At 32.1% G+C, this 72,089-nt stretch overlaps 2 protein-coding genes across 2 annotated transcripts; both read right to left on the reverse strand.

Moving 5' to 3' along the window:
* Window positions 1–11,724: 11,724 nt before the first annotated feature.
* On the reverse strand, window positions 11,725–12,418 carry LOC131183494 (uncharacterized). The gene is made up of 2 exons (XM_058154239.1): window positions 12,214–12,418; window positions 11,725–12,128 (listed from the first exon to the last, which is right to left on the reverse strand). Exons 1-2 carry the CDS (start codon window positions 12,416–12,418, stop codon window positions 11,725–11,727), a joined length of 609 nt encoding a protein of 202 aa, XP_058010222.1.
* Window positions 12,419–34,277: 21,859 nt separating this feature from the next.
* On the reverse strand, window positions 34,278–38,861 carry LOC131180749 (lupeol synthase-like). The gene is made up of 17 exons (XM_058148336.1): window positions 38,616–38,861; window positions 38,437–38,526; window positions 38,144–38,341; window positions 37,942–38,026; window positions 37,647–37,813; window positions 37,305–37,493; window positions 37,079–37,190; window positions 36,840–36,961; window positions 36,589–36,711; window positions 36,398–36,496; window positions 36,103–36,159; window positions 35,815–35,861; window positions 35,546–35,689; window positions 35,305–35,482; window positions 34,979–35,059; window positions 34,807–34,890; window positions 34,278–34,555 (listed from the first exon to the last, which is right to left on the reverse strand). The coding sequence occupies exons 2-17, from the start codon at window positions 38,461–38,463 to the stop codon at window positions 34,433–34,435; spliced, it is 1,836 nt and encodes a 611-aa protein (XP_058004319.1). The 5' UTR covers window positions 38,464–38,526; window positions 38,616–38,861; the 3' UTR covers window positions 34,278–34,432.
* Between the last annotated feature and the right edge of the window lie 33,228 nt (window positions 38,862–72,089).

Below are 72,089 nucleotides of genomic sequence, written 5' to 3' on the forward strand. Positions count from 1 at the left end.
ATCTGTATTTTTAAGCCGGACAGATGAGCTGCCGGAGCAGCCCCAGAAACAGGTCAAAATTACAGTCTTCACCACCATTTTCAGATGCCTCGGATGTGTTTCAAGCGTTAGAATTAGGGTAGGCAAACCCAAACTTCTAGTTGTTCATTTTTGTCTAATATTGAGTTTAGAATAAAAATCCATAAAATATTCGTAGATGGTTAGAAAATTGTATTTCTTTTTGTAATAATGTTATAGCATTTTGGTGGATCACGGGGCACAATATTATAATTTTTAGAGCTATTTTGGATAATTTTTGCAGAATGTCAGTTTTAAGGATTATAAATGAATTGTTTGATTATGTGAATTTTGCCTGATTTGGAGGACTCAGGAGTGGCCATGTGATGCTACTAAGATGTGAACTTGAGGCCTGTGACCTTAGAAGTGTTATTTAAGCTACTTTGCAGGTTAGGTAGGTCATAGGTACAGAAAAAATTCTGTCAAATTTTCGACAAAAGTTAGGATATCTTTTGTCTCTTTAAAGTCTTATTTTGAGTTAGTACAAATGAAAGTATAATATAATTATTTAAGTGATCATAGTCAGTCCTCTTCTTCCACTCAACCGCCACAGTAGCTTCTAGTTGACCTGTGAGAAGATATGGATTTTATTTATAATTTCAATATAATTATATATTTAAGACATGCTCATCCATTTACCTATAAATATATGTATGTAGTTAATTATTATGTACGCCTTGTATTACATATGTATATGATGAATTTGTTGTGGATGTTACTTTACGGTAATTTGGAACTCTGTGTGTATGTGTGTGTTGGCGTGCGTGTGATGTGATTATAGATATGGATAGGATAGGTAGACGCGACTGGAGTGCTGGGACCCTATTCTTTTTGTGGATAAGTCGGGATGAGTACGGATTTGAGTTGATCTTGTCGACCTCCGCATTTGGATTATCACGCGAAAGTTTGGCTCGAGTTGATCTTGTTGGCAGATATTAAAATTAAGAGAGTTGCATAAGGGATCAGCTCCCATATATACATATATGTATGGATGGATTTGACACACGATTGTATGAGTGCTCCAAATTACCTTTTATGTGAATATGATTTGATTTGTTTGAAATATGTGAATGTGTTGCATTTCATATTCGGAGATGCATTAGACTTAGATAGTTACAGAAATTGTATCTGACATCAATATTTTACTCTATGAGTCGATCACTCACTCCTGTTCACCCTATTTTTTCAAGTTACAGGAGGACATTTTTGTGATTAACCTGCTTTCTTTCTCGTAGGTCTATTAACAGCAAATATGTGTATTTCTTTCTATTGATTTGAAATATAGAACTCCACATATACTATTAATATTCTGCTTTTGTCGAGAATTTTATAATTTAAATCTTTTGATGTTATTGTAATTTATTATGATTATGTGTGAATCTTCAGAGAGTTACCTCTTTGGATGAGGGAGCTGAGCTCCATTTATTTGATTGACTATATTGAGGATAGTGAGGGTGAGCTGAGCTCCCCAAATTGAGATATGTTGAGTTATTTTATGTTCACAGTTAGGTGAATTAAAAACTCTCTGTTGGATAATCCAATTTATATAGATAGATTAAATACAGTAAAAAAAAATCTCTCTTCATCGGTGAAAAAAACAGCCTCTCTAATTGTGATTAAAATGTTACTGATAATTCTTTTATTTCATTTAATTTTTCCTTAGCTTAGAAAATATCAAATCTTAAATTATTATTTATTATGTTTAATCAATCTAGACATGTTTAGATCAATTTCTAGTTGTAGCACTCAATGAAATTTAGTTAGATGAATTTTGGATGATATCAAATTAAAGTTTAAATATTTTATAATACAAATTGAAATTAAGGAAACGATAATGAAACAAACTAGTAGTAGAGTCGGGCCACTGTATATTTACATATTGAATAAAAATTTACAAATTATAATTCATAATAATGATAATATTAATAAGTTTAAATTTGATTTATTATAATAATAATAAGTGATTAAAAAATTTATGGAGTCTGTATATTTATTTATTTTTCAATATATATATATATATATATATATATATATATATATATATATATATATATATATATATATTTTAAGTTACACTTTTTCAAACAAAATTGTATGTAAGTATACGTAAAATAGAGAAAAAAATATAGCAAAAATTTATATAATTAGAAAATAATTATAAGATCAAATTAAAATAACAGTTAAATACCACATCAATCATAAATTGTTTACAACTTAAATCAGTTACATATTGACAACTTATATTATTATCTTGGCTTATTTGTAACAACCTTTAAAACATTATGATCAGAAGAAAAATACTTGTGGCTTATTTGCAAGCAAGTTGTTAAAAAGTGGGATACATTCACATGCTAGAGCATTGGAAATGAAAAAGGTAATATAAGGTTGAATAATAACAATAAATTGGTTAATTATTTTGATATATAAAATAATTTAATGACTTGTATAAATCTATATTAAAATAAACTGATACCTAAGATAATGGATTTGCCTAACCATTTAAGGTGTAATAAGGAATTAACACTTTCTTTCACATTCTTGTTTCTCTCTCTATTTTAGTAAGGAAATTAAAACCTAATAAATACACAACGCTAAAAGACATCAGTAACCTCCTCTAGCTTCTTTTTTCTTTTCCATTTTCTTCTTTTCTCTCTATTCTAATGTCCTATTATTATATTTCTTTCTCCTTCAGGAAATCAGTCCACTGTCATTGGAACAAATATAACAATATTTCCTCTTGTTATATTTATTTGTCACAAAGTCAAACGGGACAAAGTACAAATATTATTATATTTCTTTCTCCTTGAGGAAATTTCACTCTCTATTATTAGATTTGTATGTAACTTGCCTGATTTCTGTTAGATGTTAGAGTTAAATGGCCTTAAATGAAAAGTTTTTGAATTATTTGAACCAAAATTATGTTTAAATTTAGCTTATTTGGAGTTTGAGAAAAAAATTAAGGGGCTTAATTGAACTTAGTTCTACTAAAATTCACATACATTGAGTAAAAATGGTCACTAAGAATTGAGAGAAGACCTACTTTTGGGTTTGATAGTTGTAGCTTTGATAATCTTGTGGGAAGGAGAAGAAAATGGAAAAAAAAAAAAAAAAACTTAGTTGTCTGCTAGAATTTTGGTGGAAAGAAATTTGGGTCTACTACAGATGCACTAATGGGGATTGTAAATTACATATGTACCCTCAAAATTTTTTAAAATTTTAGAGGCCAGTACACTTGTGGTCGTACGATAACCCCTTCTCTAATCACAATATTATTATTATCAATGACTTTTAATTTTGTAATATCTAAGTTATTTTTGACATTATAAGAATTTAAATCAAAATTAATTATACTAAAAAATTTTACCTAACATTATTGAATACAAATGGTTACATTTGAGGTATGTGAAATACGGCAATTTTCTTTTTTTATCCCTATTTAAATAAAAAAATGCACATTTGTCTTTAAAATAATTTATATTCTTATTGTTAATCCTTATTGAATAAGGCATAAGAGTAGTCGTAGGCTGCAAATATGGGATGAAGATAATGATCATGGGATTATATATTAATTAGTGTATATAATTATTATTGATTAAATTAATTGTGGCCTAAGTGTGGCTATGGAAATAGGGGTTGCCTAAACTAACTAGCATGTTCTTTAGCAATTATGATACCACTTGTTAACAAAATCAAAATTGATAGTGTTTTCGTGTAAACTAATTGTACGTAATAGTTGGATTGTGGGCGTACCAAGGACGCATACAATCCTATTTGTAAATGTATTTACGTCGGTTTGATTTTTAATTGGAGCAATTGGTGAGAAATGAATAATTAAATTTTCCCTTGAATTCTTTGATTTTACTGGGATATGTTTTGTCAAGATTTTTACTTGATCAACTTGAAAAGTTTGAGAATTAAAACTGACTGTTAAAAAATTAAAAGATCACTTATACATGAAAGAGCAAATGTTGTGCTTGAAAAGTAAATGCTGACCATTGTTGATTGCTTCGAAAAGTAAATATGTGCAGAAAATATAAAATTTACGCTTGATTGAAAAAATTAATCGCTGAGAAAATATAAATATGTGCAACAAATGTAAATGAGAGTTTTGAGAAATTAAAAGACTAATTTGCTTGAAAATATAAACATTTGTAGAAAATTATTAACTTGCTTGAAATTAAAGAGCTGATTTGCATAAACTAGAATATGAACAGGAAATTATAAATTGTATTGAAAACTGAAAAGATTGATTATAAGGATAGAAATATTTTCAGGGGAAAAGTAAATTGATTGCTTAAATTAAAAATGAAATACTAAAATTGAAAATGAGACTAGACTAAAATATAAAAAAACTACTTGAAAATATAAAGAGATTATTAAACTATAAAAAAAATTGAGTTAAGATATTATGTCTGTCAAAATTGTCGTTGTGTCCCCCTAAATGAAGCCTAACACATCGATTTATAGAAAAATATTTGTTTGATGGTTACCACCTCTACCACCACTTACACTTTCTTCTCACCATTGCCCACTATCCATAACCACTCATAACTGCTTGTAACCACCCATAACTCCCACAACTAGCCATGCATTCACCCCATTTTATCCACTTGACTACTGCTTCACTTTCATGCTTATTTTTAGTAGATATTTTTAGATGCTATAATTATATCACCTATTAAATAATATTTACTTATGAGGATAATTATTTAATTAATTTGACTGTTAATTTTTTATCAAATTGAGTTATGGACTTAGTTAGTTACATTAAATTAATAATTTAATTTAATATTTTAAATTTATTAATTATATAAAATTTAACAATATTAAAATTAAATTGTGATATAAACGCATAAATACTTTGAAGGGAAGGAGGTGATTCACACATTCATATCCATAAACATTCACTTTATTTGCATAGCCTTCCACTTCATCTCCATAGTCATTTCCATGCCCCTCACATATATAATATAATACAATAGGGTTAGGCACACATTCTTAGATACAAAGGTCAATGTCTAATCACACCTTCCCAGATATACAAGTAATTATTTAATCATCCTAATTCAGGTACTTAACTTTCTATTCCTCTGGATACATGAATATAGTTTATTTTATCTTAATTATTAATTATAGTAATTATTTAGAAAAATCTTACATTTGCCAACACTTTAGACTTGATTTAGATATTTTTGGAAGGCAAAGGAACGTGGCGGAGGTATTCTGCCAGAGCCCACATGGGAAAAATATTCCTATATGCCGAGTAGTGTAACATACAATTCCTCATGAACACTCCCATTATTTCCTGCCTTAAATTCATAAGCATGTCAATAGTAAACGTTTGAATATGAAGAAAAAGCATACTGTAATTTACTAACACATGTTGTGGTTCTTCTCTTTCTCTAATATTTACCTTTGCTTATTTAATATAATGTCCAATTGAAATCCTATTTCATTTTAAATCTCCATCTATTAAAATACACTCTAAAAGGAAAAAAAGGTTAAGATGGAAACGCAACAATGTTTGATTGTATACCATACACGTATATATATGTTCAATTCAATGAGATATAGACCTGTTGTGGATAATCACCAAGTTCTGTCTGCGAATTGATTAACAACTTTGCAGCGCGATGTAGAGGTTTAGGGTCTCTTTGGGCCTATCATATTTGTACATGAAAATATAGAATTTACTCTCTGAGTTTGAATTGTGGGATAAAAACAATCCAGGAAGAGATTGGATATTAGATGTTTGAGTTACAAGTATAAACTGACACCTGTCCGCCATGAATCAAACCAATCATAGCCAGGGCAGTCTGTACCAAATTTGATCGGCTACCCTCAAGAGGAGTATATAACTGTAACAAAGTATACGCATGGTTGGTGAAGAAATAATCAAAGGCAGCACCTAATTTTAAGTAAAATCCAAAGGGGCTACCTTCTTTGGGCAGGAAAGGTAACTTTCTCCCCATCCACCTGTGGGGGGTGGGGCGTGAGGCGAAATATCATCCATTAGAATTATATAAAATGCACCAGGTAATGCCCAGGAAAGATGGTGGAGTCACAATGGTCTCACTTAAGTACCACCTCCTTAGACAGCATTTCCTAGACATGCACTTCATACAATCCTAATAGAATCAAACCACTGGTAAGTACCGTCTTCCCATAACACTACCACGGTACTAAGGATTTATGCCACGAAGGCATAGATAGACAGGAGTCGCCACCCGGGTAATAACCGGGACATATTCAGTGTTTCTTCCGAGGGTCATGGATGGCAACTTACTCCTTGCAGAGTTTCCACAACCGTCATTACCATAGCCCAATGTCTAGGTTCGGGATAGTGGGTACGTAAGGGGAAGGTGTTAGGCACCCCTTACGCCTGGTCTAACCTCGTTAATTCGAGTGCCAGTCCTCTACTAATGTTTCTAGAAGTCTTGTTTATTATTCTTTTATTAAACTTTATCCTAAAAAATGCAATTCTAATCCTACACACGCAAGTAATTCACAAAAAGGGTTGTTGTTTACACACAATTTTCATGCACAAGTAATTCCTATCTATGGGGTTGCTAATTATTTAAATGATATTTACCAGATGACTAAAATTAATTTATTATTGAGAATTTAATTTAAAAACAAATTCAATTGCAAATAACCCTACGTTTCTATTTAACCTAATTAATTAATTTTCACCAAGTTACCCTAAGGATAATTGAACTAAGTTAATTATGTACATGTGTAATTTATTCTAATATCACATAAGGCCCAAACAATCACAACCTAATAAAGATTTCTAACATGCAAATTTATTTTACAATTACCAAGTATTAAATTAAATTTATTTACATGCCAATGTTAGTTTAATTTACAAACAAGATTAATTTTAATTTACAAAGTATTTATTTAAATTAATTACATGCAAAAGTCAGTTAAATTAAAAACAAAGTTAATTTTAATTTACCAAATAAAAGTTCTATTATTACTACAGTTTCATGCCAATGGTTATTCAAGAAGTTTTAGAGCTACTTACTCGTTGGTAAATGCGCTTGCCATTGGGGCAAGCTACCCTTAAAAAAAGGTCTTCTCTTCTAGTATGGCAATGATATCCCTGGCTTACTCCCGTTTAGCTCCATATAAGCTCCACGCAAATGCCCTCTTTGGTACTTACCTTAGGGCTACTTACCAATTTTGTTTATAATAAAAAAAATAAAGAAACTAAAGAAAATAAAAGAAATAAAGAAAATATTAATAACAATTTACATTGGATTCTAACTCTAGTCTCCTAAAGGGTTAAGATTCCTAATTAGTTACAACTACCTAATGGTCTAAGTCTTCTAACATGATCCAAACACTTTATAACACTTCTTGAATTAAAAGAATACAGAAAATAGATCAAATATCAATTAAAACCTAAGAAAATACAAGAACATGCATAAATATACAATTTTCAAATTCTGGCAGATTAACAGTAGCAAGAAATTCGATTTTTTAAAAATAGTTAAACATGCCCCAAAATCATAAAAATTACTGAAGATAGCCTACATATCATACAATAACATAAAATTTATAAATCAAACAAAACCCTAGCCGAATGATCTACATAAATCGTAACTCTTTTAAGTAACAGAATCGTACTACTTTTTTGTAAAATTCATAACTCATTAACCACAAAAGATATGAATGCAAAACCAATTGGAAAAGATTCATAAGATTCTAAAGTTAATTTTAGACACTAGATTTGCACAAAAATATTAAGGAACAAGGGAGATATGGGCTCCACAAGTCGGATATCCTGCAAATCAGATTTTACAGGAACCCTAACTTCAAACAGCCATAACTTACAAAATATTAAAGTTTTTTTAGTGATTCTTGAGCCTAAAATTAATGGAATTTCGTATAGAATATAAATATAATTTTTACAAATTTTTTACAGATTCAGAAAATAAAGAAAAATAATAAAAATATGAGAGACAGAAACTAAACATGTGCAGAGTTGTGTATCCCCTCAAATTAAACATGATTACATGATCAATATGAACATATAAAATAAATTGAAGACAAAGTGCATAGAATTAAAATATTGTGTGGCATAGATCTTGAAAAGAAAACAATAAAAACTGACCTTTTAGAAATCTTGTATGAAAATCTTCTTGAAGAAAAGAAAAAAAAAGGAAGAACTCAGAGTCTTGAATATCTCTAAATTTCCTATAGCTCTAAATTTTCTCTTCCTCTTTCCTCCCATCCTCCTCTTCTTCCCTTCTCTAGTAGGGTATTTATAGGGTTTTGGAAGAGAGGTGTGATAGGGTTTGGAGTCTTAGAATGATAAAGTTTAGATGACTTAAACAACTACGATTGCAGAGTTCGAATAAGACTGGGATATGGGTGAGGTGTTTCAACCAATAGGAAGACAGGAAAAAATGGAAAGCACCAATAGGGAGTGAGGAAGAGAGTGGGGCCAAGGAGGAGAGAGATATTTTGTTATTTTAATTTTTAGAAAATAATTAAATGGGTCCCATTTAAAATTTCTAACTAGGCTTTCTTAGGCCCATGGAGCCCAATTAAACTTAATTAGATCCATTTAAAAAACTACCCATATTAAATTTAAACAAAATAAAATTTTATTTAAATTTAATTAAATTAATTTTCTCAAAACTTTATTATTATTTTTATTTTTTCAAGATCATGCCACGAAATTAATAATTCAGCTCAATGCCTCCAATTACATCTTACAGTCATATAATTTTTCATCATCGGGTTTCCCACGGCCTCAATGCACATACTCATCACAAAATAAGGGTCTACAGTTTGCCCCCCACTTTGGCGAAAGTTGAAATCAATGCGAAAGCATTGCTCAAGTTTCATCAAAGTGAAACTCGAATTTTTAATAACTATGAAACATTGGCTATGAGGATCAAGTATATCTTGCTCGGTCGACATACTCTATATTATGAGACTAGCTACGGTCTCATAACAGTAATAACTGTGTCATGTGAAAAATGAGTGTATCTTGCTCTGTCGATACACTCTGCGTCATGAGACTAGCTACGGTCTCATAACAGTGATAACTGTGTCATGTGAAAATTGAGTGCATCTTGCTCTGTCGATACACTCTGTGTCATGAGACTAGCTATGGTCTCATGACAATGGCAACTGTGTGATTTGAAATGTTGTGGATTCGTATTTAGGACCGCAGTCCTAAACTACCTACGTATCCCCCTCATTATCCTGAGGAAGAATCAGACCCACTCGTAGTTCGACACTTGAAACTGTGGTGATGCATGTTGACATGTTGATGCGTGTTCTTCTACGCCTTACACAACTATGCCATATGCCCTAAACAACGTCTAAGGACTTACCAAAAAAATATCTGTCATGAAATGTTGTGGGTTCGTATTTAGGACCGCGGTCCTAAACTACCTACGTATCCCCCTCGCTATCCTAAGGAAGAATCAGACCCCCTCGTAGTTCGACAATTAAAACTGTGGTGATGCATGTTATTCTACGCCTTACACACCCACAGGTGACATGTTGATGCATGTTCTTCTATGCCTTACACAACTATGTCATGCGCCCTAAACAACGTCTAAGGACTTACCAAAAAATATCTAATTCATGATTTGAAAAATTAGGATGACTAGGTCTCATAACTCTTTTTGTGATTTTTGTGCTTCTTGTATGCTACTTCCTATCATGGGCATGCTGATTTTGCTAGAGATTCTAAAAAAACTTAGTCCTCTGAGGGACCTCTTTTTACAAAAACTTTCTTTTAGCCTCTAAGTTTTTTAGAAGAATTGTTCACCAAAAAAGACTTCCTTAAGGTCACAATACAATTTCTCTCTGATTTTTCTTTTTCTTCTCTCCCCCCATGGTTTCTGCCTTGACTCATTTCTCTTCCATGAACTCCATTCTTTGTGCCCTAACTTTTGCCTGAAATGTCCTTTCGGATTTTCATCTCAGCGGGCTTGCTCTAACTTTTGCCTAAGTGGCCCTTCCGGGTTTTCCACCTAGCAAGCTCCCTTTTTTTTTTTTTTTTTTTTTTTTTTTTGAAATTAGACAATTACCAGGACATTCATATCAAGCACCTATCTTGTCATGATAATAAGACATAGATTAAATCAAAACAACGCAGCTTCAATTACTTAATCATTTGATGTATCCCTCAAGACACAAACATTCACGATCATAATTAAATAAAACCCATTCCTAGTCAATGCAATAAAAATTTCTTTATTTATTCAGGTACACCATTACTCCCTCTTACATTTAGTTTTGCTAAATTTCTAACCTTTCAAAGTTAGAAATAAGCTTTATAACCTGTCGAATGGCCTTTTAGGTTTTCCATCCAAATCTTCTCTCATCTCTCCTTTTGCCTAGACCGACTTTTTGCAGTCTTCAATCTAGCATTTTTTTCTTTTCTTTTTTTCTTTGACCCTTACTTTTGCCTAGACTGCCTTTTTTGTAAGTTTCTGACCTAGCGGGCCTATCTCACACAAAGTACCGCTTGAGCTTGTCTAAGTTGATCGGTTCTTGAAATTCATTCCCATCCGTGTCCGATATTCTTACAAAGACCTCCCGACAAGATCTTTTGACTATGTATGGACCATCCCGCTTGGCTTAAACTTTCCTCTTGGATCAAAAGGGATGGGCCGAGCTTGTTTCAAGACCATGTCTCCTCTTTGATCTTTCTTGGCTTCACCTTCTTATTAAAGGCTCTTGCTATCTTCCTTTGATAAGCCTGCATATGATACAAGGCTCGCATCCTCTTCTCATCAATCAAAGCTAGTTCTTCATATCTTTTCTGGGCCCACTCATTTTCTGGAATCTTAGCTTCTAATATCACTCTCAAGGATTTGACCTCTAGCTCAATGGGTAGCACTGCTTCAGTCCCATACACTAAAGAGAATGGAGTTGCCCCTGTGGATGTTCTTGTAGTAGTGCGATAACCCCAAAGAGCATAAGGGAGTTTCTCAGGCCAATCCTTATAGGTTTCAACCATTTTTCTCAGAATGGTTTTCACATTCTTATTTGCTGCTTCTACTGCTCCATTAGTCTGCGGCCTGTATGGGGAGGACTTGTGATGCTTAATCTTGAATTCGGTAATTAATTCTAAGAAATCACCTTTGAACTGGCTGCCGTTATCTGATACTATCTCATGGGGTACCCCAAACCTGCAAATCAAGTTCTTTCGAACAAACTTACTTATCTGCTGGCCCCTACTACTTTATAAGATTCACTTCAACCCACTTGGTGAAATAGTCAATTGCCACAATGATAAATCTATGGCCATTAGAAGCCGTGGGAGAAATCTTCCCAATAATGTCTATGCCCCATATTGAGAATGGCCACGGTGAAGTCATCTTGTAGAGTTCATCGGACGGTAGGTGATTCAAATTCCCATGGATTTGGCACTCATGACATCTTTTCACAAATTTAGCGCAACAAGATCCATGGTAGACCAAGAATAGCCCAATCTTAAAATTTTGCCCGCTAATACCCTTCCGCTCATGTGAGGACCACACACTCGCATGTACTTCCTCCATTATCCGCTCAGATCGCTTTTTGTCACACACAAGAGCAATAGTCCTTCAAGAACCTTTTGTAGAGTTGCCCTCACCAAAGTGAATCGAGTGGCTAATCTACGAATTGTAGCTCTATCCCTACTATTGATCATTGGTATTCTCTTACCTCTAAATATCTTCTTATGTCCTCATACCATTTCATCTCATCTTCTAGATCTAAATGTGCTATTATTAACCCTTCATAGCATGGGATTCTACTCCTCATCAGGATAACTGGCTGGGTCAACTTCTGATTACCCTTCTCCCATAAGGATGCCAACGTGGCTAGAGCATCAGCCATCTGGTTCTGAGCTCTAGGCATGTGCTTCATTGTCACTTCCTCACAGCTAAATAATAGTTTCTTAGCATACCTGTATGGCCTCAACTTTTCTTCTTTCAATTCCCATTCACCTTTAATATGGGAAACTACTAGCATTGAATCTCCAAACACCTCAACTTTTTTAGCCCCAACAGCTATTAATGCCTCTAGGCCACAAATGCAAGCCTCATATTCTGCAATATTATTAGTGGTTGGAAAACATAGCCTTTTTGACATTAACAATTGTTCTCCATTCTTGCTTCCAAAACTACCCTATACTGGCTCCGCTCTTATTCATAGCCCCATCAAAGTACATTTTCCATGGCTGGACCTCTACTAGCTTGAGACTCTCATCCGGGAAGGCTGTTTCGACTTCTTCCTCTTCATTAACTGGATTTTCAGAAAGAAATTCGGCCACTACACGTCCTTTGATGGTTTTTCGAGTCTCATACACAATATCAAATTCGCATGAGGGACCAACCATTTGGCCAATTTTCCAACTAGCGTTGGTACTTCAAATAGGTACTTTAAAGGATCCATCCGGATACTACAATAACTCGATGGGTCCAAAGTAGTGCCTTAACTTCTTAGTTGCCCATACTACACCTGCATGTGTTTTTTCTATTAGTGAATAATTCTCCTCATAAGCAAGGAGTTTCTTACTGATGTAATAGATGGCTCTCTCCAGATTCTCTACTTCTTGTGCCAACATTGCCCCCAGGGCCATGTTTTCCACTGATAGGTAGAGGATTAGAGGGATGTTAGGGATGGGTGGTGACAAAATTGGTGGATTGCTCAGGTACTGCTTTATCTTTTCAAATGCCTCTTGACATTGCTCATTCCACACCACTGGCTGATTCTTTCTTAGTAGCTTAAAAATTGGTTCACAGGTAGTTGTGAGCCTAGCTATGAACCTACTGATGTACTGTAATTTTCCTAAGAAACCTCTAATCTCTTTTTGTTCTCGTTTCCTGCATCTCCTGGATTGCCTTCACCTTATCTGGGTCAACCTCAATCCCTTTTCTACTGATCATATGCCCTAACAGCTTGCCTGAAGTGACCCCAAACACACACTTGCTAGGGTTCAGTCTCAATTTATACTTGATGACCCTCTGAAAGAACTTCTCTAATGCCTCAAAATGTCCCTCCTTAGTTGGGGATTTTACCACCATGTCATCCACATATATTTCAACTTATTTGTGCATCATGTCATGAAATAACACAGGCGCCATTCCCTAGTAAGTAGCACCAGCATTTTTTAGCCTAAAAGGCATAACCTTATAACAATATGTTCCCTATTCGGTGATAAAAGCTAGCTTTGTTTTATATATTAAACCCATGAGGATCTAATTATATCTCAAAAAACCACCCATGAAGGAGTACATGGCCATGCAAGTAGCACTGTCAACAAGCACATCGATGTGAGGTAATGGGAAATCATCCTTAAGAGTAGCCCTGTTCAGGTACCTATAGTCTACACACATCCAAACTCGCCCATCCTTCTTAGGAACTAGCATGATATTGGCTAACCACTCGGGATACTCAATTCCTTCAATGAAACTATCTTCAATGAGCTTTTTCACCTCTTGAGCTATCTTTTCTTCCCATTCCGGCCTAAGGCGACGCTTCTTTTGTTTTACTGGCCTCATGTTAGGGTCTGTGGGGATCTTGTGTTGCACTATGTCTCGATCAATTCCCGGCATATCTTTATAAGACCAGGCAAATGCTTCTTGGTACTTTATTAATAAGGCTATAAATTTATCTCTTTCTTTTTGGGTTAAATCTTCAGCTAACTTAATATCTTTAGGATCATCGTGTACCCAAATTAATAGAGATTGATTTTAATGCATTAACAGAAACAGATTCTAAATGATTATGAATGCCATGCGTGTAGCCATTAGGATGAACATCAAACAAGTAAGCAAAAGGACTAGTCATATTATTTATTTTTGCCTCAAAATTGTCATCAAGTACATCAGAAATAACAAGATCAAGATTACCATCGTGAGCATTACAAAAGATGACTCAAACTTAGGGGTGTAGGTCCAAGTGCTTGGCTTCCATGTAGACCTTAACTTGATGGCATTGACCTCTTGTTCTAATTCCTCAACATGCGGCAGCTCCTGGTCATCAGTCCATGCAATTGCGCCCTCCCTGATAAACTTGGTGGGCTTGAGTCCTCTTCATCTTGATTGGTGATAGCCCACCCATATCTAGTGATCGCCTTTATTTCTGGAAAAGTCACTAAGCCATTAGCCCTTTTCCCAAACCCATGCCAGAAAAATTTCATCTCTTTCATCATAGTGGCCACCCTAGGGTCCATCCAGTCTCCATAGATCCCAGCAACTTGGAAACCAGACAATAGTGGTACCGAACCATCCACTTGCAACATAGCTACTTCCCCATCTCTTTCGGCATTGACAGTGATTACACCATCTTGGTGTGGGATCTTGATCTTTTGGTGGAGTGTAGAGGGGACTCCACCTAAGGGATGGAACCAGATTCTACCCAACAGTAAGGAGAATGTCATGGGGATGTCTAGCACAGTGAACTCAACTTCAGTCTCTATAGGCCCCACCTTAACCATAGTCTTGAATACCCCTATCACGTTTCTCTTTGAATCATCATAGGCCCTGATAACTAGATCAGAACCAGTTAGTTCAGACATAGAAATTCCTAACTTTGGCAAAATCTTCAGAGGGCATACATTGATGGCTGACCCATCATCTATCATCACACAAGGCACTTTCCACCCTCCAACCTCGGCGGTCACGAACAGAGCCCTACTATGGTTTCTCCCCTCAGCTGGGAGATCATGATCAGAGAAAGTAATATGACCCCCATCTTCTATAAGCACAACTTTGGCAATCTCTTCTGGAGTTATCTCTGTGGAGACCTTGAGTACACTCAGGGCCTTGGTCAGTGCGGTTCTGTGTTTTTCTGATGCCAATAGCAATTCCCAGACCGTTACACTAGCCTGAGTCCTCTTCAATTGCCTAAGGAACTGATCATCCTCTTCATCTGTGTCCTCTTCAGCCAACACCTTGGCTTTCCCTCTCACGTTGTCCTTCTCCATGGGTGGATCAGGATAATATCTACCACTCTTGGTCATGTGGCTCACTCTACTATTTTCCTCTGCGTCAGAGTCAACCCAAACATCTAACAAACCTTCCTCATCACTGGAACTATCCCAAATATCAATTGCCATTACAGATCGAGGTTCATCAAGCTTTTGGATAGGTTGGATAAGATTGAGAATTTGGTCAGGATCAATTGAGGTGGTTGAAATCATGTAAAGTCCTGGTGGAGGTGGAACATTATGGTTGGGCATTGGGTTGGTGCGTGTGTTGGGTCGATTTTCTGGGTCAGCTATTTTCTTAGCATCGATCAGGTCCTGAACTTCATGTTTTAGCCGAAAACATCTATCAGTGTCATGGCCATGAGTTTGATGGAATTGGCAATATAGGTTAGCATTGTAATTGGGTGGCAGTGGGTTTGGTGGTGGTCTAGGTGCCAAGGGTTGGAGGAGACCTCGAGCTTTGAGTCGCTCGAAGACTTTAGATAGAGGTTGGTTGAATTGAGAGAACTTTCTAGGGGTGCGGGACACGGTTTGAACCTCAATGACTTTGTTTTCCCCAGTAATGTTGCCAGCTGACTGGTATCCTCCCCTCTTGGGCTGATAACTCTTCTTTTCATTGTTCAATACATCCTCCACTAATACCCCAGCATCATATAGCTGTTCAAAGGTAGCCAAGGGATAATAACAAAGTTTCTCATAATAACTAGGCTGCAGACTTTTCACTACCAATCGCACTTGATCCTTTTCAGCAGGCCTATTGGTCATCTTCATGGCCTTTTTCCTCCATCTCAATAGATACTCTGAAAAGGTTTCATTTGGTTTTTGCCTAGTGGTCTCTAAGTCTCTCAGGGTAACATCTAAAGCTGTATTATAGGAGTATTGTTGCACAAATCTCCTAACTAGCTCTTCCCAATCTTTTCTCACAGTGGCTTCTAGCCCATGATACCATGAAGATGCAACCCCTTCTAGTGACATAGAAAAGAACTGAGTGACTTGGTTCTTAGTCAAACCAGTTGTTTTCATGACTATAAGATAAGACCTGAGGTGGGTTTTTGGATCACCAGTACCATCGAATTTAGCCAAATCAGGCATCTTGAATTTTTCAGGTAGATTTCCATCCAACTGGATGTCAAAGTCATCTGCATCTAACAGCCCCATTCCAGTAAATTCAGCTTGCTTTTTCACCGGCCCAAGTTTTTCCATCATCTCAGTAACAACTCTAATCTCCTCACTTGTCCCCTTTTCTTTCTTTTTGGCCTTGTCTTGGAGATAATCTTCTTCATCCCACACATCATCAAAGGCTTTCTTTTTATTAGTCTCTTCTTCAGGCCTTTTCACCTGAACATCACTAGGCCCACCCATCTCTAACTTCTTCTCAAAGTTGGCCATGATTTTTCCTTCAAGCTCAGCCATCTTGGCATTCAAAGCTTCTTCAAGCATCTGTCTAGACATGACCTTAGTGTCTTCCATTTTAGCTTGTGCAGGTGTAACTCTTACTAATCTCTTTCCCTCCCTAACCCAAGTGACCTGATTAGAAGTCTTCTTGATGTGTTCTAAAGCTATGTTTACTACAAGAGAAAAAAAAAAAAAAAATACAAGGTTTTAACATCTTATGCTATGTACAAATGCAATGCATGAATGCATGAATATGCACTTTCATTTTTACCTTTGCCTTTACAAAGCCAAAACTAAACCGTACTAATACGACCAAAACTGAACCAAAACCGAACTGTATAAACCGAACTAAAATCGGACCAAAGACTAAATGATAAACCGAAAAGAATGTCTCCAGAACTGAATCTTCGCCCCCTTATACCTTCAACTCTCACGTACAGGGTAAGAAAAAATTCTATCCTAGGCTATGGTACACTGGACACACCAACAGGGGGTGGTCCAGGACGATCCTTCCCTCACAAACAAAGGATTTATATCCTTAAAGTTTAACCATAAGTAAGCATCCTCTTGCTTACCATGGGTTTTAAAATGGACTTGGGCCTATACACACATTGGGTTTATGTATAGGCCTAGGTTCATCTTAACTACCACTAGAACTTATGGTTTGAACAGTAAGGATACGAATCCAGCACAACAAAAATCTACGGGGTACCTAGGGTTGAAATCTATGGCTCATGGGCTTTATTGGGTAGGAAAAGGGTCACCCATGCGAGAGCTTGTCCATTAAGCACAACGGTCGGAGCTGTGGCTCTTTTATATACTCGAAGGTACGGGCATGGGGTGCTAGCTTTCACCAATTCGTCATAGCTCGAGTAGAACCATGGTCTCCTTGGCTAGTACTAACGAGGCTAAAAGGGTAAGGGTGATCCGTGTGAAAGTGTAGTGCAATGCAAAAAGTTTAACAAAGGAATAATATTAGACCAATAGAAACATGTTGGAGTAACTATCCATTTAGTCCCCAGTGGAGTCGCCAAACTGTGGGGGGTGGGGCGTGAGGCGAAATATCATCCATTAGAATTATACAAAATGCACCAGGTAATGCCCAGGAAAGATGGTGGAGTCACAATGGTCTCACTTAAGTACCACCTCCTTAGACAGCATTTCCTAGACATGCACTTCATACAATCCTAATAGAATCAAACCACTGGTAAGTACCGTCTTCCCATAACACTACCACGGTACTAAGGATTTATGCCACGAAGGCAGAGATAGACAGGAGTCGCCACCCGGGTAATAACCGGGACATATTCAGTGTTTCTTCCGAGGGTCATGGATGGCAACTTACTCCTTGCAGAGTTTCCACAACCGTCATTACCATAGCCCCATGTCTAGGTTCGGGATAGTGGGTACGTAAGGGGAAGGTGTTAGGCACCCCTTACGCCTGGTCTAACCTCGTTAATTCGAGTGCCAGTCCTCTACTAATGTTTCTAGAAGTCTTGTTTATTATTCTTTTATTAAACTTTATCCTAAAAAATGCAATTCTAATCTTACACACGCAAGTAATTCACAAAAAGGGTTGTTGTTTACACACAATTTTCATGCACAAGTAATTCCTATCTATGGGGTTGCTAATTATTTAAATGATATTTACCAGATGACTAAAATTAATTTATTATTGAGAATTTAATTTAAAAACAAATTCAATTGCAAATAACCCTACGTTTCTATTTAACCTAATTAATTAATTTTCACCAAGTTACCCTAAGGATAATTGAACTAAGTTAATTATGTACATGTGTAATTTATTCTAATATCACATAAGGCCCAAACAATCACAACCTAATAAAGATTTCTAACATGCAAATTTATTTTACAATTACCAAGTATTAAATTAAATTTATTTACATGCCAATGTTAGTTTAATTTACAAACAAGATTAATTTTAATTTACAAAGTATTTATTTAAATTAATTACATGCAAAAGTCAGTTAAATTAAAAACAAAGTTAATTTTAATTTACCAAATAAAAGTTCTATTATTACTACAGTTTCATGCCAATGGTTATTCAAGAAGTTTTAGAGCTACTTACCTGTTGGTAAATGCAGTTGCCATTGGGGCAAGCTACCCTTAAAAAAAGGTCTTCTCTTCTAGTATGGCAATGATATCCCTGGCTTACTCCCGTTTAGCTCCATATAAGCTCCACGCAAATGCCCTCTTTGGTACTTACCTTAGGGCTACTTACCAATTTTGTTTATAATAAAAAAAATAAAGAAACTAAAGAAAATAAAAGAAATAAAGAAAATATTAATAACAATTTACATTGGATTCTAACTCTAGTCTCCTAAAGGGTTAAGATTCCTAATTAGTTACAACTACCTAATGGTCTAAGTCTTCTAACATGATCCAAACACTTTATAACACTTCTTGAATTAAAAGAATACAGAAAATAGATCAAATATCAATTAAAACCTAAGAAAATACAAGAACATGCATAAATATACAATTTTCAAATTCTGGCAGATTAACAGTAGCAAGAAATTCGATTTTTTAAAAATAGTTAAACATGCCCAAAAATCATAAAAAAATTACGGAAGATAGCCTACATATCATACAATAACATAAAATTTATAAATCAAACAAAACCCTAGCCGAATGATCTACATAAATCGTAACTCTTTTAAGTAACAGAATCGTACTACTTTTTTGTAAAATTCATAACTCATTAACCACAAAAGATATGAATGCAAAACCAATTGGAAAAGATTCATAAGATTCTAAAGTTAATTTTAGACACTAGATTTGCACAAAAATATTAAGGAACAAGGGAGATATGGGCTCCACAAGTCGGATATCCTGCAAATCAGATTTTACAGGAACCCTAACTTCAAACAGCCATAACTTACAAAATATTAAAGTTTTTTTAGTGATTCTTGAGCCTAAAATTAATGGAATTTCGTATAGAATATAAATATAATTTTTACAAATTTTTTACAGATTCAGAAAATAAAGAAAAATAATAAAAATATGAGAGACAGAAACTAAACATGTGCAGAGTTGTGTATCCCCTCAAATTAAACATGATTACATGATCAATATGAACATATAAAATAAATTGAAGACAAAGTGCATAGAATTAAAATATTGTGTGGCATAGATCTTGAAAAGAAAACAATAAAAACTGACCTTTTAGAAATCTTGTATGAAAATCTTCTTGAAGAAAAGAAAAAAAAAGGAAGAACTCGAGTCTTGAATATCTCTAAATTTCCTATAGCTCTAAATTTTCTCTTCCTCTTTCCTCCCATCCTCCTCTTCTTCCCTTCTCTAGTAGGGTATTTATAGGGTTTTGGAAGAGAGGTGTGATAGGGTTTGGAGTCTTAGAATGATAAAGTTTAGATGACTTAAACAACTACGATTGCAGAGTTCGAATAAGACTGGGATATGGGTGAGGTGTTTCAACCAATAGGAAGACAGGAAAAAATGGAAAGCACCAATAGGGAGTGAGGAAGAGAGTGGGGCCAAGAAGGAGAGAGATATTTTGTTATTTTAATTTTTAGAAAATAATTAAATGGGTCCCATTTAAAATTTCTAACTAGGCTTTCTTAGGCCCATGGAGCCCAATTAAACTTAATTAGATCCATTTAAAAAACTACCCATATTAAATTTAAACAAAATAAAATTTTATTTAAATTTAATTAAATTAATTTTCTCAAAACTTTATTATTATTTTTATTTTTTCAAGATCATGCCACGAAATTAATAATTCAGCTCAATGCCTCCAATTACATCTTACAGTCATATAATTTTTCATCATCGGGTTTCCCACGGCCTCAATGCACATACTCATCACAAAATAAGGGTCTACACCACCATCATCTCTTTGTGATTTAAGAAGAAAATCAACACCTTAACGAATAGCAGCACAATTTTTGTAAGTCTTGCCAGCAGCAGCTAACCCTCCAAGCCCAAACCATGTGCCATAAAGGAAGCATATTCCCCAATTTCCACACCTTAGGTAATCCTTGTTATATATATAACTGATTTCTGCAGATATTTTGGGTTTATACACAAGAATCACTAGTAAATTAACCATACCTGAACCATCGGGCTTTTGTATGTGTTCAAGGAATTGCACAAAGATTTATGATGAACGCTTCAATCTCTTTCTTCCTGTGCTCAGGATATAACTTCTTGAGTAGAACCAAGGCCTAGATTGATGATGAAGTACACTCCACATACCTGGACAACTATTTTATGTCATCTAGGAACTCACATAATCTAGACATGCTAAAGAAAAACTTTGCATGCTATAGAAATCTCACTCATGCTCAATTACAAGGTCTTCAAGAAAGTCCACAGGATTGAGCCACTAACTAAAAAGGGGAAATGTTGTAACACCTCTATATGCCTAGCCTGGTATATTTCACTGTTCCGGTGACCGGTGTCGGTCCGGACAATCTAAGACACCTAGATAAGTCCTGAATGCAAATAATTAGTGATTGTCAGATAGTTAAGTATAAATAAGAAAAACAGAACACAAAATATTAAATGAGTCGGGAGTCACCGCGATGGGTGACCTTCCCGGGAAGTGACTGCAAGGTCAGTCTTAACTCGAATTTTGAACCAAAAAATGTGACGCCGCGGTCCTTAGAACTATTGCGAACCTAGTGGAAAAGAGAAAACCACAGAAAAGAACTGATAAGTGGGTCAAATAATTAGGTTAGGGATTTGAAAGAAATATTGAATTACTTACAAACCGAATCAGATTGGCGAGGGGTAATTTGGTTAATTCACCCCTAGAGGTGACTCCTGACCTAACTGTCCAATAAAATCGGAGAAATAAAAATTTTAGAATCGAGAATTAAATTAAAGAACTATAAAAAAAATTAAAGAAAAAGAAAAAGGAAAAAGAAATGGATTATTACATCATTAGGTGACATCATGAATGATGTCAAAATTAAAATTATTTTACCCGAATTTTTGACTAAGTCAATTATGGCATAAATGGAGATAAAAACAAAATTAAAAAGACAAAATTTTTTTCTTCTTCTTCTCCAAATTTCTGTAGCTCTCTCTCTCCCATTTGTTTTCTCATAAAAAAAAATTCCATTAAAGCATGAAATCAAGCTCTTGAACCCCTAAATTACTCATAAATTCCCCAAATTTCTTTGATTAAAGCTTGTTATCTTCACTTGAGAAGAAGATTGAGGAAGAAAAAGGAAGAAATTGAAGAAGTAGAGATCAAACAAAGGTTAGTACTTAAACTTGACATCTTTTATTAAATTTTCATGTTCTTAGTTAAGTTAACCTAGAATTGAACTTAAATCAAAAGAAAATTATCATTGTGGGACTGAATGGGATTTTCGGCCAACCTATAAGGGTATTGAAATTTCACGATTTTGATGGAATTGAGGTATTAGTTAAGTTGAATTGAGTGTATAGAGGTTGATTATAAACTTTAATTGCATTAGATTGCATAATTGTGTAATTAGGGTTCTTAACCTCTTGAAATTAGGAGAAAAATTGTAGGAAATGGTTAATTGATGCAAATGATCTTAATTGAGGTGAGAAATGGTCAATTAGGACCATTTGTGGTATGTTTGAATTGGTAGAAACCAAGTGCAATTCGGATTGGTTAGGGTCACTATTCTAGCAGCTTGACCTAGGTCTCTTTCAGAGACTAAAACTAAAAATTTACCAACTCAATTGGTGTGAAGCCAATTGGGAATGAAAATAAACAATAATGGCACATTTTTCATTCAGGAACAATGCCCAGAAAATGATATTAACATAGTAATGCACTACTATTGTACCAAAATGACCAAATAAACAGTGTTTGTTCATTTGGCCATAACTTGGGCTATACAGGTCCAAATGACCTGATTTTTATGGCATTGGAAAGGTATAACATAGCACTACAACTTTAATGAAGAACACCAACTCAAATTCTGCCCATAACCCAGTCATTTTGCCACTTAAAATTTGTGGTCCAAAACTACTGTAACAAAGTAGGTGCCTGTAAAATGCAGGTTAGACCAATCCGGCTAGCCATGTTCAAATAGCCATATCTTGGGCTACAAAACTCCGAATGTAGTGATTCAAAAAGGGGATTAAAGCTATGACAATAAGGAACAACTTCTATGAAAAACACTTAGCCAAATTCCCACAACAACAAGATTAATGGAACAGTGTAAAACATGACATCAAAGCGAAAATTTGAAATTGTGCCTAGGAGACCTAAAAATTAAAGGGGCAATCAAGATCAACAAATTAAGCAACTAAAATGTGGTATGTGGGTGAAATTGAAATTCTCATACCTATTAAGCATAAGAAAGTTAACAATTTAACTTGAATAGTATCATGAATAGTAACATCAAAATGCAAAATTCAAATAATGTTAAATTAAGCATATTAGAGCTAGACATAAGTAATTGTGAATTTATTATACTTTATGAAACTACAACACTGTAAAATTGTGTGTTTCAGTTGAAAAGAATACAGGAAAAGAACCCGAGACATCGAGTCAAGGCCTAGAGGCGTCTCGCACAAGATTTGTGCACAATATAAAATTTTTCTGTAAATTCTCTTGACAATTTGTTTTAATGAATAAATTATGATTTATTTTTATTGCAAATTTGTGAATGAAATGAATATTATACTTTTGACCTAAATTATTAGAAATTTAGTTGTATTTGTTTGAATTGTCAATAAATGGTTAGTAAAATGTTAAGATAGTTTTGAAACCACAGTGTCATGACCATATATCTGAATGCCTCACTAGCATGCCTAGTGGGAGGAATTAGTTTTGAATTTTGAATTCCCTCTCTGGCTGAAGTGTTGAGGTGTGTGCAAGTAGAGGAAGAAATTGAATGGGTACCCATAGTTTGAACTAGCTAGCCTTGAGATTCCTCATAAGCCTCCGCCTATTGAGATGAACATTATACTGATGGCATGATATAACTGCGTGTTTTTATGAAATCTATTTTGGGACTTTAGAAATGAGACTGTTTTGACTAAAATTATAAATTGTGTTTGTATTTGTTTTCATTTTCAGTACCATAATTGAATAAACGTGATTTGATTTATGCATAAGATTTTTTTTAGTATGTTGTGCACCACTAAGTCATAGTACTCAGCGATAACTGTTTATTGCTGTCGCAGATAGAGAGACTAGTAGAGCAGCAGAGTAAGCTACTGAGGATTTCAGAGCTACCTTTGGACCTTTTGTTAGGTATAATTTTATACCCTGATTGTACATGTTTTTTTTGATATAATTGACTGTATGTACATTTGTAAAGCGGTTATGAGCAGTTGTACAGATTTTGTAATAATATTATTTTGAATTTTCTTATGTAATTTATACTGATGAATGTAAATTAATGTTTCTTGAATTGAATGTGAATGAAAACTATTTAGTATTATTTCTGAAATAATTGAGTTGAAAATTGATTTAAATTGTGGAGATTGGGGAAAATTATGTTGACTTGAGTTTTAATGGTGGTTGAGATTGGTTAAGTGTTATATTAGAAGTGTTTTCTACAAGTAAAATTTTTAGTTTTTCTCAATTACAGTCGGCACTTTGTTGAAATTTTTTGAAAATTTGCGGAAAAATAAAAATGGATAAAAATTTTACATAACTTTTAAACTTCAATTAAATATTTTTAATGCCTGCTAGAAATGCTCACCACTTTCAAAAAGAAAGAAAATTTTTTTAAAATCCCTTGTAGTATATTTAATGAGTTATCGGTAGATGGAGTCGATAAGTGATTAGATATACTACGGGATCATGCTATGCCTTACAGAGGAATAAGGTGTGACAAATGTAATTAATTAAAATTATTGAAAACTTTTGGAGGAATGATAATTTAAAAGATTTTCAATTCAATTCTTTAAGATTAGTTCACCATCTTGAATTAGTTACCTCCAACCATAATCTTGCTCTCGCTGGTTCCCAGTGATAAACCACCATTTTTACTCTACAATATTTTATAAAATTTAGCTTATTGTTAATTTCTTTCTAAGAAGCATGCATGAGGAAGAAGCAAACAAAAATACTTTACGAGGTTAATAAGATATAAACAAGCCTCAGATATTGCGACTAATCCATACCAAGAGAAAGTAATACATTGATGAATCGCATAAGTTCTCGTGTTCCATTTTCTCACCAACAACTTGCGAGGGCATCATAGAGAAAAGCAGACAACACTATGAAACATATACGAACTTAATACTTTCGAACTTGTTTGAAATATAATTTAAACTTTAAACAGAATTAACTACCTTCATACTTTCTCGCAATGGAATCGGACACTTGCCATCCATGATCTTTATCTGAGAAAGTCCATGATCCTTCTGAGATATGACCAAACATACTTTTGAAGTCACCAGGAGGATTCTCGACCTTCCAAATTTTAAGTCGAACAGTAGAGAGACCGGGTTATAATTTATGTCTTGATTCTACAAAGGAAGAACAGTTAAGGACATAAACTTGGAAACACGAGAATTCTTTATAAAGTTGTGTCCTTCCTTAAGTGTAGGCCCTATTTCATCGTAAAGGTTGCTAGCAATCAAACCTTGGAGGACAAGACTTGTATCCCATACTTGATGCCAAAACTCGCAGATAAATTCAGCACTTTATCCTATTTGTATGCTATTTGTTACACAATAATCAAGTGCTTTGAAGACAACTATTAGGCACAAAGGGAGTTTAAATACGTAGATATACAAACAAAACTAAGAAAAGAATCGTCCATATTGAACTAACCCTTATTTGTTTTTATCTTCATCTTCTTTCTAAGAACTCTTCATTGAACAAATCCTTTTATGACTTATTAGTATTTAATTTTCTTTCCCTATCACAACCGATACAATAATATTTTTGGCCCTTTGAACATAATTTTTTACAACACTAAAACCTTGGAATCTCGCGTGCTCTTGATAAAACTCAAACATGTTGTCCACACCTAGAAACCACATACCTGGTCGTGGACTCTCGCTCACGTAATTACGTTGAACATACTCGACAAAATTCCTTCCTTGCATACCTTCATCCATGGTAGTTTCACTCATGTCGAAACCTTCAACGTCTTCATCATCGCCTTGATAAAAATATGAAGACCATCCTCCATGGGTTCACTTCCTCGTTCCTGCATTTATGGAGTTTTCATTTATGATAGTATCTTCATCAACCGTGTTATCTTCTTCATTGAAAATATTGTCATCTTCACTATATACGAATACATCAAAGAACTACCCTTCTACGCATTACTTCGCTTGTCACTTCCATCTTCAAAGAGTTATATGAATCAATGATTCAAAACAAGATTATTATTCTTTTAGTAGTTCCATTTAAGATTATTTCATTCTAATAGGTTACTTTTATTGTAATATTAATTAAACTTTTTTATTTAATGCAAACGACAAATTGGCTTTGTTAATTATTCTTTTAGAATTATCACAAGCAATATTTATGAGTTAGTCGGTAAATTATTTAACTTTAATGAGCAACAATGGCACAAGTTTGGATCTCCATTTTACCTATTAATATTCCATCCATTCATATGAAGGGAGAGTTAGACAATATATATCCAATTGAACCATTTGTGACATTTTTTTTTTGCGTCAAAAAGCATTTCGATTACAATATACTGCTTGCTTCCACCCTTTTTTTTCTTATTCCCATTTCCGATGCATTGTAGGTCCAAGGAACAAGACATTTTCAATTCTCGCTGGTTTAATATACGCAATGATCCTCTTCCATGGGATACAAAATGCATCAATCATGCAGCCAATGCAGCTTGAAAGAACTCTTCTATAGAGAAAGAGCTGCAGGATGTATTCACTTTGCCCTATGCACATGCGCAGGTAATAAGTTATTACATATTTTAAGAAATTTTTACCATGGAGAATGTTCCGAATCTTTATACCAACCTCATCTTTTGAAACAGATCCTGGTTGAGATTCCATACATTTTCGCACAAACGGTTGTAAATGCTCTTATCACATATGCAATGATCGGATTCGAATGGACTGCTGCTAAGTTCTTTCAGATTCTGCTCATGTACTTCACATAATCGTGCTTCACCTGCTATGGAATGATGGCCGTCGCCGTGACACCAAACCTCCACATTGGATCCATAATTTCTTCAGCATTTTATGTAATATGGAACGTCTTTTCAGGTTTCGTCATCCCTGGAAGTGTGAGAGTTAACCACCCCTAATTCTCTGAGTGAGATTATGAGATTGGGAAGAATAATTGCTGTTACTTTTTATTAATGAATAATTAACATATTTATAGTGTACAGCAAGAGAGTTTGATTACAAGTATAAGACTAACTACAGAGTTTGATTACAAGTATAAGACTAAGTACAGAGTTTGATTACAAGTATGAGACTAAGTACAAGATCGGTATTTGAATATATCTGATATTATACAGCAGCATTTGAATATATCTAACACCCCCCCTCAAGCTAAGCCAGAGTGGAACGAAGACGTAGCTTGTCAAAATGTTGCTGAAACATATGTCGTGCCAATGGTTTGGTCATGATATCGGCAATCTGATCACCACTTCGAATAAACTTGATTTGTATTGTGCCAAGCTTGACTTGCTCACGAACAAAATGATAATCCAGTTCAATATGTTTAGTTCGAGCATGAAACACTGGATTGGAGCTAAGATAAATTGCTCCTATGTTATCACACCACATATGCGTAGAACCCATAGGTGGACAACCAAGTTCACGCAGCAAATAGGTGACCCATAGAACCTCAGCCGTGGCATTAGCAATTGACTTGTACTCACTTTCAGTGGAGGATCTAGCAATAGTGGGTTGCTTCTTTGATGCCCATGATATTAAATTGCTCCCCAAATAAACTAAGTACCCATTGGTAGAGCGTCGATCATCGTGGCACCGCCCAATCACCGTCATAAAACCAAGTTGCATGGTAGATTGCTTGGTGATGTGCAAACCCACATGAGGCGTGCCGTTTATGTAGCGTAGGAGGCGTTTGGCTGCTTGCCAGTGCACATCAGTTGCACAGTGAAGAAATTGGGCCAGTTTGTTGACACTGAAAGCTATGTCAGGACGAGTCAAAGTCATGTATTGTAAAGCTCCCACAATTTGCCGATACTGCTCCAGGTTAGGCAATGGTGTACCTTGCATTTTGCTAAGTGGAGGAGAAGCAGCCATGGGAGTAACGCATGGTTTGGAATCTTGCATTTTCGTCTCTTTTAACAAATCCGCAGCATATTTACTTTGAGTAAGAAGAAGATCATCACCAATTTTCTTAACTTCAATACCCAGAAAGTAATGTAATGAGCCAAGATCACGGATTGGAAACATGTCTTTGATTTTGGTGAGAAACCATCAGAACTTGTTTTTATCTCAACATGTAACAACGAGGTCATCGACATAAACAAGTATGTAAAATGTGAGTGTACCGAGAGTAGAATGAACAGTGATGTATCGCCTTAGAAGCGACAACCGAGGCCTTCTAAAAATTTCGAGAGACGCCAAACCATGCTCGTGGAGCTTGTTTTAGTCCATAGAGAGAACGGTGCAGTTTACATACATGATTTGGTTTTGTGACATCTACATAGCCATGAGGTTGCTCCATATATAATTCAGTGTCAACATGCCCATGTAGAAAGGCATTGGAAATGTCAAGCTGATGAATTGGCCACTGATGAACTGTGGCAATGGAGAGAACTGTGCGTACAGTGTTGAATTTGAGAACAGGGGAGAATGTTTCTTGATAATCAATGCCCGATTGCTGAGTGTACCCTTTTGCAACCAATCGAGCCTTATATCGCTCAATACTACCATCTGCATGGCGTTTGATCCTAAAGATCCATTTATTTCCAATTATATTTTTGTGTGGGGGTCGAGGGACCAAGCTCCATGTGTTATTCTGTGCCAATGCATCCAGCTCTCTTTGCATAGCTTCACACCATTCTACATGTTTGTTTGCTTGCAAAAGTGTTTTAGGTTCCTCCAATAGATAATTAGTTTTTACCTGGGACAAGTAAAATTGTTTTTTGGGTGGATTGGGTCGTAACTCCATGGAATGTGTGCGTGGTTTAGGTGGCGGGTTAGAGACATTTATTTCGGGAATTAATGGGCTTGAGGTCTCGGGTTCATTTGGGTTTATGGGCTCGGGTTCTTGTGGGCTTTGGGTTTCAGGTTCACTAGTGTTGTTGGCTGATGTGTATTCGGTGAAGTCCACAATGAGTGGTAAACTAGGTGTTTGAGTTGGTATTGGATTTGGTGAATGTTGAGGTGTTCTGGATAGAGTTTGAGGTGATATAGTTGAAGTGGGTGTGTTCTTTGGATGTGAATGGCCAGCTTGAGGAGATTGAGGTGGAGTCAAGGAGATATTCGGATAAGAAGGAGATAAAGTAGGATGGGATGGAGGTGAAGTGTTCATACCTGAATTAGATGCAGAGACCAAGTGAGGTTGAACTGTTGTTGTTACCTGAATCCATGGTGACTCTATGGCAGCCCTTGATGATGTGGATGAAGATGATGTCATGTAAGGAAATTGAGTAGTGATAAACTTAACATGTCGTGCTAAATATATCCTACCAGTGTGTTTATCTAGACATCTATATGCACTATGTGTTGGACTTTGACCAAGATATACACAAGGAGTGGACCTAAAGTGATACTTGTGTGCATTGTAAGGACGTAGTAATGGAAAGATGGAACAGCCAAACGGTTTGAAGTCTAGAAATTTTGGATTTTTGTGATAGAGTAATTGATGAGGAGATTTTTGCTTAAGAACATTTGATGGTAAAATATTAATGGAAATTGTACTTTGTTCCATTGCAAAATTCCAATATTTTAAAGGCATTTTGGCATGAGCTAGAAGGGTTAAAGATGTATCTACTATATGCCGAATTTTTCTTTCTGAGAGACCATTTTGTTCATGTGTGTAGGGACACGCAATTCTATGAATGATGCCTGACTGTTTAAAATATTGGTTCAGTTTTTGATATTCTCCCCCCCAATCCGAATGAAAAGCTTGTATTTTAGTTTTGAATTGCCGTTCCACCAATTTTTCAAAATTAAGAAAAATGTCATACACATCACTCTTGTGTTTGAGAAAATAAATCCATGTAAATCGAGTAAAATCATCGATGAATAACACAAAGAAACGATGTCCCATAGATGAAATTACTGGGGCGGGTCCCCATACATCTGAATGAATAATCTGAAAAGGAGCAGTACTAGTATGCTCAACTGAAGCTAATGACAAACGAGAAAGTTTTCCTAAGATGCAACTAGAACAAGGACTAACATTATTTGAAGAAGTTGACAATAAATTGTTACGAACAAGAGACTTAAGTTTTTGAGAATTTGGATGACCAAGAGACTGATGCCACTCATCAAGGGTTGGTGCAGATGCTGCCATTCTTTGCTTTTGGCATGGATCGGAGCTTGTATAAACTCGCCTCACTTGGTCCGCGCATCAGAATTTTGTGTGTTTGTTGATCCTTTAGAACAAAATGGTTAGGCCAAAATTCAAAATAACAATTATTGTCAGTGGTAAACTTTTGAACGGACAATAAATTCTTAACTATTTGAGGAACACATAAAACATTTCGCAAGTGAAAATTTTTATCATGAGAATGGAGTGTAGTCATACCAGTGTGAGTGATTGGAAGACCTTGACCATTACCTACATGAAGTTGGTCAGTTCCTGGATATTCATTAATCGTGACCGAGTGATTGTATGTCAGGAGTTAAGTGAACATTGGCCCCTGTATCTGGATACCACGTGATAGGTTGATTCATGGTAGACTGTGGATTGTTGTTGGAGTAATTTGCCACAGGTTGCGCAACAAAGGTTTGTTGTTGCATGTTATTGCCTTGATTCCGTGGCTGGTATCTTTGGCGGCAAGTAATAGCAGAATGATTGGACAATCCACAGATTTGACATGGGCCACGTTGACGACGCCCGCGTAATTATTGTTGCTCGCTGCCGTTCTTTGTGGTGTAAAAGTAGAATTATTAAATCGAAACTGATTGACAGGAGTAGGTGAATTACCTTTTAACACCAGATTAGCAACAGGGTCCAGTGATCCTTTTAGAAGAATTTCATGAGCCACTAATTGACCATAGAGCTCATTAAAAGATACAGGTTCAGGGCGCAGATTGAGTGCTGCGATTAAGCCATGGTATTCTGACCCAATATTGCGATAGATAATCGCATTAAATTCTGCTTGGGAAATTGGACGTCCAGCAGCGCTAAGCTCATCTGATAGAGCTTTAGCCTTTTGTAAAAACTGAGAAACAGAAAGATCATGTTTCTTTAATTCCTGCAATTCAATATGCAGTTGCAGCTGTCGGTTTTGTGAAACTGCTCCGAAGGCATTAGCAAGAGCATCCCATACAGCTTTGGAAGAAGTAAGGCCAATAATATATGGATAAATCTCCTCTGTGAGAGAAGAGAGTAACCAGGAAAGAAGCATCTGGTCTTTGCGAAACCAATTTTCAAATTCTGGATTAGGTTGTTGTATGGAAGGGTCGGTTGAAGATGGTACAGTGACTGATGGAGCAGGAAAAGATCCATTAATGAATCCATGGAGGTTTTGATAGTTTAAAAGGGGAATAAATTGTGTCTTCCAGGCTAAATAATTTTTGGGAGTGAGTTTTACGACAAAAGAGTGAGTAGAGGAAATTGGTGGAAGAGGATGAGTGGCCATTGTTGGAGTAAGAGGAGCGGTGGAAGATGATGGAGTGATAGAGGTTTCAAAGGGAGGGGAAGACATATTTTCTTAAGGAGTCTAATGCTCTGATACCATGTGAGATTATGAGATTGGGAAGAATAATTGCTGTTACTTTTTATTAATGAATAATTAACATATTTATAGTGTACAGCAAGAGAGTTTGATTACAAGTATAAGACTAACTACAGAGTTTGATTACAAGTATAAGACTAAGTACAGAGTTTGATTACAAGTATGAGACTAAGTACAAGATCGGTATTTGAATATATCTGATATTATACAGCAGCATTTGAATATATCTAACACTCTGAAATTCTCACCGTTTCTGTTTTGTATATGGAGTTATCCTGTGGACTAAACCATTTCTCTGATCTGTGTATAACAGAGGATGCCTGTGTGGTCGAGATGCTACTATCAGGGATGTCCGGGAAATTGACCGTATAGGGGTAAGTTAGATACAAAAATTACTAAAATTGGGTACTGTATGAAAAAAAGTCAAGAGTTTAGAAACGTTAGTACCCGTAGCGTTTTAATGTCCAAAACGCTATTAATAATAGCGTTCATGCAGACGGCATCCAAATTAAAAAAATAAATAAAAAAAAAAGCTGAACGCTATTATAAGTAGCGTTTAGCTTTTGTTTTAATTTTTTTAATATTTTAAATAAAAATTAAATATTATTTTAATAAATAATAGTATAATAATTAAAATTATATATTATAATTTTTTATTATAAAAAATTATTTTTCAATTTAAAATTAAATTAAAAAAATATAAAAAATTTGTAATGTAATTTAATTTTAATTTTTAATTTAATTTAATTTTTAATTGAAAAATAATTTTAATTTTTTATTTAATTAAAAATATTATTTTAATAAATAAAATCATAATATTTAATATTATATATTATCATATTTTTATTATAAAATATTATTTTTTGATTTAAAATTAAATTAAAATTTAATAAAATAAAAAATAAAAAAAAATAAGTAGCGTCCAATTTTTCTTTTAATTTTTAAATAAAACATATATATTATTTTAATAAATAAAATTATAATATTTAATAATATATATTATAAATATTATTTTTAATTTAAAATTAAATTAAAATTTAAAGAAATAAAAATTAAAATTAAAAAAATAAATAATAAATAATAATTATTATTAATAAAATAATTAAAAATTTTAAAAAGCGTTAAACTTTTTTTAAAATTTTTTAATTATTTATTTTTTTAATTTAAATTTTTAATTTTATTAAATTTTAATTTAATTTTAAATAAAAAATAATATTTATAATTAAAATTTAAAATACATAATATTAAATATTATAATTTTATTTATTAAAATAATATTTTTAATTTATTTAAAATATAAATAAAATAATTAAAAATTAAAAGAAAAATTGGACGCTGCGTCTAATTTTTCTTAAATTTTTTAATTATTTATTATTTATTTTTTATTTTATTAAATTTTAATTTAATTTTAAATTAAAAAATAATATTTATAATAAAAATATTATAATATATATTATTAAATATTATAATTTTATTTATTAAAATAATATTTATATTTTATTTAAAATATAAATAAAATAATTAAAAATTAAAAGAAAAATTGGATGCTACTATTTTTTTAAATTTTTTAATTATTTATTATTTATTTTTTATTTTACTAAATTTTAATTTAATTTTAAATTAAAAAATAATATTTATAATAAAAATATTATAATATATATTATTAAATATTATAATTTTATTTATTAAAATAATATTTATATTTTATTTAAAATATAAATAAAATAATTAAAAATTAAAAGAAAAATTGGATGCTACTATTTTTTTAAACTTTTTAATTATTTATTATTTATTTTTTATTTTACTAAATTTTAATTTAATTTTAAATTAAAAAATAATATTTATAATAAAAATATTATAATATATATTATTAAATATTATAATTTTATTTATTAAAATAATATTTATATTTTATTTAAAATATAAATAAAATAATTAAAAATTAAAAAAAAATTAGACGCTACTTAATCCAATTTTTCTTAAACTTTTTAATTATTTATTTTTTATTTTATTAAATTTTAATTTAATTTTAAATTAAAAAATAATATTTATAATAAAAATATTATGATATATATTATTAAATATTATAATTTTATTTATTAAAATAATATTTATATTTTATTTAAAATATAAAATAAAATAACTAAAATTTTTAAAAAAAATTAGACACTATTATAGCGTCTAATTTTTCTTAAGTTTTTTAATTATTTTTTTTTTATTTTATTAAATTTTAATTTAATTTTAAATTAAAAAATAATATTTATAATGAAAATGTTATAATATATATTATTAAATATTATAATTTTATTTATTAAAATAATATTTATATTTTATTTAAAATATAAACTAAAATAATTAAAAATTAAAAAAAGGTTGACGCCATCGTAAGTAGCGCCCAACCTTAAAATTTTTTTAATTAATTTTTTATTATCTAAAGGGAAGCTGGACGCTATTTTGAATAGCGTCCAGCTTTCCTTTCAAATTTTTCGTTCGGACGCTATTTATAATATCGTCCGAACCTTAAAAACGCTATTAAAATTAGCGTCACATACTCAGCCCGTTCACCCATTTTTTTTGTAATTAATTTTAAACTCACCTGTTTTAGGTAATTTTCGTTTTTGATTACCCCTTTTTTGTAATTAACCCGGGATGTCCAATGTCATGGACCTTGTATCGATTAATTGCATCCCAGTTTGCAGACATGAAGGATACTCTTGAAGGTGGCCAAACAGTGGAACAATTCGTGAGAGATTATTATGGCATCAAACATGACTTTCCGGGAGTGGTTGCAGCTGTGATTCTTGGATTTACATTCCTATTTGCATTTACTTTTGCTGTTTCTATTAGGCCCTTTAATTTCCAGAGGAGATTGGAGGGCCAAAAAAAATATCATGTATCATTTTCTTAGAGAACTTTCATTTTTTTATTTCGAAATAGTAATATATATGCACCCGTTAGGCATCATCAGTTAGTAGTGATGCTAATAAGCATCATTAGTTACTAGTGATGCTAATAAGCATCATTGTCATGTATGAAAATCGTGATCGGTAAAGCAATGTACCGAAAAATAAGGTGCAATTTAGGTTGATTACCCTGATATCAACCATAAATCATAATTCATCTATTATTACAAAGCAGCGAACACATTTGATTCAAATGCCCATTTATTAATCAGCAGGCTTCTTGATTCGGTGTTGGAACCACTCATAATCCCTGATTGATTTCATATATTTTTGGAAGGTAATGGCACCTGCCTCCGATATTCTGCCAAAGCCCACATGGGGAAAATATTCCTAAATAATGCATAGTGTAGCATGCAATTCCTCATGAATGATCCTGAGAGCTCCTGCCGTAAATGTAAATGTAAGCAAATCATCAGTTTTATATTGGTAAGATTCAAATCCAGACATCCATTCCTAAAGTGATCTCACTTTATCACTGGAGTCGAGCACAAGTAGTTAGACAATGGACGTATATAGCAAATTCAAACACTATTCCAGGCACAACAAAATTGTAAGCTTATAGAGTTTAGTTATTGATTAACGGTTCCGGATTTTTTTTTTTTTGTTTTGAAGTTTGCGGAGCAATAGGAGATACCTGCTGTGGAAAATCACCGAGTTCTGTTTGAGAATTGATTAATAACTTTGCAGCACGATGAAGGGGTGTAGGGTCTCTCTTTGCCTTGTTTACAAGAAAAGTTTGAACGACTTTGAATGAAAAAAGCAATCATGTAACTATAGGAGTATGTTAATTTGATTTGTAAACTAACCTGTCCTCCATGAATCAAACCCATTAAAGCCCATGCTGTCTGAACCAAATTGGATTGATCACCCTCAGAAGGAACATAAACCTGTATTCAAATCAATAAGCCAAAGTACACGTGGATGGAACTTATATAATGAAGAAACACCCAGCTAACTATTATGTAAGATATCTTTTTAGTAATACGGTTGAGCGTCTGTCGTCTTATAGTGCATGAGATCAGAAGCTCAAAAAATTCTGATAAATAGACATTCATTGCCTTCCAAGATACTAAAAAAAAGTGTGTGTGTGTATATATATATATATATATATATATATAAACCAAGGCAATACCTTCTTTGGACATGAAAGGTAACTCTCTGCCCATCCACCATCATCTCTTTGTGATTTGAGTAGAAAATCAACACCTCTACGAATAGCAAGACAATTTTCATATGTTCTGCCAGAAGCAGCTAATCCTCCAAGTCCAAACCATGTCCCATAGGTGAAGCATATTCCCCAATTTCCATACCTTTCATAATAGATATTTGTTATTTTTTGGGCTAACAAGATGAAAAAACCAAATTAACCATACCATGAACCATCAGGTTTTTGTATGTCTTCTATGAACCCTGCAGCACTTGCAATGGAATTTTCAATCTCTTCCTCCCTGTGCTCTGGGTATAACATTTTAAACAGAACTAATGCTTGGATTGATGATGAAGTGCACTCCACATACCTGAATCACTATTTTTATTAGTCTTCTAGGGAAATTAAGGTATCTATAGGCTATACCTAGAGGAAGAGGAAAGGTTTTAAGACTATTGTAGCTTTTTACAAATGAAAATGGTATAAGAACCTTACTCATGCTCAATTACAAGGTCCTCCATAAACTCCACAGGATTTAGCCACTAGTTGAAACAATTGGCACAGGTCAATCAATATATCATAATTTTATCAAACAACCATTCAAACAAATTAATACCTCTGGACCCTTTGGAAAAATACTTCAAACGCCATATTAAAAAATCAAACATATAAACTTCAAGTTAGGTAAGGATTCAAATTTTGGTTTCAATATCTCTCATAAAATGCAAGTAGCATTTTGAAGAAAGTTTTATTAATAAGTTTGGTTCACCGTGAATTAGTTACCTCCAACCATGATCTCGCTCCTGCTGGCTCCCAAGCTGAGAAACCACCATTTTTACTCTGCAATAGTTTGTAAAATTATGCAGGATGTTAATTTGTGAAAACTATGCAATAGCAAGGAGCAAATATAAGTGAATATGATAAAGGTGTTAGAATAATCTTTTTTTTTCTTGTTCAAAGGAAAGAGGAAAGGAATGACAGGATTAATTTGAATTTATGATTTCCTACACAAGAAGGCAAACATTGGATCATTATACTATTAATCTAATGGTATTTTTTCAGTGCAACTAACCATTACCTGAAGGGAAAGTATTAGATTGACTGAATCATACATCTTCTCAGTTTCCATTTTCTCACCAACAATTTCAGGAGGCATCAATGAGAAAAGCAGGCAACACTATGGAAAACAATAAAATTTAGTTAACATAGAAATTATCATAATGCTTAATTCTCATCCTGTTTAAACTTTCACAAAAACAATATAATTACCTTGAAACTTTCTGCTGTGCAGTCAGAAACTTGCCATCCATGATCTTTATCAGAGAAGGTCCAAGCTCCTTTGGATGCATGACGAAACATTCTTTTGTAGTTGCCAGAAGGATTCTCAGTTAACTTTTGGAGTTGAATGGTATCAGAAAACAAAGAACAAAACAAAATAGTAAAGAAAAAAAATCACTTGTTATACATCATATTCTTGATGGTAAAAAGAAGAAACCATTTTAGTTCATAAAATTGGAAACCTGAGAATTCTTGAGGAAGTTGTGCCCTTCCTTGAGTGTAGGTCCTATTTCATCAGAGAGATTGCTAGCAATCAAACCTTGGAGGGCAAGACTTGTATCCCATATTTGACTGCCAAAACTCTACAATTGAATTCAGCATAGTAATGTATTCTATTCTAACTTCTGGTATACTTCTTCTATTGGGATACTTTCAAAATAAAACATGCTAATAAATGTAAGCGTGAATTATGTACCAAACTGCATCTTTATTCCATCTTCTCCTACCCAAATGTAATCAGCTATCCTAGCAAGATGTTTCTTAAAAGCATCCCCATTGGGATCTTCAACCCAGCAAGCAAGCATACAAAGTGGCTGGTCCATTTGAATATGCAAGAATTCAAAGAATGAGAACCAATATATAGCAGACAAAAATTATTAGTAAGATATCCATAATATATTTCTTCTATCGAACCATAACTGAATTACCTTTTCGACGCATCCAATGGTAATGAATCGGCTGTTCCCATCTTCATAATGAATGTGATCCATCGTTATTTTGAGAGCCTTTTCTCTCAATTTGTTTAAGGGCCAACAGGTGAAAAGAGGCTCGCTAAAAGTGTAAAGAGCATCCCATATCAATTTTTGTATCATAGGATGGGGATAGTAGTTGTCTTCCTGCAATAACAATTCATTTTCGTATAATCACACACTATTTCTCTGAACAATTAATGGACTCAATAGTTGCCTTGAACAAGAAAAATGTTGTGAAATTACAGTTGCAGATCAATTCTTGAAAAGCAAAAAGTGAACATTAGATCAAACTCTCACCTTTGCACATAAATGGCGCACGCTCTTCCAATTGATTTTGTGGTACGGTTCATTATAGATTTCTTCCCTTATTTGTAAAATGAGAGGTGTGATTGGACCAACAAACCTCTTCCCATACAAGTACGACATAGGCATGTAAGTGATCCGACAGTAACAGAACATTTTTGCTGCAGTTATGAAATAATATATAAGGTGATTATGTAAGAAGATTAGAAGATCAGTTTCTCCCCTTATTCATATTAAACACTTAATCTTGTAAACCCAAAAGAATAATAATTAACATAAAAATGAAAACCTGGATGAAAGGGAAAAATAGTAGGAAAGACCCAAAACTCTGGGGGCATAGGGTTGCTTCCATCCCACTCATACACACCAAGTATCTACAGCAGAGGAAATTTCGACCATTTGGAACTAAATTAACTATAGTGAATCGATGTAATTAGAATTAATCTAGAGGACAAACAAATTCACTCTACCAACTGTAAATATGATCATACCGAAAGCCATGTCTTTCCCCAAGATGGTATAGCAATTGCCCCACCATGATCAAGAATCCATTTTCTCCCTCTTTCACAAGCATTTTCTTTGCCACCGTCGCCTTCTTCGCCAAGTATACGCATACATACATAGCAGAGAACTGTACCAAACATTGTGCTCTCACCTTCAATGTGTATTCCCCATCCACCATCTTCATTCTGGAAGGCAGAAGTTCCACTTTTAAAATTCAGAACAAGAAAAAGGGTAGCTTCAAATTATGGAAAATCTTATTTCTTTTACATGCCAATGTTACCTGATGACAATATATGTAACGCAACATCTCTTTCCGATGCTCTGCAGAAAACACATCATTAAGATGTCCTGTAATGTACAGAGAAAAAACCTGCAAGAAATGATGAGTTAGATAATGGATTTATAGTAATGCTAATAATTAGTAATCATAACGGAAATGGAGATTCAGAGAATAATCACCAAAGGAGGCAAAAAGAACAGTAGCCCTCCATTTTCTGCACACCAATGGCCATCACCGGCCTGCAAGGCTGAGAACAGGTGGACGCTCCTCCTTAAAGCCGCTGTAGCAGTTTCACTTGTGATTTCCTCGCCATCTTCAACCTTAACTTGAGGAATTGTTTGTTTAAACTTTTTCTCCCTTAGAAACTGTATTACAAGAAAAGAGGAAATGGTAAGGTTATCCACTGGATAAGTTGAAGCATTTAGGGCTGGATTAACATATGAATACAACTGTAGCCTATTGTTAGCGATAATTGATGATTAATAGCCCGTGATTGTTGTTTTATATTAAATATTTGATAAAATTATATTTAATTATTATTGTTAATATATGAAATGATTGGTATATATTATATAATTTATTTTATTATTTAAATAAATATTAAATTATAAATTTATTATATTATATTATTTATTTTATTATTAAATTAAATATATAATTATTAAATTAATATATTATATTATTTAAATAAATATATAATTATTAATTTTTTATATTATATTATTTATTTTATTATTAAAATAAAAAAAATAATTATTTTTAAGATAATTAAATAATTTTAAAAATATAAATAAAGTAATAAAATAATTATTATTGTTAATAGAAAAATTTATAATTAATTTTAAGTTTTTGAATATAAATAAATATTTTATATTTTATGCTATTAATAAAAAAATATTTTAATAAAGTTAAAATATATTAATTAAAATATTAAAATTATAAATAAAAAATAAAATATTAATAATATTAATTTTTAAGTTAAGTAAAAAAGGATAATATGGTCAAAATAAAAAATAAAATCAGATCAGTTATCAGTTGATGAGAAACAGCTCTAAAAATAGAGCTGATACAAACTGCAGTTGATGGGTATCATATCAGTTGCCCATCAGCTATCAGCTCTATTTTTTTAAACTTACCAAACACCACAGTTTACATGTTTGGGTGTCTATCAGCTATCAGCTGCACCTAACAAGTAAACCAAATACTCCCTTAGTCTAAACCTAACAACTGAGATCTATTTGATTTAATTATTAGATATAACTGTTATAATTATTTTATAAAAATTAATAGTTAATTATAATTATTTAATAAAATTATGTGTAAATTATTAATATGTAAAATAATTAATAATATATATATAACTTTAAATAATTAATTGATAAAAAATTAATTTTATAACTAATAAATTTTAAAATAATAATATAACCTAAATAAAAAAATCAAATTAACTACTAGTCAGAGAAATAAAAAGCAGAATTAATACAAAGTGTATTTGTAAACAATATTTTTAATAAATTTACTAAACAGGTTCATCTATTTAAATGTTTATTTGTTGCCTTTAAAAATTAAATCAAATATCATCTAAATTATTATAAAAGGGTAAAATATGATGAACTAAATTATTAAAGCCTTCAACTCATTAATAATGAATTTAAATAAACGACTATTCTATTAAATATTAACAAAAATATAATTAAGAAAATAACTTTTTTCTCTTAAAAATAGACATTAAATTATAATTTTTATCATTACTTTAAAATCAACTTGTAAATTATCCTAAAATTTATAACATGTGTAACCATAACAATAATTTGTTTTTTTTCTTTGTTTTATTATTATTATTTCTTTTGAGGCTTGGCTCAATATGGTAGGCATACTATAACTTATTATATTTAATTTATTTTGTTCGTAAATGATTCATGTATATATTTCTGGCACGTAGATTATATATTTATTTTAGAGAAAAAAAATAATCCTTTAATTTTCCTTCTATCACATAATTAGTTTTTTTATTAATATTTAAATAATTTACTGTTTGACCATTAAATATTACAATAGTTTATAATTTCATCTCTCAATTTTATAGTTGTTTGCATTTTTTTTATTTTTATCTCTTTCCACCTCTCTCCCTTATTTGTATTTCTCTCTCCCTCTATTCCATTTGTCTTTTTCCATCTATTCTATTTTTTCTGGCTGCCCTTCTCTTCCCCTTATTGCCTGCTTCCAGATTTGGAGACCTATTTATAGTTTGATGGCCCACCTTAGCACCTGCTTTTAGGTTGGACATAAGAGCATAATTCCATTTTTTTTTTTTTGGTCATTTTCTTGCAGGCTTATGTAGATATGAGTATATCACTTATAAATTTTGAAATCTCTTGGTAATTTTTTTAATATCTAAATTTTAATGTTAGGCTTAAATTTCTAATAAAATTGATTAAGGGTTTGTTTGGATTAACTGTTGAATACAACTGATAGCTATTAGCTGATAGTATTCTTGTTAGTGATAGTGATAGCGATAGTGATGATAAATTTGTTTTATATTAAGTGTTTGGTAAAATTATATTTTGTTGTTAGTGTTAATATGTGAAATGACTAATAATGGTATATATCATATAATTTATTTTATTATTTAAATAAATATAAAATTATAAATTTATTATATTATATTATTTATTTTATTATTAAATTAAATATATAATTATTAAATTAATATATTATATTATTTAAATAAATATATAATTATTAATCTTTTATATTATATCATTTATTTTATTATTGAAATAAGAAAATAATTATTTTTTTAAGATAATTAAATAATTTAAAAAATAAAGATAAAATAATAAAATAATTATTGATATTAATAGAAAAATTATAATTAATTTTAAGTTTTTGGATATAAATAAATATTTTATATTTTATGTTATTAATAAAAAATATTTTAACAAAATTGAAATACGTTAATTAAAATATTAAAATTATAAATAAAAAAATAAAAATATTAAAAATATTAATTTTTAAGTTAAATAAAAAAGGATAATATGATCAAAATAAAAAATAAAATCAGATCAACTATCAGCTGATGAGAAACAGCTCTAAAAATAGAGCTGATACAAACTGCAGCTGATGGGTATCATATCAGTTGCCCATCAGCTATCAGCTCTATTTTTTTAAGCTTGTCAAACACCACAATTTACCTGTTTGGATGTCTATCAGCTATCAGCTGAACCCAACAGGTAAACCAAACACCCTCTCAAAGTTTTTTTTAGATGGTAGATGTGCGCCTGACGACCAGATACCCTCATGTTCCTCGTAGACACGGAATCACTCCCTCACGCCCCACATTGCGCGGAAAGAAATTCTTAAGTAGATAAGAGCCTACCACCACCTAGTTGCAGCAAATATGAGCTCAATTTTTATGAGTAATTTATAATTTTTATTTTTAATATAATTAAAAATTATATTAAATTAATAATAATGAATTGCACTATTTAATTTTAATAATAAAAAATATAAACAATTATTATTTATTAAAATTAATATTTTATTATATTATTTTTAAAAAATATTATATCTTTAAAATTTTATAAAGTGTAATTTTTTTTATTAACCTCATAGATTATAAAATAATTCTTTAAAAATGATTATTGCTTAAATTTATATTATAAAATATACAAATTTCATAAAAATTAAAATTTTAATGAAATATACAATATATGCATATATATTGAAATATCATCAATTTAGTCAAATTTTTCAATAAGGGAAGGCAGTGGCATAAGAGAGCAAACTCTTGGCAGGCTTCTAGGATAGCGAGACTACCTAGGGTAGTGGAATGTGAGGTGCAGGAATGAATCGAATCATACATTGAAATGGGGGAACTAATCATTAGAGGCATCTTTTGGTGGAATGGCTTGGAGAGTTGGAAGAACTCCCTAGTTAAGCGTGCTCGCTTGAGAGAAATGCTATGATGGGTGACCTCCAGAAAAGTTTTATATTCCACCCATGCGATAAAACCGTGAGGCTCAGGATGGGGTGGGTCAAAGCGGATAATTTCTCTAGTGGTTGGAGCAGGGCGTTACAAATAGTATCAGAGCTGGATCCCCTCTAGTAGATGTTGTTAGTAGTATGCCCTAGAGCATATCATTTAGTATGTATCTTGTACATATTTTATTAATAAAAGGCATTTCCACTTTTCCGTTTACATAATATATTTATGTGTAATAGAAAAGGTCCATTAATATTTTGTTAGAAATATTATTCTTAAGTTGTTAAGAATATGAGTGACAATATTTCTAGCACAAAGTATCATAAATAGGTTCACAATCGAGGATACTTCATAATAAGGACATGACTTATCCAGAAAGATTGTATTCATGTTTGTTCCCAAGTTATTTATATGAGATATAAATAAGATGGAATGGTGAGTCTCATGCCATATAACAAACATGATAGGCACTTATAAATGATAAGTAGGCCGAACCAGTGACACTTATGACAAGCACATGGAGTTTACTCTTGTCAATGTTTTGTCATAAATCATATCAGTGCATATAATCTTTAGACATGAGATAGCACAGCTTATCTTGTATATAGGTAGTTTGAGTTTGATCTCGCTTTCATACTTGTACTATGTATGGGTATATGGGCATGTGTTGGCTCCTGCTAGTTATATATGGAGGTAGGTGTTGATCAAGATGGAATCTGTTCCTCTAAGTAAATAGAGTTAAAATCCTATGTTCATTTAATTGTTCTTGATGTTTCAAGTTCCTGGCCAGGACAGATAGATTTATTCAGAAAAGAGTTTCTGATGAGAAAAATCTTTTAATCAAGAACTGGAATTAAAAGAGAACATAATATTCATAGCAAATGGAGTTTGACATAAACCATGACTCCAGCTTGAGTTGGGATTTTGTAACAGAGATTCTAGTGCATGGTAACATATGATTATAGGTTCATTTAAGGTAAATCTTATTACTAATTGGGTGGCCATGGCATGCTATGCTAGGTGTTAACCATGGTCTATGAGGTTCATAAAATGATTTAGAGAAATCATTTATGGTAAGAAAGAGTTCTGATGATATTAAGAGTTGATATCATGTCTCATTGCCAATTAGTGATGAGCCTAGTAAGTCACACACATACACAAGTTATCACCTATTTAAATATGATTTAATTAATTAATTAAAGAGTTTAATTGATTAATTAAATAGATTTGGTTTGCAATTAAATTGCAAAGTCCCTAGCATGACTTGAAACCAAATCTAGATTATTGGATGTGTAGAATAAATTAAATTTATATTTAAAGTGTTTAAATATGAATTTAATTGATGAGAAATTAATTAATAGAGATTAATTAATTAATTTACATTTGATATAAATTAATTAGAAGAAGAAAATAATTATTTTGGGTTAAGAACTCAAAATTAAGACACAGAGGCATTTTGGTCATTTCATAGTGTGACACGTGGCACCATGAGATGGTGACACATGGGATTACACATAAGCTTGCCAAATGTTTTTTAATCATGTAAGATGATTAAAATCAAGATTAAATATAGGTTTGACACTTGGCACAATGTGATTGGGTCACTTAAACCTAGAGCTAATCAAAGGGTGACATGTGGCAAGGGTTTAATGTGTTAACCTAGCTATTTAAGTGTGGTTATGAAAAGAAAACATAACCAGCAGCCTCTCCTCTCAATTGTCACGCCACTTTGAGCCTCTCCAGCTATTTCTCTTCATCTCTCATCAATTCAAAGAGATTAGCCATCAATCTCTTGAATTAAGAACACTAGAAATTGTTTCTAGTGTCCTGTTTGCATCTCTAATCTCTTAAAAGGCAGAACTTGAATTTCTAATTAATAGAAAAGGCTTTAGAAGCTGTTCAAGGGCTGCCATAGGTGTTCTTGGTGTGGACAAGCTAGAGGGACAACATCTGGTGTCACGAAGACGAATCTCAAAGACACGAGACGCTGAAAGACATCAAGAGGTTAGTGTAATCGTTCTTGATTTAATCTAGGGTTCTAAAATTAATCTGATTAATTTTAAAATCTTAAATGGCAAATACAGATCCAAAAACATATTAAAAGAGTTTTAATATGTTGTTTATCATTGAAATCAAATAGATAAAAATAAATCTTGCATGGTGCATGTGGCCCTAGGTGAAAATTTTTGAATTCAATGGTATAAGCTTGTGTTTTTCACGCTTCCGCTCCTTCAATTGGTATCCGAGCCACTATATTTGCCATTTAGATTGTAGATTATATAATTTAATTGTGTGTTTGATCATGAGATCAAGAGATTCATTGCTGGTTGGATCATGAGATGTGGCGTCACACATGGAGAAGCCACCATTGGTGGCGGCAACAATGGTTCCATGGGTGATTCAAGGTTTGGCTTTTAATTCTGCAATTGTTGTATGATCTAAGGCCTATTCTTTGACTAATTAAAGTGTTTAATTAGTTGTTTTAATCACACAATTAAATTATGATTCAAATCAGAATTTTAAAAAATGTTTGAATGTGATTCAAATCTGAATTTTAAAAGTTGTTTGAATGTGATTCAAATCTGAATTTTTAAAGTTGTTTGAATCATATTTAAATCTGATTTTTTAAAATTGATTCAATAAAATTCAGATATGATTTTTTAAAAAAATATTTGAATGTGATTCAAATTTGATTTTTTAAAAAATATTTGAATGTGATTCAAATTTGATTTTTTAAAAAATATTTGAATGTGATTCAAATCTGAATTTTTGAAGTTGTTTGAATGTGATTCAAATATGAATTTTTAAATTTGTTTGAATGAGATTCAAATCTGAATTTTTAAATTTATTTGAATCATATTCAAATCTGGATTTTTAAGTTGAATATGAGATATTCAATTTAATTTAAGAATGTATGTTTTATTTAATTGTTAAATAGTGATATGCATGATGGATGATCATGGACTATAAAAGACCAATGTGATTGGATTTATTTCTTTTATGTTTCTTTGGGATTGTAAATTAATTAATTTATTTTAATTTATTTTGGGCATGTATTATTAAGTTTGTAATAATATTTTGGGTTGTAATTTCATTTATTTAAGTTCTTGTAAATTCGCCTTGGTATGCCAAGGATTACTATGTAATATTGGATTGCAAGAAGTTCAAGGAGGTCAAGAGCATTGGTGGGACCAGTGGGAGGAATTCAATATCAAGTGTTGATTATGTACTCCTTCAGCAACTCTTGTAAAATGAATGAATGAAATGCACCTAGGAATGCCTGATTCAATTCTTGGTGGCTCGATTGAATCCCTTAGAAAGTCCATGATCATACCATATTTACTGCTTATCCATGAATGCATGAGATGTATGGGAATGTATGCAATTATATGATATATGCATGCTAAATGGATAATGTGCAAAGTGAGACCTTAATAGTATTTAGGATGGCTATAAAATCTTCCAAACAAATGATTAAGTTGGAAATGCTATAATTAAAGTAATTATAACATAAGCCCTCCATTGGGGCAATTATTTTAAGAAATTTTAAATAGTTGCATGAGATGCAATTAATTTAAGAGATTTTCTTAAGAATAATTGTTAAGCATGAGATGTTGTAAATATGTAAATGGTTTAGTGGCCAATATTGGATGTACCTGAGGACATTAAAATTATTTGCATAATTACTGGCTCAATGGGATCAACTTAACTAATGCAAGATAAGTCAATAATGGATGTACATGAGATTTTGAGCATTAGGGGCTAGGTAAAGCAATGAACCTCACATGAGATCTGATGGGCCAGGAGTTGCTCACTTCAAGTTTATAGTAATTACAATAATGGATGTACCAGTGGATAATCAATAGAATTATAAGAATTCAAACACACACTAGAAATCCATCCAACTAGGATTTCTGTTTTCTACTTTGGAAGTGTAGGATTCGCTAAGTTAGTGGGAGGACCAATTTGATTAAAAGACCATAATCATTTTGGTTAATTACATGATACATTTACTAATTAATCTGGTTATTTTCTGAGTTAATTTTCGATAAAAATGAGCACAAAACAACCACCACCATCCAATATCCTTGCAAGCATACTTGATCACAACAGTTGACAGGACCTAATCATGCGATTGGCTAAGAAATTTGAAACTTGTCCTGAACCTTGAACATATAGGATATGTTCTAGATTCAAATGTTCCTGGTCCCTTACCTCCAGAGGCCACACAAGAGGAACATGAAACTTTGGACAAGTGGAAGGAGCATGTTATGAGAGCTAAGTGTTACATGCTTGCTTCCATGAGTAATGAGTTACAGAAGCAACATGAGAACATGCAGTGCAGTGAGATCCTCCTTCACCTACAAGAGTTGTATGGTGAGCACAGCAGAATGCTAGGTATGAGATATCTAGAAAGCTATTAGTATGAGGATGTCTAAGGGACAGAATGTTGGGGATCATGTCCACAAGATGATTCGGCTGATTGAGCAGTTGGAACATCTTGACTTCAACATGGATTTCCAACTACAAACGGATTTGATCCTTCAGTCCCTTCCTGAGTCTTTTGGGAATTTTGTGACAAATTTCCATATGACTAAACAGGAATGCACCTTAGCTGAATTACTCAACATGCTGGTTATTGCCCAAAAGAATATGCCAGGCAATAAAGGAAAAGAGGTAGCTTTGGTTGCATCTTCTTCCGCTGGAAAGTCCAACAAGAAGAAGGGCAATAAGAAAAAGAAACTTCAGATTCCTAGTCCTTCCAAGAAAATAGCTAAACAGAAAGAGAAGACCAAAGCTGACAAAGGCAAAGGAAAGTGTTTCCACTGCCAACAGGAAAGTGTTTCCATTGCTAACAGGAAAGTGTTTCTATTGCCAGTAAGAAAGTGTTTCCACTAGCCAGAGTATAGCAATCTAAATGAATGCAATGCCATGGTGAAAACCAACTCAAGTTCAAAATATATTTGGCACTTAAGGTTATGTCATGTTGTAGAAGATAGGATTACAAAATTGGAGAAAATGGGGATTTTATCCTCATTGGGCTCTAAGCCTACTCCAACTTGTGAATCTTGCCTTCAGGGCAAAATGACTAGATCACCCTTTGTTGGACAAGGGCTAAGAGCTGAAAATATTTTGGAGCTAATACATAGTGATGTATGTGGTCCATTTAAAGAAATGGCTAGAGGGGGCTTTCATTATTTTATTACCTTTACTGATGATAAATCAAGATTTGGGTATTTGTATTTGATGAAATACAAACATGAATCCTTTGAAAAGTTCAAAGAATTTAAATCTAAAGTAGAAAATCAAACAGAAAGAGTATTAAAGCTCTTCGATCGGATCGTGGAGGTGAATATTTGAGTCTTGAATTTGATGAATACTTGAGAGAGCATGGCATTGTTTCTTAGTGACTCCTCCAGAACGCCATACGGTGAATGGTGTATCCGAAGGAGAAATCGTACCCTATTGGATATGGTACGTAGTATGATGAGCTATCTTGATATGCCAATCTCCTTTTGAGGATTTGCATTAGAATCGACTTTATATATTCGAATAGGATTCCATCAAAATCAGTTTCTTCCACACCTTATGAGATATGGCATGGAAGAAAACCAAGTCTTAAGCATGTTAAGATTTGGGGTTGTCGACAAATTATATCAAAAGTGAACACCGATAAATTGGAGACCGGATCGAGAAAAAGGTCGATTTGTTGGATATCCAAAAGATAGTTTTGGATATTATTTTTATTTGCCTACTTCACAAAAGGTTGTGATAAGTAGAGATGCCACATTTCTTGAACAACAGTTTGTTCAAGAAGGAGGCAAAGGAAGGCAAATAGAGTTAGAATTAGAGAATTCTGACCAACCAACAGATCAGATGGATATAGATCCATCTAGTCAACCTATACCCATTGATGAAACATCTACAGCTGTTCCTCGTAAAACAACCAGGGTATCTCACCCACCAGTGAGATATGGTTTTCTTCATGAAGAAGAACAAGAGTTGTCTACTCATGAAGAAGTAGATCATGGAGATGATCCACTTACCTATGAAGAAGCTATATCAGATATAGACACTTCAAAATGGATTGATGCTATGAAATCCGAGATTGATTCCATGTATAAGAATCAAGTTTGGGATCTTATTGACCCACCTGAAGGTATTGTACCTATAGGGAACAAATGGGTTTTCAAGAAGAAAATTGGTTCTGATGGAAAGGTAGAGACCTATAAGGCAAGGCTAGTAGCGAAAGGGTTTCGCCAAAGGCAAGGAATAGACTATGAGGAGACTTTCTGCTTTGTTGCCATGCTTAAATCAATTAGGATTTTATTAGCAATAGCTGCATACTATGATTATGAGATTTGGCGGATGGATGTCAAAGCGACTTTTCTCAATGGATACATTGAAGAAAACATTTTCATGGAACAACCTAGGGATTTGAATCCCAAGATGGTTCCAAGGTATGCAAGCTAAAGCGATCCATTTATGGGTAGAAATAAGCTTAGGAGTTGGAACATCCGTTTTGATGAAGCCATTAAATCCTTTGGTTTTATCAAAAATGAGGATGAGCCATGTGTATATAAGAAGGTTAGTAATGTGCTATCACTTTCCTTGTCTTATATATGGATGACATCTCGTTGATAGGTAATGACACGGTATGTTGACTATAAAGGTATGGTTGTCAAATACATTCTCCATGAAAGACTTAGGGGAGGCAACATATATTCTTGGGATTCGCATCTATAGAGATAGAGCGAAAAGAATAATTGGTTTATCCCAAAGTCTATACTTGGAAAAGGTGTTAAAGAGGTTTAACATGCTTGATTCCAAGAAAGGATTGTTACCAGTGAGACATGGTATCCACCTTTCTAAAGAGATGTCTCCAAAGACACCTGAAGAAAGAGAAAAGATGGCCAGGATTCCATATACTTCGGCTATTGGAAGTTTAATGTATGCAATGTTGTGTACTAGGCCGGATATCGCATATGCTGTTAGTTTGACTAGCAGGTATCAATCCAATCCAAGTTTGGAACACTGGATAGCTGTCAAGAATATTCTTAAGTACTTAAGAAGAACTAAGGATTTATTCTTGATTTATGGAGGTGGAGACTTGTAATTGGATGGTTATCGATTACGATTTCCAATCGGATATCGATGATAGAAAGTCTACCTCTGGATATGTGTTCATTTGTAATGGAGGTGCGATCGGTTGGAAGAGTTCCAAGCGAGCACGCATTGCAGATTCCACTACTAAGGTGAGTATATTCTTTGCATCGAGATCTTGCAAAAGAAGGTGTTTGGATGAAGAAGTTCGTGTGAGAACTTACAGAGTTCCTTCCATTGAGTCAGCGGTTCCATTACCTTTGTGACAACAATGGAGCGATCATCTGAGCTAAGGAACTAAGGTCTCACCCAAAATCCAAACACATAGAAAGGCACTACCACATTATCAGAGATATAGTTGGGCAAGGCGATATAGCCATGCAGAAAAATAACATCAGCTAAAAATTCAGCTGATCCATTCACTAAGCTTTTGTCACAAGTTCAGTTAGACCGACATCTTGAGAAGATAGGTCTAAGGTATTGTAATGAATGGCTCTAGTGCTAGTGGGAGATTGTTAGTAGTATGACCTAGAGCATATCATTTAGTATGTATCTTGTACATATTTTATTAATAAAAGGCATTTCCACTTTTCCGTTTACATAATATATTTATGTGTAATAGAAAAGGTCCATTAATATTTTGTTAGAAATATTATTCTTAAGTTGTTAAGAATATGAGTGACAATATTTCTAGCATAAAGTATCATAAATAGGTTCACAATCGAGGATACTTCATAATAAGGACATGACTTATCCAGAAAGATTGTATTCATGTTTGTTCCCAAGTTATTTATATGAGATATAAATAAGATGGAATGGTGAGTCTCATGCCATATAACAAACATGATAGGCACTTATAAATGATAAGTAGGCCGAACCAGTGACACTTATGACAAGCACATGGAGTTTACTCTTGTCAATGTTTTGTCATAAATCATATCGATGCATATAATCTTTAGACTGAGATAGCACAGTTATCTTGTATAGAGGTAGATTGAGATTGATACTGCTTTCATACTTGTACTATGTATGGGTATATGGGCATGTGTTGGCTCCTGCTAGTTATATATGGAGGTAGGTGTTGATCAAGATGGAATCTGTTCCTCTAAGTAAATAGAGTTAAAATCCTATGTTCATTTAATTGTTCTTGATGTTTCAAGTTCTGGCCGGACAGAGATAGATTTATTCAGAAAAAGTTTACGATGAGAAAATCTTTTTAATCAAGAACTGGAATTAAAAGAGAACATAATATTCATAGCAAATGGAGTTTGACATAAACCATGACTCCAGCTTGAGTTGGGATTTTGTAACAGAGAGATTCTAGTGCATGGTAACATATGATTATAGGTTCATTTAAGGTAAATCTTATTACTAATTGGGTGGCCATGGCATGCTATGCTAGGTGTGAAGGAACGGAAGCGTGAAAAACACAAGATTATACCATTGAATTCAAAAATTTTCACCTAGGGTCACATGCACCATGCAAGATTTATTTTTATCTATTTGATTTCAATGATAAACAACATATTAAAACTCTTTTAATATGTTTTTGGATCTGTATTTGCCATTTAAGATTTTAAAATTAATCAGATTAATTTTAAAACCCTAGATTAAATCAAGAACGATTACACTAACCTCTTGATGTGCTGCAGCGTGTCTGCGCCTTTGAGATTCGTCTTCAGGACACCAGATGTTGTCCCTCTAGCTTGTCCACACCAAGAACACCTATGGCAGCCCTTGAACAGCTTCTAAAGCCTTTTCTATTAATTAGAAATTCAAGTTCTGCCTTTTAAGAGATTAGAGATGCAAACAGGACACTAGAAACAATTTCTAGTGTTCTTAATTCAAGAGATTGATGGCTAATCTCTTTGAATTGATGAGAGATGAAGAGAAATAGCTGGAGAGGCTCAAAGTGGCGTGACATATGAGAGGAGAGGCTGCTGGTTGTGTTTTCTTTTCATAACCCCACTTAAATAGCTAGGTTAACACATTAAACCCTAGCCACATGTCACCTTTTGATTAGCTCTAGGTTTAAGTGACCCAATCACATTGTGCCAAGTGTCAAACCTATATTTAATCTTGATTTTAATCATCTTACATGATTAAAATTATTTGGCAAGCTTATGTGTTATGCCATGTGTCACCATCTCATGGTGCCACGTGTCACACTGTGAAATGACCAAAATGCTCCTGTGTCTTAATTTTGAGTTCTTAACCCAAAATAATTATTTTCTTCTTCTAATTAATTTATATCAAATATAAATTAATTAATTAATCTCTATTAATTAATTTCTCATCAATTAAATTCATATTTAAACACTTTAAATATAAATTTAATTTATACTACACATCCAATAATCTAGATTTGGTTTCAAGTCATGCTAGGGACTTTGCAATTTAATTGCAAACCAAATCTATTTAATTAATCAATTAAACTCTTTAATTAATTAATTAAATCATATTTAAATAGGTGATAACTTGTGTATGTGTGTGACTTACTAGGCTCATCACTAATTGGCAATGAGATATGATATCAACTCTTAATATCATCAGAACTCTTTCTTACCATAAATGATTTCTCTAAATCATTTTATGAACCTCATAGACCATGGTTAACACCTAGCATAGCATGCCATGGCCACCCAATTAGTAATAAGATTTACCTTAAATGAACCTATAATCATATGTTACCATGCACTAGAATCTCTGTTACAAAATCCCAACTCAAGCTGGAGTCATGGTTTATGTCAAACTCCATTTGCTATGAATATTATGTTCTCTTTTAATTCCAGTTCTTGATTAAAAGATTTTTCTCATCAGAAACTCTTTTCTGAATAAATCTATCTGTCCTGGCCAGGAACTTGAAACATCAAGAACAATTAAATGAACATAGGATTTTATCTCTATTTACTTAGAGGAACAGATTCCATCTTGATCAACACCTACCTCCATATATAACTAGCAGGAGCCAACACATGCCCATATACCCATACATAGTACAAGTATGAAAGCAGTATCAAACTCAAACTACCTATATACAAGATAACGGTGCTATCTCAGGTCTAAAGATTATATGCATTGATATGATTTATGACAAAACATTGACAAGAGTAAACTCCATGTGCTTGTCATAAGTGTCACTGGTTCGGCCTACTTATCATTTATAAGTGCCTATCATGTTTGTTATATGGCATGAGACTCACCATTCCATCTTATTTATATCTCATATAAATAACTTGGGAACAAACATGAATACAATCTTTCTGGATAAGTCATGTCCTTATTATGAAGTATCCTCGATTGTGAACCTATTTATGATACTTTGTGCTAGAAATATTGTCACTCATATTCTTAACAACTTAAGAATAATATTTCTAACAAAATATCAATGGACCTTTTCTATTACACATAAATATATTATGTAAACGGAAAAGTGGAAATGCCTTTTATTATTAAAAATATGTACAAGATACATACTAAATGATATGCTCTAGGGCATACTACTAACAATCTCCCACTAGCACTAGAGCCATTCATTATAATATCTTAGACCCATCTTCTCAAGATGTCAGTCTAACTGAGCTTATGACAAAGGCTTAGTGAATGGATCAGCTAAATTTTTCAGCTGATGTTATATTTTCTGCATGGCTATATCGCCTTGCCCAACTATATCCCTGATAATATGGTAGTGCCTTTCTATGTGTTTGGATTTTGGGTGAGACCTTAGTTCCTTAGCCTGCATGACTGCTCCATTGTTGTCACAGTGTAGTGGGCTGGCGACTTAATGGAAGGAACTACTATAAGTTACATTACGAACTTCTTTATCCAAGCGACTTCCTTTTCACATCGATGCAACAATATACTCACCTCGGTAGTGGAATCTGCGATCGTGCTCTGTTTGGAACTCTTCCAACCGATCGCACCTCCATTACAAATGAACACATATCCAGAGGTAGACTTTCTATCATCGATATCGATTGGAAATCGAATCGATATAACCATCCAATTGCAAGTCTCCACCTCCATAAATCAAGAATAAATCCTTAGTTCTTCTCAAGTACTTAAGGATATTCTTGTGACTATCGATGTTCCAAACTCGGATTGGATTGATACTGCTAGTCAAACTAACGACATATGCGATATCAGGCCTAGTACACAACATTGCATACATTAAACTTCCAATAGCGAAGCATATGGAATCTGGCCATCTTATCTCTTTCTTGTGTGTCTTTAGAGACATCTCTTTAGAAAGGTGGATACCATGTCTCACTGTAACAATCCTCTCTTGGAATCAAGCATGTTAAACCTCTTTAACACCTTTTCCAAGTATAGACTTTGGGATAAACCAATTATTCTTTTCGCTCTATCTCTATAGATGCGAATCCCAAGAATATAGGTTGCCTCCCCTAAGTCTTTCATGGAGAATGTATTTGACAACCATACCTTTATAGTTGTAAACATACCTGTATCATTACCCATCAACAGTATGTCATCCACATATAAGACAAGGAAAGTGATAGCACTGTCACTAACCTTCTTATATACACATGGCTCATCCTCATTTTTGATAAAACCAAAGGATTTAATGGCTTCATCAAAACGGATGTTCCAACTCCTCGAAGCTTATTTCAACCCATAAATGGATCGCTTTAGCTTGCATACCTTGGAACCATCTTGGGATTCAAATCCCTTAGGTTGTTCCATGAAAATGTTTTCTTCAATGTATCCATTAAGAAAAGCTGTTTTGACATCCATCTGCCAAATCTCATAATCATAGTATGCAGCTATTGCTAATAAAATCCTAATTGATTTAAGCATGGCAACAGGCGAGAAAGTCTCCTCATAGTCTATTCCTTGCCTTTGGCGAAACCCTTTCGCTACTAGCCTTGCCTTATAGGTCTCTACCTTTCCATCAGAACCAATTTTCTTCTTGAAAACCCATTTGTTCCCTATAGGTACAATACCTTCAGGTGGGTCAACAAGATCCCAAACTTGATTCTTATACATGGAATCAATCTCGGATTTCATAGCATCAATCCATTTTGAAGAGTCTATATCTGATATAGCTTCTTCATAGGTAAGTGGATCATCCCCATGATCTACTTCTTCATGAGTAGACAACTCTTGTTCTTCTTCATGAAGAAAACCATATCTCTCTGGTGGGTGAGATACAATTCTTGTTCTACGAGGAACAGCTGTAGATCTTTCATAAACGGGTATAGGTTGACTAGATGGATCTATATCCATCGATGCATTGGTTGGTCGAAATTCTCCAATTCTAACTCTATTTGCCTTCCTTTGCCTCCTTATTGAACAAAATTTTGTTCAATAAATGTGGCATCTCTACTTATCACAAACTTTTATGAAGTAGGCAAATAAAAATAATATCCAAACCTATCTTTTGGATATCCAACAAATCGACCTCTTTCGATCGGTCTCCAATTTATCGGTGTTGACTTTTAATATAATTTGGACAACCCCAAATCTTAACATGCTTAAGACTTGGTTTTCTTCCATGCCATATCTCATAAGGTGTGGAAGAAAGCGATTTTGATGGAATCCTATTCGAGAATAAATAAAGTCGATTCTAATGCAAATCCCCAAAGGAGATTGGCATATCAAGATAGCTCATCATACTACGTACCATATCCAATAGGGTACGATTTCTCCTTCAGATACACCATTCATTGCGGTGTTCTGGAGGAGTCGGTGAGAAACAATGCCATGCTCTCTCAAGTATTCATCAAATTCAAGACTCAAATATTCACCTCCACGATCCGATCAAGAGCTTTAATATTTTTTCTGTTTGATTTTCTACTTTAGATTTAAATTCTTTGAACTTTTCAAAGGATTCATGTTTGTATTTCATCAAATACAAATACCCAAACCTTGATTTATCATCAAGAAAGGTAATAAAATAATGAAAGCCCTCTAGCCATTTCTTTAAACGGACCACATACATCACTATGTATTAGTTCCAAAATATTTTCAGCTCTTAGCCCTTGTCCAACAAAGGGTGATCTAGTCATTTTGCCACAAGGCAAGATTCACAAGTTGGAGTAGGCTCAGAGCCCAATGAGGATAAAATCCCCATTTTCTCCGCTTTTGCAATCCTATCTTACGCAACATGACATAACCTTAAGTGCCAAATATATTTTGAACTTGAGTTGGTTTTCACCATGGCATTGCATTCATTTAGATTACTATACTCGGCGGTGGAAACACTTTCTTCGGCAATGGAAACACTTTCCTATTGGCAATGGAAACACTTTCTGCTAAGTGGAGACACTTTCCTTTGCCTTTATCGCCTTTAATCTTCCTTTCTGCTTAGCTATTTTCTTGGAAGGACCAGAATCTGAGATTTCTTTTCTTATTACGCTTCTTCTGGTTGGACTTTCCACGAGAAGAAGATGCAATCAAAGCTAGCTCGTTTCCTTTATTGCGCGGAATATTCTTTGAGGCAATAACCAGGATGTTGAGTAATTCACTAAGGTGCATTCTGTTTAGTCATATGGAAATTTATCACAAAATTCCCAAAAGACTCGGGAAGGATGAAGGATCAAATCCGTTTGTAGTTGGAAATCCATGTTGAAGTCAAGATGTTCCAACTGCTCAATCAGCCGAATCATCTTGTGGACATGATCCCCAACATTCTGTCCCTCAGACATCCTCATACGGAATAACTGTTTAGATATCTCATACCTAGCATTCCTGCTGTGCTCACCATACAACTCTTGTAGGTGAAGGAGGATCTCACTAGCACTCTGCATGTTCTCATGCTGCTTCTATAACTCATTACTCATAGAAGCAAGCATGCAACATTTAGCTCTCATATCATGCTCCTTCCACTTGTCCAAAGTTTCATGTTCCTCTTGGGTGGCCTCTGGCGGTAAGGGACCAGGAACATTTGAGTCTAGAACATATCTTATATGTTCAAGGTTCAGGATAAGTTTCAATTTTCTTAGCCAATCGACATGATTAGGTCCTGTCAACCTGTTGTGATCAAGTATGCTTGCAAGGATATTGGATGGTGGTGGTTGTTTTGTGCTCATTTTTATCAGAAAATTAACTGCAGAAAATAACCAGATTAATTAGTAAATGTATCATGTAATTAACCAAATATGATTATGGTCTTTTAATCAAATTGGTCCTCCCACTAACTTAGCGAATCCTACACTTCCAAAGTAGAAAACGGAAATCCTAGTTGGATGGATTTCTAGTGGGTGATTGAATTCTTATAATTCTATTGATCATCCTCAGGTACATCCATTATTGGAATTACAATAAACTATAAGTGAGCAACTCCTTGCCCATCACATCTCATGTGAAGTTCAATCCTTTACCTAGCCCCTAATGCTCAAAATCTCAAGTACATCCATTATTGACTTATCTTGCATTAGTTAAGTTGATCCCATTGAGCCAGTAATTATGTAAATAATTTTAATGTCCTCAGGTACATCCAATATTGGCCACTAAACCATTTACATATTTACAACATCTCATGCTTAACAATTATTCTTAAGAAAATCTCTTAAATTAATTGCATCTTATGCAACTATTTAAAATTTCTTAAAATAATTGCCCCAATGGAGGGCCTATGTTATAATTACTTTAATTATAGCATTTCCAACTTAATCATTTGTTTGGAAGATTTTATTGTCATTCTAATTACTATTAAGGTCTCACTTTGCACATTATCCATTTAGCATGCATATATCATATAATTGCATACATTCCCATACATCTCATGCATTCATGGATAAGCAGTAAATATGGTATGATCATGGACTTTCTAAGGGATTCAATTCGAGCCACCAAGAATTGAATCGGCATTCCTAGGTGCATTTCATTCATTCATTTTACAAGAGTTGCTGAAGGAGTACATAATCAACACTTGATATTGAATTCCTCCCACTGGTCCCACCAATGCTCTTGACCTCCTTGAACTTCTTGCAATCCAATATTACATAGTAATCCTTGGCATACCAAGGCGAATTTACAAGAACTTAAATAAATGAAATTACAACCCAAAAATATTACAAACTTAATAATACATGCCCAAAATAAATTAAAATAAATTAATTTACAATCCCAAAGAAACATAAAAGAAATAAATCCAATCACATTGGTCTTTTATAGTCCATGATCATCCATCATGCATATCACTATTTAACAATTAAATAAAATATACATACTTAAATTAAATTGAATATCTCATATTCAACTTAAAAATCCAGATTTGAATATGATTCAAATAAATTTAAAAATTCAGATTTGAATCTCATTCAAACAAATTTAAAAATTCAGATTTGAATCACATTCAAACAACTTCAAAAATTCAGATTTGAATCACATTCAAACAACTTCAAAAATTCAGATTTGAATCACATTCAAATATTTTTTTAAAAAAATCAGATCTGAATTTTATTGAATCAATTTTAAAAAAATCAGATTTAAATATGATTCAAACAACTTTAAAAATTCAGATTTGAATCACATTCAAACAACTTTTAAAATTCAGATTTGAATCACATTCAAACAATTTTTAAAATTCTGATTTGAATCATAATTTAATTGTGTGATTAAAACAACTAATTAAACACTTTAATTAGTCAAAGAATAGGCCTTAGATCATACAACAATTGCAGAATTAAAAGCCAAACCTTGAACCACCCATGGAACCATTGTTGCCGCCACCAATGGTGGCTTCACCATGTGTGCCGCCACACCTCTTGATCCAACCAGCAATGAATCAATCATCTCATGATCAAATCACACAATTAAATCATATAATCAACAATCTAAATGGCAAATATAGTGGCTCTGATACCAATTGAAGGAACGGAAGCGTGAAAAACACAAGATTATACCATTGAATTCAAAAATTTTCACCTAGGGTCACATGCACCATGCAAGATTTATTTTTATCTATTTGATTTCAATGATAAACAACATATTAAAACTCTTTTAATATGTTTTTGGATCTGTATTTGCCATTTAAGATTTTAAAATTAATCAGATTAATTTTAAAACCCTAGATTAAATCAAGAACGATTACACTAACCTCTTGATGTGCTGCAATGTCGCGCTTTGAGATTCGTCTTCAGGACACCAGATGTTGTCCTCTAGCTTGTCCACACCAAGAACACCTATGGCAGCCCTTGAACAGCTTCTAAAGCCTTTTCTATTAATTAGAAATTCAAGTTCTGCCTTTTAAGAGATTAGAGATGCAAACAGGACACTAGAAACAATTTCTAGTGTTCTTAATTCAAGAGATTGATGGCTAATCTCTTTGAATTGATGAGAGATGAAGAGAAATAGCTGGAGAGGCTCAAAGTGGCGTGACATATGAGAGGAGAGGCTGCTGGTTGTGTTTTCTTTTCATAACCCCACTTAAATAGCTAGGTTAACACATTAAACCCTAGCCACATGTCACCTTTTGATTAGCTCTAGGTTTAAGTGACCCAATCACATTGTGCCAAGTGTCAAACCTATATTTAATCTTGATTTTAATCATCTTACATGATTAAAATTATTTGGCAAGCTTATGTGTTATGCCATGTGTCACCATCTCATGGTGCCACGTGTCACACTGTGAAATGACCAAAATGCTCCTGTGTCTTAATTTTGAGTTCTTAACCCAAAATAATTATTTTCTTCTTCTAATTAATTTATATCAAATATAAATTAATTAATTAATCTCTATTAATTAATTTCTCATCAATTAAATTCATATTTAAACACTTTAAATATAAATTTAATTTATACTACACATCCAATAATCTAGATTTGGTTTCAAGTCATGCTAGGGACTTTGCAATTTAATTGCAAACCAAATCTATTTAATTAATCAATTAAACTCTTTAATTAATTAATTAAATCATATTTAAATAGGTGATAACTTGTGTATGTGTGTGACTTACTAGGCTCATCACTAATTGGCAATGAGATATGATATCAACTCTTAATATCATCAGAACTCTTTCTTACCATAAATGATTTCTCTAAATCATTTTATGAACCTCATAGACCATGGTTAACACCTAGCATAGCATGCCATGGCCACCCAATTAGTAATAAGATTTACCTTAAATGAACCTATAATCATATGTTACCATGCACTAGAATCTCTCTGTTACAAAATCCCAACTCAAGCTGGAGTCATGGTTTATGTCAAACTCCATTTGCTATGAATATTATGTTCTCTTTTAATTCCAGTTCTTGATTAAAAGATTTTTCTCATCAGAAACTCTTTTCTGAATAAATCTATCTGTCCTGGCCAGGAACTTGAAACATCAAGAACAATTAAATGAACATAGGATTTTATCTCTATTTACTTAGAGGAACAGATTCCATCTTGATCAACACCTACCTCCATATATAACTAGCAGGAGCCAACACATGCCCATATACCCATACATAGTACAAGTATGAAAGCAGTATCAAACTCAAACTACCTATATACAAGATAACTGTGCTATCTCAGGTCTAAAGATTATATGCACTGATATGATTTATGACAAAACATTGACAAGAGTAAACTCCATGTGCTTGTCATAAGTGTCACTGGTTCGGCCTACTTATCATTTATAAGTGCCTATCATGTTTGTTATATGGCATGAGACTCACCATTCCATCTTATTTATATCTCATATAAATAACTTGGGAACAAACATGAATACAATCCTTCTGGATAAGTCATGTCCTTATTATGAAGTATCCTCGATTGTGAACCTATTTATGATACTTTGTGCTAGAAATATTGTCACTCATATTCTTAACAACTTAAGAATAATATTTCTAACAAAATATCAATGGACCTTTTCTATTACACATAAATATATTATGTAAACGGAAAAGTGGAAATGCCTTTTATTATTAAAAATATGTACAAGATACATACTAAATGATATGCTCTAGGGCATACTACTAACAAGGTGTTAACCATGGTCTATGAGGTTCATAAAATGATTTAGAGAAATCATTTATGGTAAGAAAGAGTTCTGATGATATTAATAGTTGATATCATGTCTCATTGCCAATTAGTGATGAGCCTAGTAAGTCATACATATACACAAGTTATCACCTATTTAAATATGATTTAATGAATTAATTAAAGAGTTTAATTGATTAATTAAATAGATTTGGTTTGCAATTAAATTGCAAAGTCCCTAGCATGACTTGAAGCCAAATCTAGATTATTGGATGTGTAGAATAAATTAAATTTATATTTAAAGTGTTTAAATATGAATTTAATTGATGAGAAATTAATTAATAGAGATTAATTAATTAATTTATATTTGATATAAATTAATTAGAAGAAGAAAATAATTATTTTGGGTTAAGAACTCAAAATTAAGACACAGGGGCATTTTGGTCATTTCACAGTGTGACACGTGGCACCATGAGATGGTGACACGTGGCACCATGAGATGGTGACACATGGGATTACACATAAGCTTGCCAAATGTTTTTTAATCATGTAAGATGATTAAAATCAAGATTAAATATAGGTTTGACACTTGGCACAATGTGATTGGGTCACTTAAACCTAGAGCTAATCAAAGGGTGACATGTGGCAAGGGTTTAATGTGTTAACCTAGCTATTTAAGTGTGGTTATGAAAAGAAAACATAACCAGCAGCCTCTCCTCTCAATTGTCACGCCACTTTGAGCCTCTCCAGCTATTTCTCTTCATCTCTCATCAATTCAAAGAGATTAGCCATCAATCTCTTGAATTAAGAACACTAGAAATTGTTTCTAGTGTCCTGTTTGCATCTCTAATCTCTTAAAAGGCAGAACTTGAATTTCTAATTAATAGAAAAGGCTTTAGAAGCTGTTCAAGGGCTGCCATAGGTGTTCTTGGTGTGGACAAGCTAGAGGGACAACATCTGGTGTCCTGAAGACGAATCTCAAAGGCGCAGACACGCTGCAGCACATCAAGAGGTTAGTGTAATCGTTCTTGATTTAATCTAGGGTTCTAAAATTAATCTGATTAATTTTAAAATCTTAAATGGCAAATACAGATCCAAAAACATATTAAAAGAGTTTTAATATGTTGTTTATCATTGAAATCAAATAGATAAAAATAAATCTTGCATGGTGCATGTGGCCCTAGGTGAAAATTTTTGAATTCAATGGTATAAGCTTGTGTTTTTCACGCTTCCGCTCCTTCAGATGTATGGTTCGAGGACAAACAAAGAGGAAGCGGATGGGCCTGTGATGACCCGACCTGGGGAAGCGGTCCAATGAAGGCAAGGAGTGGCATAAAAGAGTAAACTCCTAGCAGGCTTCTAGGATAGCAAGGCTACCTAGGGTAGTGGAATGCGGGACACAAGAATGATACTAATCACTAGAGGCGCTTTTTGGTGGAATAGCCTGGAGAGTTGGAAGAATTCCGAAGTTAAGCATGTTCGCTTGAGATAAATGCTAGGATGGGTGACCTTCTGGGAAAGTTCTCCATTTCACCTATTGTACAAAATCGTGAGTCTCAGAATAGAGTTAGCCAAAGTGGACAATTCCTCTAGTGGTTGGAGCAGGGGTGTTACTGAAGCTTTATTATTGCATATAAATATATTTGAAAGATAATTTCTGCATAAAAATATAGTTATTCAACTAAAATTGGAAAGTAATTCTTTTGAAAATTAATAATAATAAAATGATAAAAAATTAAAATCTTAGTCAAAGGTGTGGCAACATTGTCCTTAAAGATATAATTTTAACCCAAGCCACCATCTTCCAGGGTTCAATACTCTTCTTAATTATATAGGAAATCAGGAATCAATAAAAATATAAATAAGTTCTGATAACGAGACCAATAAATTTTGAATAAAAACAATAAAAATAGGCAGATAGGAGAAAAATTTAAAAGCAAAATATGAGAAGAAAATATTTTTCTAATAATTTTTTTTTGTGTATCTGAAATGACACATTGTATCAACTATTTATCGGTAAGGAATAAGAAGTCATTTAAATCAAAATTTTATTTTATTATTAATTATTATTTAATTAAAAAATATTAATTCATTAGAATAAAATATTTAAAATTAGCCATCTAATATTAAAACATTGGCTAAAGAATTTGACTATTTAAAATAACATATGCAGCACATTATCAATTAAATGATCATAACTCAAATCAAATAAAAAGAAAAAAGAGAAAAAAAAAAATATTATCCGTAACTTATGATTTAGGTAAACTCTAATAATAAATTATATATATAAATTGAAAATTATATATAAATTAAAAAATATAAATGTAAAAATTATATATAAATTATAATTCAATATCAAATACAATTGATATTTGATCAACTTTTAAAAAGTTATTATTTTAATATATATATATATATATATATATATATATATATATATATATAATATTTTCATATATTATATTATGTTATTATATATATTAAAAAAATAAATATAGACACAACTCATTAAAATAAAATTTTAAAATTAAATTATTTTTAAATTAAAAATAAAGTTAAAATATTTTAATATTTTTATTAAATTTAATAGAAAATTAAAAAGATTAACTTATAAATTTATTAAAATATCGATAACTAAACTAATTAAAAAGTACTTGAATTAATTTATAAGTTTAGCTTGATTTTAAAAATTAAATTACTTTTAAAATAAATTTTTAAAAATTAAATTATTTTTAAATTAAAAATAAAATTAGAGCTATTTTGATAGTTTTTATTAAAATTAATAATAACTTAATTAAAATTTTTAATGTAAAAATTAAATTATAAATTTTGTTAAATCTCTTAATTAAATTATTTATTTTTAAAAATATAAAAAATTAAATTATAAATTTTATTAAATTTTAAAATTTAAATTATGTTTTACTTTACGTTAAAAATTACATCGGCGATATTTTTTATATTTAAAAAAAATTACTGTAGAAATATTTTTATTATAAATAAATAATTAATTATATAAAATTAAATAAATATAATAATTATATAAAAAATAATAATTAAATTTTAGAAATTTTATTGATTGTCATTTCTATCATTAAATGCTTCGGTCGCCCACCAACAAGTAATTTCTCAATGTGTTGATATTAGGCAAAGAAAATCTGCAAAATTACCTTTTCAGTGGCAAGCTAATATTAATGAAGGATGAAAATAGATGTAATTATTTTTATTGGCGTATCTCACATACATCTTCTGATAATAAAAGTACCATCAGTTTTAACTCTTAAAGTAAAGAGCAGATATAATTTAATCTATTAAATTTAGTAAATTTACATAAACTCATCTATTTAATTTTTTATATTTAAATAAATTTATAAATTAATCTTTTGGGTAATTATACAACTAATTTATTAAAATATTAACGAAAATTAATAAATAAGTTTTATTAAACTTCAAAAATTAAATTATAATTTACTCTAATAATATTTAAATAATTTTTTTATTAAGCGCATAAATTTAAGATTTTTTTTTTGTCAAAAATTTAATCTATGATCATGTATATACTTAAAAAATCTTAAGATCATAATATATATTTTTTAAATTATCATTTAAACTAAAAAAATCTATTTCATTTGTTAAGATAATTTGACATATCATAAAATTATTTGGTAGTCTATCAACACGGAAGGCACTCTCCACGCTGAGTGGACCCTTTCTTGCCACACTATTTTCTTAAGCAGAGGACAGCCTACCTAATAATTTCTCCTCTCACACTCTCACTCTCACTCTAGAATTTTTTAGTGCCGCTTGTAAATGTAATAAATAATTTAACCAAATTCTAAAACTCTAAAAATATTAAAAAAATTAAGAGACCTTTTCTATAATGTGACATTTATAAAGTAATTAAATATATACACATAAATATGAATAAGACTTATTCGTACAAAATAATTTCTCGTCACGTCATGATGAGGCTGCTCTCTGTTTATCGTTACGTAGCTTTGAGTTTTTTTTTTTTATCACATAAATATTTAAATTTAATTTATTATCACCTAAAATTTTTATAGTCAAACTCTGTTAGGTATATTTCAGCCAGAAATTAATTTGGACATATTTGGATGGATTAGATACAATAAAAAAAATTTCTCCTTATAAGTGGGAAAACAATCTCTTTAATTATGATTAAAATTCTTTTATTTCATCTAATTTTTCCTTATTATAGAATAGATCAAATTTTGAATTATTTTTTATTATGTTTAATCCATTTAGACATGTCTAAATCAATTTTTAGCTACAGCACTCAATGAAATTTAGTTAGATAAATTTTGGAGATATTAAATTAAAGTTTAAATATTTTATGATACAAATTAAAATTAAGGGGATGATAATGAAACAAACCAGTAATAAAGTCTGAAAATTTTCTTTGAGGGGTCATTGTATATTTACATATTGAATAAAAATTTACAAATTATAATTCATAATAATGATAATATTAATAAGTTTAAATTTAATTTATTATAATAATAATAAGTGACATTAAAAAAATTATGAAGTCTGTATATTTATTTTTTTTTCAATATATATATATATATATATATATTTTAAGTTACACTTTTTCAAACAAAATTGTAAGTATACGTAAAATAGAGAAAAAAAAATTTAGCAAAAATTTATATAATTGGAAAATATTAAGATCAAATTAAAATATCAATTAAATACCACATCAATCATAAATTATTGACAACTTAAATCAGTTACATATTGAAAACTTATATTATTAAATATAAGTTGGAATCCCACAGCAAATCCGAGACTACCGGCGCGCTCTACTCGGTGAGAGTTTCACGATGATATAAATTTCAAAGCTTTTCGACACCGAAAATCTGATTGACCCACGAACTTTTTAGTATTTTTTCGAGCATGTAATGAGCTTATTTAATTAAATAAAAATTATATTCTAACTACTGATGTTGTGAGCTTCGCATAAGTACCTTGGTTTCACATAAATTTCACCGCGCCTGGATCTGTATTTTTAAGCCGGACAGATGAGCTGCTGGAGCAGCCCCAGAAACGGGTCGAAATTACAGTCCTCACCACCATTTTCAGACGCCTCGGATGTGTTTCAAGCGTCAGAATTAGGGTAGGTAAACCCAAACTTTGAGTTATTCATTTTTGTCTAATATTGAGTTTAGAATAAAAATCCATAAAATATTCGTGGATAGTTAAAAAAATTGTATTTCTTTTTGTAATAATGTTATAACATTTTGGTGGATCACGGGGCACAATATTATAATTTTTAGAACTAGTTTGGATAATTTTTGCATAATGTCAGTTTTAAGGATTATAAATGAATTATCTGATTATGTGAATTTTGCCTGATTTGGAGGCCCAGGAGGGGCCATGTGATGTTGCTAAGATGTGAACTTGAGGCTTGTGATCTTAGAAGTGTTATTTGAGCTACTTTACAGGTTAGGTAGGTCATAGGTATAAGAAAATTTTTACCAGATTTTCTGCAAAAGTTAAGATATCTTTTGTCTCTTTAAAGTCTTATTTTGAGTTAGTACAAATGAAAATATAATATAATTATTTAAGTGATCAGGGTCAGTCATCTTCTTCCACTCAACAGCCACAGTAGCTTCTAGTTGATCTGTGAGACGATATGGATTTTATTTTATAATTTCAATATAATTATATATTTAAGACATGCTCATCCATTTACTTATAAATATATATATGTAGTTAATTATTAAGTATGCCTTGTATTACATATGTATATGATGAATTTGTCGTGGATGTTACTTTACGGTAATTTGGAACTGTGTGCATGTATGTGTTGGCGTGCGTGTGGTGTGATTATAGATATGGGTAGGACGGGTAGACGTGACTGGAGCTTGACTCGCTGTGATCCTATTCTTTTTGTAGATAAGTCGGGGTGAGTACGGATTTGAGTTGATCTCGCCGACCTCCGCATTTGAATTATTACGCGAAAGTTTGGCTTGAGTTGATCTTGTTGGCAGAAATTAAAATTAAGAGAGTTGCATAGGGGATCAGCTCCCATATATACATATATGTATGGATGGATTTGACACACGAGTGTATGAGTGCTCCAAATTACCTTTTATGTGAATATGATTTGATTTGTTTGAAATATGTGAATGTGTTGCATTTCATATTCGGAGATGCATTAGACTTATATAGTTACAGAAATTGTATCTAAAATCAATATTTTACTCTATGAGTCGAACGCTCACTCCTGTTCACCCTATTTTTTCAGGTTATAGGAGGACATTTTTGTGATTAACCTGCTTTCTTTCTCGTAGGTCTATTAACAGTAAATATGTGTATTTCTTTCTATTGATTTGAAATATAGAACTCCGCATATACTATTAATATTATGCTCTTGTCGGGAATTGTATAATTTAAATCTTTTGATGTTATTGTAATTTATTATGATTATGTGTGAATGTTGAGAGAGTTATCTCTTTGGATGAGGGAGCTGAGCTCCATTTGTTTGATTGACTATATTGAGGATAGTGAGGGTGAGCTGAGCTCCCCAAATTGAGATATGCTGAGTTATTTTATGTTCACAGTGGGGTGAATTGAAAACTCTTTGTTGGATAGTCCAATTTATAGCCGAACTATGTCCGTTTATTTTCTTGAAATTGAGCTATAGTAATAGGCCTTATAGTTGGGTTAAAAACGATTAGACTTACTATTAATTTTGAGAGCCTTATACTGATCAAAGTCCTAGTACCGATTTGACCTACAATTTGAAATCATCTATTGTTCATTAATTGGGAAATTTTCTCCCACTGAAAATTTAAAAATTTTATTTTTTGAATGTCACTAAAATTTTGAGTTATAACAAATTTTCACGTTAACTTAAAACTTAAAAATCATGCATAATTTAAATTTTTAAATATCTTCAATCATTGAATTTTCATGTTTAAATTAAATATCTTCAATCATCAAATCCTTATGTTTAAATTTTAAATCATCTTTTATTTTTAATTCATCTTGAATATAGATTATTTTTTCATTTTTACTTTATTAATTTTATATTAAGAGACTCACATTAATTTTAACTACCCACGAAACTTTGACATTAAATTGACAATCTCGCTTGCACGTCATTCTAAATGTCACCTCAACTCCACCGTCAACTAATTCACCAAGAAGCATTAAAACCCACAAATAAATAAAGAAAATAACAAAACGAAATTATTTATATAATTCACGTGTCTGCAGACAAGTAAGCCCTTGGATGAGTGCCACATGGTTCGGAGGGTCTCATGGTTGGCCAGTGCAGTCACTTGCTGAAGCTAGTGGGTTTGGAGTGATCTGCAAGAAATGGTAATTAAACTTATTTATATAAATAATTAATTAAATATATAAATCACATATTTTATAATAATATTTATAAATATTTTATATATTATATTTAAAATAAATAAAATTTAAATATTTTATAAAATTATTTAATTTTAAAAAATAAATTTTTTATAAATTATATTATATATATTATTAATTAATAAATAAAATTAAAAAGATTTAGATAATATTCAAATAATAATAATAAAATTTGAAATAAATTTAGAATTTAATTAAATTTAAATAAATTTAAATATTAAATAAATAAATATTTATTATAATTTATGTGATTTAATTATCTTTTTATTATCATGTAAAAATGTTAAATAATTTTCATGATTTAATATTTTATAAATTAAAAAAATTCTTTTAAAAAATTTAAAAAAATAATTAAATAAAAATTTAATTAAATTTATTTCTTACAAATGATTTATTTCAAACAAATGCAATGGACAGGCAAATTTCTTTCCAACAGCCTCTAAACCTATTACGGTCAGGTGATGTTAAATTAACATAATTATTAATTAAGTGGGTAGAAATATGTCTACAGCTTTGCAAGAAAATAAAAATTAGAATAAGTTCAAGTGTCTGGTCCTTTATTTTGAAAGCAAATATTCCTAGGATTTATTCAAGTGATGTTACTATAATTATCAATTAAGTGGGTAGAAATACATCTACATCTTTACAAGAAAATAAAAATTAGAATAAGTTCAAGTGTCTGGTCCTTTATTTTGAAAGCAAATCTGCAACATTGACATTTCAGTGGCAAGCATTAACGAAGGAAGAAAATAGATGTAGCATAACTAGTACTTACCATGAATGATGACATAAGAAGAGCCCAATTAATGGTCTTTGGTAAGTACCCGTCTCCGATAATAAAAGAACAAAATTATTACACTCTTGCAGATTTCTTTCTAACTTGAAAAGGATACATATATATATATATATATATATATATATATATATATATATATATATATATGTTCTGTCTTCATAATTCTGAAACCATAAATCATAGTTGAGGTTGGACAGACACTGAAACCATCCAAGTTAAATAAACCAGCTAAATTTTTCAACCACCAACAATTTACTTTCACAATCAAATATCAGAAGGGAAAAAAAGGCAAATAAATTGAAAAATTGAATCATGCAGAGGATTTAAGTACCTGACAAGGACATAAACTCATGTACATATCTATAATTTAATCTATTAAATTTAATAAATTTACATAAATTTATCTATTTAACCTTTTATATTTAAATAAATCTATAAGTTAATCTTTTTAATTAATTATTCAATTATTTTATTAAAATATCAATGAAAACTAATTGGTAAGTTTTATTAAATGTCAAAAATTAAATTGTAATTTACTCTAATAATATTAAGCAATTTTTTTTAAGTCACTTAAGATTTTTTTTTTCAAAAAGTTAATTTAAGATCATATATATACTTAAAAAATATATATTTTTTAAATTATTATTTAAACTAAAAAAATCTATTTCGTTTATTAACATAGTTTGACATATCATAAAATTATTTGGTAGTCCACTAACATGGAAGGCACTCTGCACACTGAGTGGAAATTATATTTAATAATATAAGTTGGAATCCCACGGCGAATCCGAGACTACTGGTGCGCTCTACTCGGCTAGGGTTTCACGGTGATATAAATTTCAAAATTTTTTGACACCGAAAATTTGATGCATCCCGCGAATGTTGCAGTGCTTTTTTCGAGCATTTAATGAGCTTATTTAATTAAATAAAAATTATATTTTAACTCCTGATGTTGTGAGTTTCGCGTAGATACCTTCGTTTCGTAGAAATTTCATCGTGCCAGGATCTGTATTTTTAAGCCGGACAGATGAGCTGCTGGAGCAGCCCCAGAAACAGGTCAAAATTACAGTCTTCACCACCATTTTCAGATGCCTCGGATGTGTTTCAAGCGTCAGAATTAGGGTAGGTAAACCCAAACTTCTAGTTGTTCATTTTTGTCTAATATTGAGTTTAGAATAAAAATCCATAAAATATTCGTAGATGGTTAGAAAATTGTAGTTCTTTTTGTAATAATGTTATAGCATTTTGGTGGATCACGAGGCATAATATTATAATTTTTAGAGCTGGTTTGGATAATTTTTGCAGAATGTCAGTCTTAAGGATTATAAATGAATTGTTTGATTATGTGAATTTTGCCTGATTTGGAGGACTCAGGAGTGGCCATGTGATGCTACTAAGATGTGAACTTGAGGCTTGTGACCTTAGAAGTGTTATTTAAGCTACTTTGCAGGTTAGGTAGGTCATAGGTACAGAAAAAATTCTGTCAGATTTTCGACAAAAGTTAGGATATCTTTTGTCTTTAAAGTCTTGTTTTGAGTTAGTACAAATGAAAGTATAATATAATTATTTAAGTGATCATGGTCAGTCCTCTTCTTCCACTCAACCGCCACAGTAGCTTCTAGTTGACCTGTGAGAAGATATGGATTTTATTTATAATTTCAATATAATTATATATTTAAGACATGCTCATCCATTTACGTATAAATATATGTATGTAGTTAATTATTATGTACGCCTTGTATTACATATGTATATGATGAATTTGTTGTGGATGTTACTTTACGGTAATTTGGAACTCTGTGTGTGTGTGCGTGTTGGCGTGCGTGTGATGTGATTATAGATATGGATAGGACGGGTAGACGCGACTGGAGCTTGACTCGCTGGGACCCTATTCTTTTTGTAGATAAGTCGGGGTGAGTACGGATTTGAATTGATCTCGCCGACCTCCGCATTTGGATTATTACGCGAAAGTTTGGCTCGAGTTGATCTTGTTGGCAGATATTAAAATTAAGAGAGTTGCATAAGGGATCAGCTCCCATATATACATATATGTATGGATGGATTTGACACGCGATTGTATGAGTGCTCCAAATTACCTTTTATGTGAATATGATTTGATTTGTTTGAAATATGTGAATGTGTTGCATTTCATATTCGGAGATGCATTAGACTTAGATATTTACAGAAATTGTATCTGAAATTAATATTTTACTCTATGAGTCGATCACTCACTCCTGTTCACCCTATTTTTTCAGGTTACAAAAGGACATTTTTGTGATTAACCTGCTTTCTTTCTTGTAGGTCTATTAACAGCAAATATGTGTATTTCTTTCTATTGATTTGAAATATAGAATTCCACATATACTATTAATATTCTGCTTTTGTCGGGAATTGTATAATTTAAATCTTTTGATGCTATTGTAATTTATTATGATTATGTGTGAATGTTGAGAGAGTTACCTCTTTGGATGAGGGAGCTGAGCTCCATTTATTTGATTGACTATATTGAGGATAGTGAGGGCGAGCTGAGCTCCCCAAATTGAGATATGTTGAGTTATTTTATGTTCACAGTTGGGTGAATTAAAAACTCTCTGTTGGATAGTCCAATTTATATAGATAGATTAAATACAGTAAAAAAAAAATCTCTCTTCATCGGTGAAAAAAACAGCCTCTCTAATTGTGATTAAAATGTTACTGATAATTCTTTTATTTCATTTAATTTTTCCTTAGCTTAGAAAATATCAAATCTTAAATTATTATTTATTATGTTTAATCAATTTAGACATGTTTAGATCAATTTCTAGTTGTAGCACTCAATGAAATTTAGTTAGATGAATTTTGGATGATATCAAATTAAAGTTTAAATATTTTATGATACAAATTGAAATTAAGGAGACGATAATGAAACAAACTAGTAGTAGAGTCGGGCCACTGTATATTTACATATTGAATAAAAATTTACAAATTATAATTCATAATAATGATAATATTAATAAGTTTAAATTTGATTTATTATAATAATAATAAGTGAATAAAAAATTTATGGAGTCTGTATATTTATTTATTTTTCAATATATATATATATATTTTTTAAGCTACACTTTTTCAAACAAAATTGTATGTAAGTATACGGAAAATAGAGAAAAAAATTTAGCAAAAATTTATATAATTAGAAAATAATAAGATCAAATTAAAATAACAATTAAATACCACATCAATCATAAATTGTTTACGACTTAAATCAGTTACATATTGGTAACTTATGTTATTGTCTTGGCTTATTTGTAACAACCTTTAAAACATTATGATCAGAAGAAAAATACTTGTGGCTTATTTGCAAGTAAGTTGTTAAAAAGTGGGATACATTCACATGCTAGAGCATTGGAAATGAAAAAGGTAAACGTAAGGTTGAATTATAATAATAAATTGGT

Source organism: Hevea brasiliensis, chromosome 1 (genome assembly GCF_030052815.1).
Source record: "Hevea brasiliensis isolate MT/VB/25A 57/8 chromosome 1, ASM3005281v1, whole genome shotgun sequence".
NCBI classification, from domain to species: Eukaryota; Viridiplantae; Streptophyta; class Magnoliopsida; order Malpighiales; family Euphorbiaceae; genus Hevea; species Hevea brasiliensis.

Coding starts and splice junctions, on each gene's coding strand:
- LOC131183494 (XM_058154239.1), bottom strand. CDS start 12,418: ATGGTTGGTCCCTCATGCGAATTTGATATTGTGTATGAGACTCGAAAA. Junction 12,129..12,213: donor TATGAATAAGAGCGGAGCCA/GTATAGGGTAGT, acceptor ATAATATTGCAG/AATATGAGGCTTGCATTTGT.
- LOC131180749 (XM_058148336.1), bottom strand. CDS start 38,463: ATGTTGCGTTACATATATTGTCATCAG. Junction 38,342..38,436: donor GTTACATATATTGTCATCAG/GTAACATTGGCA, acceptor TCTGCCTTCCAG/AATGAAGATGGTGGATGGGG. Junction 36,962..37,078: donor AGAAGATGGAATAAAGATGC/AGTTTGGTACAT, acceptor GAATTCAATTGT/AGAGTTTTGGCAGTCAAATA.